Raw genomic sequence first — 70011 nt, 5'->3', positions numbered from 1 at the left:
CTTACCATCCGGCATCCTACTTCTGAACACAAAGTTCGGATACACAACAATGGGACGCAAAAAGACATCGCGGGATCGCTCAAACGTCAACTCAGTCATGATCATCAACTCAATCCAAGAAGATGAGCCATTCGAATATCTCCAAAAACAAGACGTGCTCAAATGCAATGGAGACGAATTCGCTGGATCTTCTGCTGAAGAAAGAAAGGAAAAAGACAAACAAATCCTCCAGTTTTTTCGAGACACAGTTCAAAAACGGATCGAAGGATATTTTGTCAAACTTCCCCTCAAGACGAATAAGATCGCCACTCTTCCAGACAATTACCGCCTTACCTTGAAACGATTGATAGCTATAGAGAAAATGACGCCGCTGGAAGTGAAGAAAATGATCCAAGAAATTTTCGAGGATCAAGTCAAAAAGAACATTCTGGAGATTGTCACTGCTCAAACTCCAAAAGGAAAATGGACTCACTACAGTCCGATTCAGCCAGTACTGACTCCACACAAGGCCACCACAAAATGCCGTGTCGTTGTGGACGCATCCGCTCATTACAAGGGCAACGACTCCCTGAATGATGCAATCGAGCAAGGTCCGACATTGCTGCCGGACATTTTGGACATCCTGATTCGCTTCAGATCGGGAGAAACAGTAATCCTGGCAGATGTGGAGAAAGCCTTTCTTCAAGTCAGACTGAACGAAGAAGATAGAGACTTGACTCGGATTCTCTGGATCAAAGATATCAATCTGCCAGCTACACCAGACAATGTCGAAGTCTATCGCTTCACTCGCGTTCTGTTCGGTCTAAACGCTAGTCCGTTCTTACTCGCAGCCACGATCATGCTCCATCTCGAAAATCATGCCAACTCCAAACTCGCTTCCAAGATTAATGAGAATCTTTATGTGGACAATCTCATATTCACATTCGATGGTTCGCCAAGAGAAGCGCTCGAGTTATACAAGGAGTTCAAAGCTATTTTCGCTGATGCAAACATGAATCTGCGTGAATTCATGGGAAACTCTGACGAGTTCAACGACAACATTCCAGAAGTCGACAAAGCTCAAAAGTCCGACTTGAAAGTGCTAGGAATCCCATATGATCCAGACAAGGACACCATCCAATTGGAATGCTTCGTGTCTACTGATGAGAAGTACAGCAGACGTACCGTGTCCAGAAAAATCGGAAGCGACTTCGATCCTCAAGGACTAATGACGCCATTGATGCTCACATCGAAACTATTCCAACGTGTGCTATGGCAAGATGAGTTTGCTTACAAATGGGACACCCCATTGAATGAGAACCATGAGAGCCAATGGAAAGATCTGCTGGATCAGACGGAAGGATTCATCAAGGAGTTGCCTCGCAATATCCTCGACCAATCGAACAAAAACAAGATTATTTGTTTTTGTGACGCCAGCCAAAATGCAACGGCTTACTGTTTTTACGCGCACAACAAATATGGAATGAACATTTTCCTTGGAAAATCCAAAGTCAAATCCTTGAAGGAAAAATGGACGATTCCGAAATTGGAGTTGCACGCGCTAACCATGGGAACGCAAAGAATGCTGTCAGTGGTCCAATGTCTTCAAAAAGGAGACATCGGAGTATCGGAAGCCATCATCCTCACGGATAGTGAAATCGCTCTCAGCTGGATCAAATCAACACCAGGAAAGAAGGAAGTTGGAGTTCTCATCACCAACCGACTCGAAAGCATCCACCTCGCCAATCAGGAGATCGCTGAAACTGGAGTCAAAGTCAGATTTGGACACATTCGTTCAGAAGACAATCCAGCCGATCTTGGAACATAACAAAGGATGAATTTTCAAACAGCTTCTGGTGGACAGGACCCAGCTTCTGTCAGAAAGATCCAAGTGTTTGGGACACTCACCAAACGTTCGAGATCAAGGAATCCGAAGAAGATAGTGTTAGAATCAACATCTGCAACAGTCTTGAAGACAATGTCAATGCTGAAATCTTCGATTCGATCAGTGCGAGTTCGCTACTCCAAAAGAGGCGTGTGATCGCGTACACAATGAGAGCCATCGCGAAATTCGCTAATCCGCTTTCACAACAAGTGAAAGAACGTCTGCGGAAAACCATCGCTGAGCTCAAAGAAGTTCCAGAAGGAAACCCACCAGTTTCCGCAGCAGAACAAAACGCAGCGGAGATGCGGATCATTCGAGAGCATCAAGCTCAAATCAGCTTAAGGAAGAAGCATTCCTGGAATGATCTGAATCTGGAACTCGATGACAACAAGATCATCATCTGCCGTGGAAGACTCAAACACATGGACAATGCAAAAATGGCCAGATTTCCAATATTGATCGAACCAAAAACCCAATTGGCAAAACTGATCATACGGGAAGCTCATGGAAAATGGCACTGCAATGAACAGCAAACGATGACGGAGGTCAGGAAGAAATTCTGGATCCCAAATCTTCGCCAACAAGTGAAATCGCTCTTGTTAAAGTGTGTAGCCTGTCAAAGATACAACAAGCCGCCATTCAAATACCCAGACATGGTGGATCTGCCAGAGCACCGAGTGAAAGAAACAGCGCCTTTCCAACACACAGGACTCGATTATTTTGGTCCGATCTCTTACCGAAAAGAAGACAACACTGTCGCTTCGTGCTGGGGATGCCTATTCATCTGTGCCACAACAAGATTAGTGCACATCCAATTGATAGTCCGACCGGATACAAGCTGTTTTCTGAAAGCCTTTCAACGCTTTGTTAGCCTCTGTGGAAAACCAAATGCTATCGTCAGTGATAACGCTCCACATTTCATTTTAGCCGACAAGATCCTCCAAGACATTGCAGAAACCACAACAAAAAACTGCAATTTCAACAATGAGGTGAAGAAATTTCTTGGAGACGCAAAGATTGAGTGGAAATTTATCACGCCATACGCCCCCTGGCAAGGAGGAATGTATGAAAGAATGATGCGCTCAATCAAACAATCAATGTTCAAAGGCATTGGGCGGAGCATCTTATCATTGGACGATATCCACACAACATTCACTGAGGTCGCTGCAGCTCTCAACTCCAGACCCCTCACATACGTTGGACAAAATCTGGACAGCGGATTTGTTCTAAGACCTATCGATTTTGTCTACCCGAACATTCAAGTCAACTATCCAATGGATTCCACATTGGAAATGAATGAGGACTATGCTCCACCAGGAGAAATTTCGCTCGCTAAAGATGAGGCTATCGCTGCCATCAAATCGGTCGCCAAAGTTGTCGAAACCGTCTGGCAAACGTGGAAAACAACTTATCTGGCTGAATTGAGAAGCACCCACAAGCTGCGAATGAACAACAAAAGAGGAAAATCCGAGACTCCAGCAGTTGGTCAGGTTATCCTCATCACAGACCCGGATCTTCCACGAAACTACTGGAAATTGGGAGAAATTGTCAAAGCTGATCCATCATCGGATGGGGTTCTCCGTGAAGTACACTTGAGAACCAGCAAAGGAAACATCATCAAACGCCCCATCAATTTGGTTGTCCCATTGGAGCTTGATGGTGAAGACACCCAACGGAAGAACGAAACCAACGGGGTTTCTCTTCCAGAAGAGCAAGTTCCAGATGCTCCTGAAGTCCAAACAAAGGACATGGTCAAGAGGTATAACTTGAGAAAGCAGAAAAGAGTCAACTACAACGAAGACCAACACGAAGATCGCCTTCAAGTCGCTTCTTCAATCTCTACATTGGTGAACTTCCCATGGTCAAAGTTCATGATTATGGTGATCCTGTCAATCATCATTGGACCAACGATGGCTATCTCGCCGTTAGAATGCACGCCAACTGGGATTCGTGTCAATGTGGAATATGAAAGCTTCGAAATGTGCGTACAGAACTATTGCACTTCAAGACCTCGAATGACCTGGAACAGCAACTACGCAGATGTTTGGATCCCACCCGCTCTGAAAATTACGGATCACCATGCAACTGCAAAAATACTGATGGCCAACGCGGTCACAGTATATGAACTGAATTGCCATGCTGTTTCTACATGTGACAGCATCGACTGTGTGATCTGCACAACAAATGTTCTCAATCCGGAGTGTCATCCGTACATGGCTCTCGGTGGATTTGCAGTCATCCTCTATATCATTGCGATGATAGTGTACTGCATCTTCAAGGTGAAAATATCCATGGGAGCGCCGCTGATCATGATCTACAAATTACTCCAAATGATAATCTCGAAGTGCCGTGGATTCATTCCTCGCAAATCTTCCCGACGCGGAAAGATCAACTGGGAGATAATGGTGACTATCCTGATGTTCTCTTCAATGATCCACTCGAGCAACGCCTGTCAGGAAGTTAATCTTCTATCTCAAGGAGAAAAGATTTGCACCAAAGAAGAACCAAAAACATGCAAATTGGTGACCCAAGAGCATCTGACCATTGGATCTTTCAACAAAGAAGCATGCCTCCGGATCGAGCAGAATGGAATGACCACAAAAGAAATCAGAATCAGATTTCTCGAGATCAAAATGGAATGCCTGAAAAACACAATCACCTTCACAAAGGACGCTCAAATCTATGTATGGAGTGCTAAACGCTGCGCCCATACAGGATCATGTGTAGCAGACAAGTGCCTCAACATAACACAGAATTCAAGGGTACCAGAACTCGGTGAAGCCAACAATCACATTGGGAACACCTACTGTACCGAAAGCTGTGGAGGACTAGGTTGTTCATGTTTCTTCCCGTCTCCAGGATGTCTCTTCTACAGAATCTACGGAAAAGAAAAGAACAACGGAACGCTCGAGATCTTTCAATGTGCCGAATGGAGAGAAAGACTGGTCATCGAAATGTCGATAACAAGATTGAATGGCGATCGCCATCAAAAAACAGAAACTATGACATTGCCAGTCAGTTTTCCTGGATCGCTTCAAGACATCAGTGTCACCGCCGCTTGGATTAACAAACCAGTATCGCCAATTCTGGAAAACTGGTTAATCAGAAACGACAATTCACAAGTCGCCTTGTGGCAACCATATCGTTTGCCAAGCATCCAATGCAAAAGAAAAGAAGGGGACGAGACGTGCCAACTCAACGAAAGATGCACTTGTGAGCCAGCCGAAGATTCCATGGTTTGCACATGTGAAGAGGACGATCTGGAAACTCAGTTCAACACCATCCAGAAACGCCTCCCAGTCAGAGAAGGACATTGGACCCTGAAAGCTGAAAATGAGTCGGTGGTAGCCACCATCAACGACGAGGTGACCATCGGACTAGTGCTCACATTGGAAGACAATGTCACTACCTCTATCCTGATTTCATCTGACAAATGCTACATCAAAGCAAAACAAATCCAAGGATGCTACAATTGTGCATCTGGAGGACAAGCGGAGATCAAGTGCACCTCTTCTATGAAAGAAGTCATTGGAAACATTGTCTGCGACAAAGACATGTTTACCGTACCATGCTCGCCCAATGGAATATCCACGAACATAACATTCTTTGCCCAATACGCCGGATTCAGAAAAGTGTGCTCAATCAACTGTGGTGGAAGATACACAGAGTACTTCAAGATCACAGGAACGCTAAAATTCACTGGATCCATGTGGACTTCTATCTACAGAATCATCGAAGGAAAAACAACATTGATGAACGAAATCGCCTGGCCAGATTTGAGCCATCTCGCTCAGTGGTACCTGCAGTTCATGAAATCCGTGATGACCATTATCATCACGGTTGCAGTGATTGTCGCCACTACAGGAACGCTCGTTCTTTCAGTTTTTCTGATTGGATTCAAGAAGACTGCCAAATGGACGCTTTTCTTTTTCGCCATCCCGCTTATTCTATGTCGCATGATCTATTTTTTTGTCCGGCGCCGATGCCGACCATCCCGTCAAAAGACGGACAAACAACTTGTTTGAGGGTCGTGACATCGGCAACTCTATGTGTCCCATCCAAGATAGTTAAACAATTCAAATTGTTTTCAGCAATGGACATCCAAGAAATTCTCCGGGCAGCTTCTACCATCAAGAAGCATGCCAAAATCCTCGAGAAAATCGAGAACGAGAAAGCCGCGGACAAAGAAAAGGAAATCGAAATCCATCTCGCTCCCAAATGGGGTATCGACCCCACAAAATCCACTCTGGATGAGATGGAGCAGCTAATAGCCCAACTGAAAGAAGAAGGCGCAGAATTTCAGAAGGACTTGGAGTCCGCAAAAGAAGAAGAACGGATCGCTCACCAAAAATTCGTGTGCCACCTCGACAAGTCAAAAATAAAAAAGATAGAAAATTTGACAGTCAAACGAGCTGAGGAACTGAACAAAGAAGCCGACGAGTTGGAGAAGGAAGTCAACATGGCCAACGCGGTCATCGGCGACATTGAAGCCATGATAGGCTTCAAGAACGACGTGCTCAAACTCGTGGAGAAGTGGACTCGGAACGCCACCTTCGAGTTCCACCGCACGGGGAAAAAACCCGACGAATCCCATGCTCAGTTCCTCGCAAGAACTCAGGGCGGGGAAGTTCCCCAAGTGGAAAAGGATCCTCGGACCGAGAAAGCGATCAAGACGACTCAACGCCAAGATAAAGATCTCAAGGATCGCAATGCAGACCCAACGGAGCGCAAACATACGCTCCAGAGCGTCGTGAGCAAGGCTCCAAAAAGACGAGCACAGTCCCGAGAGCTCGAAACGAATGAGAGCAAACGCCAACAGAAGATCCGAAGAATCACCAGCTTCGCCGAAGACAAGCCGAACCTGAAGTGCTCTTTCTGTGGCGGTGGTCACTTCAGCAACCAGTGCCCAAAGTACCCGTCAATCGCGGATCGCAAGGAGATCGTCAAGAAGGATCGCATCTGTAAGAACTGTCTAACGAACATGCTACTACTGCAAGTCAACCACACACCATTCGGCTCTCTGCTCTGTACCACAAACCATCATCGATTAGGATCGCTCCACAACTAGGATCGCTCCACACCCACATCTCTACTCCTCCAGATCGCTCAACCACTTCTAACGCTTCATCACATCATCACATCAACCTTCACGAAACGCCATGATGGAAGCTAATTTAACCCTCCTTTCCCCCAAATCACTTATACGCCGGGAGTGTATGATATCTCCTATTATAGTATATCATACCTTTGTTTAACTAGGAGTCCCCGCCTCCTGTTACTATTTCTTATGTCTGCGTCTCAGAGTCCCTCGGGCAGAAGCCTGTCCGAAGGGACAGGGGGCACTTGCAACAAGAGAGACCTTTACTCTCCAAATTCTCCCCCATCGTACCATTTCGCCCATATATATTTAAGTTTATATTCTTTCTTCTGATAATAAATAGATTATATTGACTATTTATTATTCGCTGCAAGTAGTCAAGGAAGAGAGAAAATATTATACTATTTAAATTCATTAAAATTACCTCATTTTTCAACTTTAAGTGCAAATTGTCCTTCTTCGTTCTCGTCCTAATTAAATCCTCTTCGGAATTCGGCACTCCATTCCCCATACTAAATTTCATTGAAATATAGTTTGAAGCAGGTTGGTTTTCAGGAGTGGTGTTTGGTTCTGAAAATTCAAATTGTTTCAATTGGTATATGAGCAAGCAGCTTCTTTATTAGAAAACAAGATTGCTACTGGTAAAGAAAGACTGAAAGCTCTCACCTATTCTATTTAAAAAAGACAGCTGATTCGCAGCTTGTAGGCGGTCTAACTTCTGATGGGAGCATGGGGTTTGAAGTTGAGGGAGAATAGATTCTACGGGTATCGTAGTAACCGGCAAGAGAGACGGAGGGTCAATACTTCATCCAGTTTGAATGCTGGCGGTAGCTTAATAGTTTTTCATTTTTTGTGACATTAATCTCTGTCTTTTTATATGAAATGCGATGGGAGGAGTAACTATTTCTTTTTGCATTTCGCTCACTGGTATCTTGTTTTTTGGAAAACCGCCCGTCTTACTTAACAAAGAACCGTGCGCCTCACAACGAAGGCGTAAAAAAGTTGATGAAAACGGTCGGATGAATGATGATCTTTGGGAGTGTGCTATCAATTTTTATAGATTTTTTGTAAAAGCTATACATCACAACCTAGAGCTCCATTTTTGTAGTTGACAACTTTTTTGTACGGACACTCCCTTGAGAGTTATGGTCATTTTAAGACGACTGCTCAAAAATCGCACTATTTTGCGCTGATGTCCACTTTGATGGCCCGTAACTTGACAGTGAGTCCCCGTACAAAAAAGTTGTCAACTACAAAAATAAAGCTCTAGGTTTAATCTATAACTCCTACAAAAATTGATAATATGAAATAACTGACTTGTCACTAAAACAGGCAACCTTTTGAGCGGCGGTACTGTAAACTTCCACTTACCAATAAAAAAAAAACAAATGTGACATAAATAATAGAAAAAATTAGAATTTCAGAAAAATCAGAATACGTGGAAGGCGAACTCTCAGTCACGGAGTGTTCTCATAGCCTCGAAAGGAGGCATAAATGAATCTTTCGCAGGATTTTTTTCTCCCTCGCGCGGTAATCGGCCCCGCCCATCTTTCGGACTGCGTATGAAGTTCAGGTCATCTATTGTCTAGTTTTTTCATGAAGATGATAGTATCGCGAACAGGAACATCTTCTTCAAATTCTTAGACACCGGATTTTCTATCTTCTTCAAAAGTATACTTTCTCCTCACTCTCATTTTTTATCTTTAAGGGGTCATCTCCTTGTCGCAATCATCTTGATAACAACTTTCGATTTTTCCTGGTCAGCCGCATGAACTAACTATGAACTGAGAACCTGTTTTTTTGAAAGAAGATATTGGCCCTTTCTCCCGAAAAAAACTTTTTTCGTTTTGTTTTTTCTCTAGCAGTCCCACTTTCCACTTCTTACTCACTTTGAACGTTTCGTCGAAGCTGGTGATTGGATTACATGTCAAATCGAAAGTGACGCGTGAAAGTTTCTAAATAATGTGTTAAAAACCCCTTATACTTTTACCAAATTATACTTAAAACTACTAATTATCAGTTTGAAGCTTGCGAAGACACTTATCAGTGTTTGCGAACAAAATAATTAAGAATACGTGTGTAAAAGGAGAGAAAAGAACAATAAACGAGAAACCGATGAAAAAATGCTGCGCGAAGAAGAACTGTGTGGTATAAGTGTCGATTAAGAACTCTGTTTGCAATAAAGCGCATTTGCCGTGAAAATTCCAATTTTAACGTCGAAAAACAACTAAAAACCTGTTGAAATTTGAAATTTCAGTTGTTAATGCGAACGCGCTCAATTGCTAAACGAGTTCTTAAACGACACAGTTCTTATTCGTGCAGTTCTTAAGCGAAGTAGCACCGAAAAATTAGAAGAAATGAACTCACTCGTTTATTCTCAAAACTCCCATCTAATATATAAACACACAGGGTCTAGGGGTGAGTACTGAAATCGTTTGCGCTCCACTAGACATTGGCGGCAAATTCAAATTTTAATTTTTTTCAATTCGACCTTAAGCATTACGTTTTGATACGCAGCACAGTCTCCCAGACTCCGAGAAAGAACTGCAAGGAAATTTTTGATCTACCCTCATGAAACGAAACATTTGAGAAATTAGTAGGTCTAGAACATTATTTCTATAATTTTTATCGTGAAGCTCAAGGTCAGAAGTAAGAAATTTTCAGTTTTAGAATTATTTTGAGAGCATTATCCATTCATTCAATCCAAAAAATCCTGGTTTTAAATATTTTTTCAGGTCGAAATGGCAATTTTTCTTTTTGATTTCTTAAAAATCTACGGGATTTGTTCATTTCCCAACATTATCCAACGAATGATAGCTCAAATCGTGCTCCGGAGATTTTTTCACATTTCTGTAGGACGGTTTTTTAATTTGCTCACTAGTTTTCGAGAAAATAACAAAAAATTGAAAAAAATTCAGAATTTGATCGATTTCTCGAAAACTAATGAGCAAATTGAGAAATCGTCCTACAGAAATGTTTAAAAATCTCCGGAGCACGATTTGAGCTATCATTCGTTGGAAAATGTTGAGAAATGAGCAAATCCCGTAGATATTTCCAAAATCAAAATGAAAAATTGCTATTTCGACCTGAAAACATATATAAAACCAGGATTTTTTGGATTGAATGAGTGGATAATGCTCTCAAAATAATTCTAAAACTTGAATTTTATCATTCCTGACTTGGAGCTTTACTCTAAAAATCAAAAAAATAAATTTTTGGACCTGCTAATTTCTCAAAATTTTCGTTTCATGAGGGTAGATCAAATATTTCCTTGCAGTTCGTTTTCGGAGGCTGGGAGACTGCGCGCAGCTTAATCGACCACTTCTTGAGCGGATTTATGTCCGTTTTTGCGCATTTTTGGCCAGTTTTTCGGCTGTCTCGTATCTTTTCAAGATCAATTCTATTAAATAAACAAATAAAATTTTTAAGTAAAAAATGTATTTTGAATTTCGCGCTGAAATTTTAGCTGATTTCAGCGGAGCGCGTTTATTTTCACTACTCACCCCTAGATCCTGTGTAAACACCCGTTAGACCATAAAGTTCTAAAAAAGGACTGCTCTGAAATGGGATAGTTTTAAGAAAATCAAACTACTGAACACGCAAGCTGTCTGTCAAAAACAATATAAAAGATCAAATGGATTCATTCCAAGCGAGTAACATTAATATTCAAATAAACAGTTCACAAGTATTTTAAAAAAAATCAATAATTCATCGCTGTCTTGATATTTGACACATTCGACTTCTCCGGAGTCTTGATCTTCGACTTCTCCGGAGCTGCCTCTTTCCCATACTCCGACTTTTTTGGAGTAGTTGCTCCCTTGCTACTGATTCCAGAAGCCGAGTTACTACCAGTGGACACTCCAGTCATCGGTTCCTTCTTCCCAGCTGCCTTCTTCTTTTTGCAATAACAGAACAGAGAGATTCCAATGGCAATGAAAGCTAGGATAGTGATGACTGCCACAATGACCAATGGGAGATTGCTGCTGGCATCCGTAGAGGAATCCGTGATGATTGTGGTTGCAGGAGGAAGTGTAGTAGTTGTTGTAGGGGTTGTAGTGGTTGTGATGCGTCTAGTGATGAGTCTGGTGATGGGTCTCCGGGTTGTAGACGGTGTAGGAGGCATCGCTGTTTTTGGAAGTCACCTACAGGCTTGTGCTGAAATAGAAAATATTATGGACAATCATCCGAAACATGAACAGCTTACAATTTTTGTTCGATTTGCAAAAAATTTTAACGCCGTCAAGGACTTTCTCGTAACAACCATGTCCTCTAAATTTGTTGCACTCATCGATTAATTTATCCGGAAGTCTTGCGCAAGGCATTACTGAAAAATCATAGAAAGCATTGAAAATTTCTAAGACTTGTTTCAGTAACTCACGATTTCCTTTTTTACAAGTATTTTTTAAGTGTTTCACACTGAAATTGTTGATATTTGAAAAGCATTTATTATTTACTGTTCTTACACTTCTGCACTGTCGAAAACTATTGTATAGTACCAAGTCGTCCCCATCTTCTTTTGTTTAGCGTCTAGCAGGAACCCGAAGAAAACTTCACGGAATTCTATCCCAACTGAGGTGAAATTGTTCCTTTTATGCACCCCGTAAGAGTTCAGTAAACTAGGAAGGTGCCGGCACAGGTCGGTCGGCTACTAGAGTTCAGGGCGGTCGGCTTAGGGCGGTTAGGGCGGTCAAATTTTTATAACAGAATGAGGGAACTTTGACTGTTATCGTGATATCGAACGAACCCGATGTCAGTATAAGGCCAGGAGGGGCCGAGAGTGAATATCTTTCCGGGAGGTTACTTAGAGTCAGGACGGTTTGGGCGGTCATGTAGAGTTCAGAACGGTCAGAGGCTTTTGTTGGGGAAATGACATTTTTAATACCGAAAATATGAACGTTCCAGAACTGCCCCTTTTCAGAATCATGGTCTCCAGATTTGTTTCTTAGTGGGGATGGTCTGCCTTGTGAGGTAACTTTGATCTTTTGGCATATTTGATACATCATTAGAAATCTGAAATAAAGCATTGAATGAATCTTGAAACTGAAATTGCTGAATGCTTTTGTGGACCAAAAAACCAGGGTCAGAAGATGAGCTGGAGGAGTATAACTTTGCGTGAACTGACTATATTTCATATTGGTCTGAATCTGAATTTGACTCCGTCAGCCCAACTTCTGACCCAGATTTCTCCGTCCACAGAGGCGTAGGGCAAATTAAGTTCACAGATTCATTTACTATGTAATCTCAGTGTTCTAACGATGTAGCAGTCCACCCCTCTTACAACTGCGCCCCACCGCAAACGATAAAGTTTCGGCGATAGACGCAGAGTTTTTACTCACAAATCTTTACAGTTATTGACCTATTCTCGTGTTTCTCTATCACAAATTACAAAAAATACTTTTTAAAAAATGCGAGAATATGTAAAAAAAACTGTGAAAAGCGCAGTTGTAAGACGGACTGCTATTAGGACAGGTGCCAAAATCTAAATCTTTCCGTTATCAATGGAACTTATTCCTTCCGTGAGTAATTGAGACAGGCAATACAGAATCTGCCAATTCAGTTCTGGCGAAGCTTAGTTCTGACAAGATACTAAAATCTAGAATGGGAAACTTCTGAAGACCGCCTTTTTTAAAGAAATTTATTCAAAACCGGTATTTGTTATAAAACAAGTAAATTTTTATGAATGAAATCAAAATCAATAACTAGTCAATGTTTGATTCTTGGATTTCTTCGCTTTCTTCCCAGTTTTTGACTTCTTCGTAGTGTTTGTTCCAGTCTTCGATTTTCCAGTAGTTGTTCCAGTCATAGCAGTTCCAGATGCCGAAGTCGTTCCGGTAGTTGTTCCAGTCATTGATCCCTTTCCACGTGCTGCTGCCTTCTTCTTGCGACAGTAGAAGAATAGAGCAATACTGACAGCGAGGAGAACAACGGTCGCGACAACTATTCCAATGATCAATGGGAGATGGTTGGAAGTGGTAGTCGGAGTGACAGTCGAGGTTGTTGTAGTTGTAGTAGTGGTAGTGGTGGAAGTTGTTGTCGGTTTTGGTAACCAGTCACAAGCAGGTGCTGAAACTTAAATCGTTTTTCTTTTAGCGATAAAGCAATTTACATTCACTTTCTCCTTCACAGAACTTTTCAACAATTTTGCGAATTTTTGTGTCGCAATCAGAAAAACAGCTTTTACACGCATTGAGGATTTCTTGTGGAGCATCTTTGCAGGATGCATCTGAAAAATAGAATATTGCTTTTGGAATAAAATTGATTATCAGAAGTCACATAGTTGATCTTAATTCTTGAACACTTCAACATTCATTAGTAGCTCACCTTTCTTCTTCTGTCCACATTTATCTTTTAAGTAGTTTTCACTAAACAACAGTATTAGGATTGAATTTTTGAAAAACGTCCTTACACTATATGTGGATCAAATATTGAAGGAATTCCCATTTCTTCTAAGAGCAAGCACGCTGTATTTGATTTGGACATCTAACGTAGTAGTAGAGAATTCACGACAGTTGATATTGTCTCTGTGGTGGTTTTCCTTTTATGCGTTCTCAATCAGTTCAGTAAACTAGGAGGGTACTGTTACAGGCCGGTCGGTTACTAGAGGTTAGAGTGGTCAGTGGCGGGTTAGGACGGTCAAACTTTACAAAAAATTAATAAGTAAAATTTGGCTGTTTGGGAGCTCGAATACGCCCGGTAGTGAGTCAGTATGGGGACAGGACAGACCTGCCAGGAGGTTACTTATAGTCCGGGCGGTCAGGGCGGACGTTTTGCAAGGGTAACAACATTGAGAACCAGAACGGAAAAAGTGAATGAACTTTCCCGTGAAATGGTTCCAATTGAAAAGAAAAAAAAACGACATTTTTTTTTAGAAAATGCATTCTCATTTTGAAAACTTGTTGAAGTTTTCAAGTAATGGCTGAAAAAGGAGAAGATGGTCTCAAAAGTAAGGACGACGAAGAGAAATGTGAGTTCAGCATAAACGGGTATTGAGGAAGGAACAAATTCGCTCTATAAATAACACTTTGAGTAGTTATTGAAGCCCACGCAGACTACACGGATTGTTATCGATAGAGCGAACTTACCAGATCGCTTATTCACATATTATAGCTGTCGTCCCGGTTATCCCGAAAAAGTCTGAAGACAACATTGTGGAGAAAGATGAAAAGAAGATAGGAGAGAAATGTAAGTGCGCTCTAATGCAAAACTTTGAAATTGGGTGCAGGACGTTTCTAAACCGAAACATTCTAAAACGGATATTTTGAGAAAATTCCCCAACACTTTCAGGCGCCGAAAAGAAGGAAAACGCGGCTAGCAGTAAGAAAAAAGAGGAGAAGTGTGAGTTCTGGGATTGTTGCGTATTGGGACGTTTTGAAACCGGACGTTTTGAAATCAATATGGTTTTAAAACGTCTCATAAATTTTCAGCACCGAAATCTGTCGTATCTTGTGAGACAGCGTCGAAAAACGAGAGAAGACTTAATACGAGCATCGAGAAAGGGAATTCAGGACGAAGTAAGTATTGAAACGTTTTAGAACCATCTCGATTTTTTTTTGGTTTAGTGGGTTAGGGGACGTTCTGGAACCGGACATTTCAACACCAATCATTTGGTAACTCTGACATTTGCCGTCTTTCAAACGACTCCGTAGATTCAAAATCTAAAACAAAACTCTGCTAAATCCTTCTGTGATCCGAGTTATAAGCCGTCAAACTTTTCCTTTAGATGAGCGTCTTTTGTGTGACACGCGGTCTGCGGGAAGAGGAAAAGTTTGACGGCGCACAATTCGGCTCATAGAAGGATTTAGCAGAATTTTATTTTAGAATCAGAATCTACGGACTCGAAAGTAACGGGGGGAAAACCTTGAGTCGTTTGAAAAAGGAAACATTGAGGGCTTCCCATGTGGTGAGAACTCAAAAAAATGTTGGCTCAAAATTCGGTAAGTGATTGCTCTGTGGGACCCGAAAACATGACCGAACGCGCATGGGTACAAAACCGCAACCGGCTGACACGGCCGAGAACGAGGTCGCCCACTCGGGGCTGTGATAAATGTGGGTGCTTCTCAATCACAATTTCGATCACAATTTTTTTGCGTTCTCACCTCCTTTAAAACACCTCGCCGTCAATTTAAACAACGATGCTTCAAAATTCACGCCAAATTTCACCCTCTAAAATTTTCAGCCACCAAGATACCATTCCTGCTTGAAATCAGCCCACAGAAGCTAGTTGTCCCACCATCGGAACCTCTCAAAGTCACCGTCAGAAATCCGACTGAAGACACTCAAACCCTTCGTTGTACATTCGATTCCTATTACTTCTTGGTGGATTTCAAAGATGCCAAATCAAGTGGACAACACGGAGTGACACCTGCGGCGGCGTACGGTTGCTATGAGTTGGGACCGGGTGAATCTTGTAGTTTGACAGTAAGAACGACAGATAGAGAAATTGATCAGAGTGTCGACTTGAAAACGTTAATGAATGGCACTTACAATGTCATAAAACCATTTCCACACTTACCAAGGTTGAAGGATCGACGCGTAAGAACCTACGAAAGCATGGATTTTAGTCAAAACGGTTTACAGAACATAATTGACATTGCCTTTTACAATTATGATCGTCCTGAAGGATTTCTAAGATTCCAGTACCGGAAGAAAGAAAAAGGATCGAATGCTAAATGGGTGGTGCGAAGAAAGCAATTGCATTTGACGGATGATATTAGGAAGATGATACGGTTGGAGGAGCAAAAAAGTGTAGAGGAAGAGAAGGGCAAGGAGGAGGTGAGTAAGGTTTACTTTTTTTTGTCAGTCAACTTTAGAGTTGGGGGGAATGCGTTTCTTGTGAAGTATAAGTGAATTCGAGTAGGCGAATATATGTTTTATGCTGACATCTTAAATTGGCGGAGTAGCTTTTCTTTGGGACGGTAGCAAAAAGTGTTCAATAGATGAAATTTGCAGCATAAATTTGTCTATCGAATGGAAAAAACAGGACATTAAAATATTAAAAACTAAACGAGTTACAGTCATCAAGGCTTGTATTCCGCCTTCCGGCAAATGGCCTCAGGGCGGAAGGCGGAATACAGGCTTAAACTGACTGTAACTCGTTTAGTTTTTAAAATATTTGGGTCCTGTTTTTTCCAATCGACAGACAAATTTATGCTGCAAATTTCATCTATTTAACACTTTTTGCTACCGTCCCAAAGAAAAGCTACTCCGCCAATTTAAGGATTTCTTCCGCCAACTCTTCCGCTTATCTCAGCCTGACATTTTCTAGGCAGGAGGCGAAAAAAATCTCAAAATGACCGAAGGCGGAAATCGCAAATCTTTTCAACTTTGGTTTAGAAGGCCGTTTCCATACGTCCCGGAGCATACATTAGCGCTAACTGTGTGTCGAAACGTGTTATGCCATAGTTTCGAAATTCCAAGTCTTGAAATGCCTGGTTTAAAAAAGTCCATTGTTTTTTGTTTCTGACTGAATTATACGGAATTTCAAATTTGGTAACTCCAACTTCCAGATTTTGAATACTTTTTAGCGGTCATCAGCTGACCATAAAGAATGCGACACTTGCACTTTTTATTGTAGAAAATGGTCAACTTGTGAGAAAGAGTGTGAGACGTCCTCTCTGATGGTATCACAATATCGATTGAGTGTATAGCAGAGTTGCGCGGAATTCCGACTCTGACTTCCAACTTCCGGGCTGTTTTTCACTTCCGACTTCCGTTTTCGGATTGTTACTTCCGACTTCCGCCATTCCATAAATTTGGAATTTCCGAAAAGTATATTTTGCAGAAATACAAGGAAAAATGGTCTAAAAGGACAGAAATTAGGCTTTTCTTCAGCCAAAAACTAATTTTCCACTGATTTTCGCGAATTTTATGAACTTTTTCTAGGAGTTTTTGAATCTTTGCGAAAAAATCTACTTCCGACTTCCGACTTCCGGGCGTTTTTTCACTTCCGACTTCCGGCTTCCAACTTCCGTTTTCAAAATTTTACTTCCGACTTCCGACTTCCGTTTTAGAAAAAATCACTTCCGCGCAACTCTGGTGTATAGTTCACAAATAGAGCTTCATTTTTGTAGTTGACAACTTTTTTGTACGAACACATCCTAACGGACACATCGTCAAAGTAATTTCTAGCAATTGTGCCCATTTTTAGTGCTAAAAGATGAGATTTTTGAGATGTTTACATTGACTGCCTGTAACTTCATAGAAAGTGGTCGTACAAAAAAGTTGTCAACTACAAAAATGAAGCTCTATTTGTGATCTGCACACTCCATGAACAATCGATATGGTGATACGATCAGGGAGGCCATCTCACACTCACAAAGTTGACAATTTTCCACTGAAAACTGCAAGTGTCGCAATTTCTATGACCAATACTGTAAACGAACGCAGTTCTCCCAAATCGGAACCGCCCGGATCCCAACTGATACGAATTGGAACCACATATATTGGTTTTTTAGAACGAAACAGCAACCGATCCCAATCCACCGGTATATATGAAGTTTCACAGAATGAAGTGGATTTATTATGCTGTAAGTTATCGATTTGAGTGGAGAGGAGCTATCTATATTCGGAAAAAATTTTCAGACTCAAAGGCACCAAAGCTGGAAAGGAAGTTGGGGTGAACAGTTGATGAACGATGACGATGGAACGCATCGAGTTTTTCCTGTCCGAAGAGATTCAGCTGTTGAGCAATTTTTGAAGGACAAGGAAAACTATAACAAGACACTTGGAACCGAGGAGGACAATATTAATTTCTGGACAAACGTTTTTGTGAAAGAACATATTGGAAAGTACGCAGTCGATAGGAACGAGCGGAAAAAAAAATATTTTGGATCAAAATGTCGGGTTTGGAAAGCATGATTTCACTGCGGAGACATTGGAGGAGTCACTTGAAAAGGCGGAAAAATTCTGGGACGATAGGAAGGAGGAATATCTGAAGGAAATAAATGAATTAGGTGAACAAGAAAGAACGCAGCGAGAGAAAGTGTGCAAGAAAAAGAAGAATAATCGGAAGAAAATAGAAACACAGAAGGCAGAAGACTTGAAGAAGGAACCTGAAAAAAAATTTTTAGAGAGGGAAGAAGAATTGAAGACGGCGTGTGAAATGGTGCAGCCAGTGAAGCAGGTGGAGGAGAAAAAAGTGGAGAAAAGGGAGGAAAAGAAGAAGAAGAAAAAGAATCCGTGCTGCTCGATTTTGTAAACGTTTTTGTATTTGGATGTGAATGAAGGGAATAAATTGGACGCTGAGTTTCATCTACGTCCCTTAAAACACTTAAACGTCCTTTCGCACTCTAATTTTTTTAAAACGTCCTTTCAAAAGTTTAGACGTCCCAAAAAACGTTTAAACGTCCCATAAAATGTTTAGACGTCCCTTGAGATCCCAAAACATAGTTCTGAAGATTTAGACGTCCCAAAAAACATTTAGACGTCCCTTGAACACTTTCAGTGACTTTTAGTGTTGAAGGGACGTCTAAACATTTTTTGGGACGTTTAAATGTTTTTTGGGAAGTCTAATTATTTAAAACCAAATTTTCGGACTTTAAAGGACGTCTCAATATTTAGCCACCGGCGGATGGGTAATATGAAAAAAACAGGAAAAATCACCGTTTTTTACTTAATTTTTGAAAATTTCAGCAGAAGTTTCCAAAATTTTTCCAACTGTTTTTTTTTGAAAGATTTGGACCGAAAACGCCTTAAAATGTTTCGAAAACCACCGAAAAATCCAAAAATTTTGTTCGACCGTGATCATCATTGGAAAGTCTTCCGCGTTCTCTATCTTTATGCGTTCTCGGTCAGTTCAGTAAACTAGGAGGGTGCTGTTACAGGCCGGTCGGTTACTATCAAACTTTACAAAAAGTAATGAGTGAAATTTGCCACCACTATGGAAAAAAGGATGACCTTTCACGTGAAATGTTTAAAAAAAACCGACTGCCCCCTATATTTCTTCAGAAAATGTATTGCCATTTTGAAAACTTGCTGAAGTTCTCAAGTGATGGCTGAACAAGAGGAAGATGGTCTCAAAAGTAAGGACGATGCAGAGAAATGTGAGTTGAGTCTAGCCGGGTATTGAGGAAGGAGCAAATTCGCTCTATAGATAACACTTTTGAGTAGTTCTTGAAGTCCACGCAGACTACACGGATTGTCGATAGAGCGAACTTACCTTACCTGTTATCAAACCTATTGTAGCTGTCGTCCCGGTTATCCCAAAGACATCTGAAGACAACATTGTGGAGAAAGATGAAAAGAAGATAGGAGAGAAATGTAAGTGCGCTCTAATGCAAGAAAAAAGATTTTCACATTTTCAGGCGCCGCCAAGAGCAGTAAGAAGGAAAACGTGGAGAAGTGTGAGTTTTGGAATTTTTGGGTATTGGGACGTTCTGGAACCGGACGTTCTGAAATAACTGTAGATTTTGAAACGCCCCATACATTTTCAGCACCAAAATCTGTCGTTTCTTGTGAGACACCGTCGAAAAACGAGAGAAGACGGAAGAAGAGAATCGAAAAAGGGAATTTAGGAGGACGAAGTGAGCATTGGGACGGTTTAGAATTATTTCGTTTTCAAAACATTTTCAGAGGTCTTCAAAACTGATGGAAATTCCCGAGGGGCCCCGAAGGGACCCCGGAAAGGTAAAGTTAACAAAACGAATAGAAGAGGACAGTCATCGCCAGAACGTAAGTTTTTGGGGACGTTCTGGAACCGGACATTTCGAAACCAGACATTTGACAACTTTGACATTTTTCGTAGTGTCTTGTCTTATTTGCAGCCGACAGTTCCCGGGATCCACTTTCCTATAATACTGAACATTATTTTCGTTTATCTTACAACGGATGTCCTCGAAGTATCCTCTTTCAAACGATTCAAAAATATGACCTCTGGTACTTTCGAGTCCGTAGATTCCGAATCTGAAATAAACTTCTGCTAAATCTTTCTGGAGAGCCGAGTTATGAGCCGTCAAACTTATAAAATGTTTACCCTAACGTATCCCGCTGAAAAGTTTGACTGCTTCTAACTTGGTTTGACGGTTTCTAACTCAAATTTTAATTCAGATTCGGAATCTACGTACTCAAAAGTGCCAGGGGCTAAATTCTTGAGTCGTTTAAAAGAGAACTTCCCTGGTTAAAACAATTTGCAGTCCATTTACACAACGCTGCTTGAAAACTAACGCAAAAACTTCAAACTCTGAAATTTTCAGCCCCCAAAATACCGTTCCTGCTGGAAATCAGCCCAGAGAAGTTAGTTGTTCCACCATTGGAACCTCTCAAAGTCACCGTCAGAAATCCGACTGAAGACACTCAAACCCTTCGTTGTACATTCGATTCCTATTACTTCTTGGTGGATTTCAATGATGCCAAATCAAGTAGACAACAAGGAGTAACCCCTGCGGCGGCATACGGTTGCTATGAGTTGGGACCGGGTGAATCTTGTAGTTTGACAGTAAGAACGACAGATAGAGAAATTGATCAGAGTGTCGACTTGAAAACGTTAAGGGAGGGTACTTATAATGTTAAAAAACCATTTTCACACTTACCAAGGTTGAGGGATCGAAGTGTAAGAATATACAACTTATTGACTTTAGTCAAAACGGCTTACAGAATATCATTGACATTGTCTTTTACAATCATAAGCGTCCTGAAGGATTTCTGAAATTTGAGTACCGCAAGAAAGAAAAACGAACGAATGCTAAATGGGTGGTGCGAAAACAACAATTGCATTTGACGGATGATATTCAGGAGATGATACGGTTGGAGGATGAAAAAAGTAAAGAGAAAGCAAAGGGGAATGAAGGAACACATGAGGTGAGTGAGGTGAACAAAATTTTCTTGAAGGGGGACACCACTATTTTCGAAAAATTGAAGTGCAGACGAGAAGAATTTCTATTGTAATGTACTGTAAAAGTGCACGACGAGGAGCGATTTTCGGCACTTTGAGATCTCACAACTCAGGCTGATTTTCGGATTTCGCACCAAGACGATTTTCTCTTCTCCCTGGCTTCTTGAATCGACTCATATCAAAAAATCTTAAATTTTGGAACAGTGATGTCCCCTCTTCTTTCTGTTTGTCCGTCATTCTCCATGTCCAGAAATTGTGCCTGCCTATTCGTTTTCTCAATTTGATCAAAAACATTTACGTTTTTCGTTTCTGACAGACTTGTACGGACATTAGAATTCCGGAAATTTAGCTTCTAAATATCGAATAATTTTTAGCGGTCTCCAATACGAGTCAGGGTTGAGCGGAATTCAGCCTACCGACATTTTTTTCATTTCGCCTTCCGGTTTCCGGTTTCTGCCGATTTTCTCCATTTTCACCTCCCGCATTCCACTATCCGCCTAAAAATTTCCAATTCTGTCTTCCGCCTTCTGCCATTTTAAAAACCGGATCCCGCTCAACTTTGATACCAATCTGAAATTTTAGTTAAAGTTTAGTTAAATCTAAGTTACATTCAAAACGTATCCATTAATTTTCAGAACGAAACAGCAACCGATCCCAATCCACCGGAAAATATGAAGTTTTACAGAATGAAATGGCTTCACAATGCTGTAAGTTATCGATTTGAGTGAGGTGGAGCTATTCGCGCGACACGCGTCTTACAACCACGCTCTATTCGAAACGGAAGAAAATTGTGTGCGAAATTGAGAAACTTAGAGAAAAAAAGAGACATTTTCAAGGGCATATCGGTGGAACGCAGTTGTTAGAAGTGTTCTGAACAAATATATTCATCGAATTTTTCAGACTCAAAGCCACCAAAAATGGAGAGCAAGTTGGGGTGAACAGTTGAGGAACGATGACGATGGAACGCATCGAGTTTTTTCTGTCCAACCAGATTTTGTTGTTGACCAATTTGTGCGGAACAATGAAAATTACAACCAAACACTTGGAACCGAGAAAGACAATCTTGCTTTCTGGAAACGCATTTTTGTAACACGGAATATTAGAAATTATGAGTGTAAAATAGCGATTTTGGATCGAAATGCTGGGTTTGGAAAGCATGATTTCACTGCGGAGACGTTGGAGGAGTCACTTGAGAAGGCTGAGAAGTTTTTGGAAGATCAGAGGAAAGAAGATAGTAAGAATTATAATTTACACATTGAACAAGTAAGAATGGAGCGCGAGATAGAGCAGAAGAATAAGAAGGAGAAAGAAGATTTAGAGAAGGAAGAAGAATTTAAGAAGGAACTTGAAATGGTGCAGCCAGTGAAGCAGAAGGAAGAGAAGAAAGTGGAGAAAAAAGAAGAGAATAAGGAGGAACAGAAGAAGAAGAAGAATCCGTGCTGCTCAATTTTGTAAACTTTTTTGTATTTGGTTGTGAATGAATTGAATGAATTGGGGGCTGGATTTTTTATCTACTTTTGAACTTGGAGAAAGTTTTGCTTCGATTTTTTTGAAAATCTTTGGCCAAACTTTATTTTTTTCACAGCAATTGTTCATTTCGGAACATTCGGAAACTCGACTTTTCAAATGCTTTATTGTCAAAATCAGGCTCCGCGACAATTCACAACTGCGACACTTCGCAGCTGTTCATTTCGCAACTGCGACATTTCGTAACTACGACAATTTGCGAAACATCATAGTTGCGAAGTGTCGCAGTTGCGAAATGACTAGTGGCGAAATGCCGCAGTTGCGAAGTGTCGTAGTTGCGAAACTTACGTGAGTTGCGGAATGTCGCGGTTGCGAAATGTCGCAGTTTTGAATGGTCGCGGAGCCCGAAATCAATGAATATGCAGCAAAAACTAAAAATTTTGTTAATTTTGACACAGATTTGACATTTTGGCACTGTTCATGTTGATTTTGCAGCAATTTCTTTTGATTTCGAAAAAAATATTTTTTATCAACACCAAAATATTTCTGAAAATTTCGCAACCAAAGTTTTTCCGAAAAAATTTCTCGGAAATAGGAAATTTGGGGATCATTCAAGTATGGCCCCCACGCTAATTGAAGCATCGCCCCCAAAATCAACCTTAGAAGAGCCCCCCCCCCCCCCCACTTGTTAAACTGGGGTGGGGGAGTATTCTTGATAAAATCAATTTTCGGACTTCAAGGGACGTCTTAATATTTAATGGGACGTCTAAACGTTTTTTGGGACGTGTAAATGTTTTTTGGGACGTTTAAACATTTTTGAACATATTTGGGATCCGAAAGGACGTTTAAATGTTTCAAAGGACGTCTAAATGTTTCAAAGGACGTCTAAATGTTTTTTGGGACGTTCAAATTTTTAAAGGACATCTAAACTGGAATAGAGCCCTACTTTTGAACTAGAGGTCGCAGTGGACAATCGACAGGATCTATATCATGGCTGTGCAAAATTTTTTTATTCGAAAACTTCGTACCGAAAGAATCGAAAAAACAATTTCGAAAGATTTTGACCTCAAAAACCGGAAATTTCGAAAAAAAAAGTTCAAGAAAACTGTGTGAAAAATGAGTTGATGTTCGGCCGGGGGTCGCGGGGTGGGTCTCGTTGCGGAATTTCGATTTACAGCGGCTCTCTACAGTACTTTAGACATCAAAAAGTTTTATACTACGGTAGTCGCGTCGAGACCCACTCCGCGACCCCGGGCCGAACTTTGAGCGAGTGGTCAGCCACCGGCGAATGGGTAATATGAAAAAAACAGGAAAAATCACTATTTTTTAAATTTAATTTTTGAAAATTTCAGCAGAAATTTCCCAATTTTTTCCAACGGTTTTTTTTGAGAAGTTTGGACCGAAAACGCCTTAAAATGTTTCGAAAACCACCGAAAAATCGAAAAAATGTTTCGAAACATTTCGAAGGTCGAAAACTGGAAACCGTGAAAGTTAAAACGTTTTAGTTGCATAATACTTTTCGACTTAGTTATATTATGAAAAATAATTTTTTATGCGTTCTCAATCAGTTCAGTAAACTAGGAGGGTGCTGTTACAGGCCGGTCGGTTAGTAGAGGTTAGAGCGGTCAGTGGCGGGTTAGGACGGGGAAACTTGACAAAAAAATAATGAGTGAAATTTGACTCCACAATAAAAAAAAGATTGACCTTTCACGTGAAATGTTTTAAAAAAAACGACTGCCCCCTATATTTCCTCAGAAAATGTATTGCCATTTTGAAAACTTGTTGAAGTTCTCAAGAAATGGCTGAAAAAGAGGAAGATGGTCCCAAAAGTAAGGACAATGCAGAGAAATGTGAGTTGAGTCTAGCCGGGTATTGAGGAAGGAGCAAATTCGCTCTATAGATAACACTTTTGAGTAGTTATTGAAGTCCACGCAGACTACACGGATTGTTATCGATATAGCGAACTTACCAGATCGCTTATTCACATATTATAGCTGTCGTCCCGGTTATCCCAAAGACATCTGAAGACAACATTGTGGAGAAAGATGAAAAGAAGATAGAAGAGAAATGTAAGTGCGCTCTAATGCAAAAAAAGAGATTTTCAAATTTTCAGGCGCCGCCAAGAGCAGTAAGAAGGAAAACGTGGAGAAGTGTGAGTTTTGGAATTTTTGGGTATTGGGACGTTCTGGAACCGGACGTTTTGAAATCAATATGGTTTTAAAACGTCCCATACATTTTCAGCACCTAAATCTGTCGTTTCTTGTGAGACACCGTCAAAAAACGAGAGAAGACTTAGGAAGAGAATTGAGAAAGGGAATTTAGGAGGACGAAGTGAGTATTGGGACATTTTAGAACCATCTCGGTTTTAAAACAGCTGGTAATGAAACGTCTGAAACTATTTTCAGAGGTCGCAAAAGTTAATGGAAATTCCCGAGGGGGCCCGAAGGGACCAAGGAAAGGTAAAGAAAAAAAAACGAATAGAAGAGGAGAGTCATCGCCAGAACGTAAGTTTTTGGAGATGTTCTGGAACTGGACATTTCGAAACTAGATATTTGGCAACTTTGACGTTTTGTGTTGTGGCGTGTCATGCTTAGCAGCCGACAGATCCCGGGGCTTCGCGCTCCACTTTGCTATAATGCAGAAAATTATTTCCGTTTATCTTACAAGGGAAGTCCTCGAAGTCTCCTTCTTTCAAACGACTCAAAAATTGCGCCCTGGTACTTTCGAGTGCGTACATTCCTAATCTGAAATAAAATTCTGCTTAATCCTTCTGTGAACCGAGCTATGAGCCGGCAAACTTTTCCGTTAGTTTATACTTTTTGTGTGACACGCGGTCTATCCCACAGTTTTTGAACCTTCGGTGGTGTTAGTAGTCTATAAAAACTTAGGAAAAGTTTGATGGCTAATAACTCGGCGCACAGAAGGATTTAACAACATTTTATTTCAGATTCGGGATCTACGCTCTCGAAAGTACCAGTTGCTAAATTCTCGAGTCATTTGAATGAGGGAATTTCGAGAAATGCCCTTGAAAAATGTCTTTCTTTCTCTGAGTCTCTCAATTTTACACACAATTTTCTTCAGTTTCGGTAGAGCGCGCTTGTAAGAAACGTGCCGTGCTAATAGTACTGCCTGAAAATTTAGACCCCTCTGCGAAATCCTCAACTTCTAAAATTTTCAGCCACCAAGGCATCATTCCTGCTCGAAATCAGCCCTGAGAAACTAGTTTTTCCATATCCGGAACCTCTCGAAGTCACCGTCAAGAATCCGACTGAAGACACTCAAACCCTTCGTTGTACATTCGATTCCTACTATTTCTTGGTGGATTTCAAAGATGCCAAATCAAGTGGACAACACGGAGTGACCCCTGCGGCGGCGTACGGTTGCTATGAGTTGGGACCGGGGGAATCTTGTAGTATGACGATCAGAATGACGGATAGAGAAATTGATCAGAGTGTCCAATTGGAAACGTTGCAAAAGGGTACTTATGACGTTAAAAAACCATTCGCACACTTGCCAAGGTTGAGGGATCAAAGCGTAAGAACATACACCTAGAAAATCATGGATTTTAGTCAAAACGGTTTACAGAACATCATTGACATTGCCTTTTACAATTATGATCGTCCTGAAGGATTTCTGAAATTCCAGTACCGGAAGAAAGAGAAACAATCGAATGCTAAATGGGTGGCGCGAACAAAACGATTGCATTTGACGGATGATATCAAGGAAATTATGCGGTTGGAGGATGAAAAAGCTAAAGAGAAAGAAAAGGACAAGGAGGAGGTGAGTAAGGACATTTCGCAACTACAACGTTTCGCAGCCATAAAATTAACAGTAGTGTGGCCTAGTTTTGTCAAAAAAGGGTCAGATAACTTTTTCTTCTATTTAATTGTTTTTGAATATGTTCCCAGTCCCTTTTTAACTGACCCAAATACGTAAATGCGGCATGGTTGCGAAACGTCGTAGTTGCAAAACATCGTAGTTACGAAGCTGTAACTCTTCAACGCTGTAACACACCTTATCGATCCTACTCTGATCGCCTCTCCCAACTTGACCTATTTTCTACGCGCCACTGTAGGCTCAAAGCGCAACCACTTCTCTTATACAATTTCATAATCGGCGCCTCATATTTTCCTAGTCTTGAGACCCATGTCAGGTTAAGCTCCTCCCCCCGTGTCTCTTATCTGTGTAAATCCTAATTGCTCTAATTTTTTCTCAACTGTAATACCTATTTGGAACGCCTTAACTATTGATGTCCCTCATTTCTTTGGCCATCGGAATTCAAGTATCTTCTTGTGAATAATATTGTACGATTCTGAGTACTGATTCTTTTATTGTCCCTCCCCTCCTTGCCCAACACCTACTTTATAATTATCCTTTTTTCCCGGTTTCACTTTCTCAGGTTTAGTCTCGTGAGGGACTCCAGATTTTGAATGCGTTTTAACGGACTTCAATTTCCGGTGCTGCCAGGACTCTCTAAAATAGAACCGATACGGGCGGTTCTTATAAGGAGGCAGTCTTGTACCGAATCCATAGTGGGCACTTCTGATTGTTGACAGCACCCCATATGTCTCGTCTCCACAACATCTTCGAAACCAGTACTTCAATTTTCAGAACGAAACCGATCCCAATCCACCGGAATATATGAAGTTTTACAGAATGAAGTGGCTTTATAAGGCTGTAAGTTGTCGACTTTAGAGGGGGGGGGGGGGGCAAAGTAAGCTATACAGTTCGGCCTTTTGCAGTTGAAAATAACCAACTTTGAGAGGGTGTTACGGTATCACTGATTGTCCCACAAAGTAAATGATGTATAAACCATGCAGAACAAAGGTAGAGCTCTATTTTTGTAATTGACAACTTTTTTGTACGGACACTTCCTAGAGAGTTATGCTCATTTTGAGGGGACAGCTTAAAAATCGCACAATTTTGCAATGAAATGAGACGATTTGAAGGAGAAATTACTTTATCGATAGGTAACTTGCTAGGGAGTATTCGTACAAATAGTTGCCATTTATAAAAATGAATCTCTAGATTTGCTTTGTCTGGTTTATACATGTCTTACTTTGAAGGACAATTAGTATTACCATGACACCCTCTCGAAGTTGGTCATTTTCAACTGAAAAAAGTCAAGTTGTATATCTTACTGCACGGTACTGTATAATATATTCATTCATAAAATTTTTAGACTCAACGCCACCAAAAATGGAGAGCAAGTTGGGGTGAAAAGTTGAGGAACGATGACGATGGAACGCATCGAGTTTTTTCTGTCCAACCAGATTTTGTTGTCGACCAATTTTTGATGGACAAGGAGAACTATAACAAGACACTTGGAACCGAGGAGGACAATGCTGCATTCTGGGGACGCATTCTTCTGAAAGAAAATATTGAAAATCATTATAGGTTTAAAAAAACACTTTTGGATCGAAATGTCGGGTTTGGAAAGCATGATTTCACTGCGGAGACATTGGAGGAGTCACTTGAGAAAGCTGAACAATTTTTGGAGGATCAGAGAAAGGAAAATCTGAAGAATTACGATTTACACATTGAGCAAGTAAGAATGGAGCCCGAGAAAGAGAAGGGACCTGAAATGGAGCAGCCAGTGAAGCAGGAGGAGGAGAAAACAGTAGAGAAAAAAGAAGAGAATAAGGAGGAAAAAAAGAAGAAGAAGAAGAATCCGTGCTGCTCAATTTGCTGAAATCATTTTTGTACTTGGATGTGAATGAATTGAATGAATTGGGGGCTGGATGTTACCTACTTTTGAACTTGAAAAAAATCGATTTTTTCTAACTAGGGAAGTGTGCGCGGTCGCAGTTGGCTTAGGATATTACATATATCATTGGAAACTTTTGTTTCAAAACGTCTCGGAGGTCGAAAAATAGAAACCGGGAAAGTTGCGAAGTGTCCTAGTTGCACAATGGCAAAACGGCATTGTTGAGAAGCAACATTTGAAATGGCGGAAGGCGAAAAGCGGAATAAAACACTTTTGGGCGGAAAGCGCGAGGCGGAATTCTGCTCAACCCCAATGCGGACTAATTTTTATGACCTGGCTCCAAGAAACATTCTGTTTCCCAAAAATTCTGAGTCCACCGATATAATCCAGCCATATTTTTGAAATACCGGTGAAATTGTCTTTTTTCTGGCATTGAAGAGGCGCTGCGGTTGCGTCGCGTACAAAAATGACAGAGCATTCGCGTTGACTTGGTGCCAAAAGCTTACCGTAACCCCAGCGGGCGCGTTTGTTAGTTAAACATTCAGTGAAAAAAGGCGCTTTAAAACTGTCTCGGTTTCACGCCAACCAGAACGGAAAAAAGTAATTGACCTTGCACGTGGATTGGTTCCAATAGAAAAGAAAAAACCCATTTCCTCCAGAAAATTTATTCCCACATCGAAAAGGGATAAAAACTCTTGAACAATGTCAGAAAAGTCGAAAGGCGATCTCAAAAGCAAGGGCATTGCAGAGAAATGTGAGTTGGGGCTAGCCGAGTATCGGGGGAAGGAGCAAGTGCGCTCCATTGATAACCATGTTGTGCAGTCCACGTGAACTAAACGACTTGTTGTCAATAGAGCATATTATCAAATTCCCGATAATTCCAGCAGCCCCGAATTCCCCAAAGACGTCTGAAGAGACCGACGAGAAGGATGGAAAGAAGATAGGAGAGAAATGTAAGTGCGCTCTAAGGCTAACATTTTGAGAATGGTTTGTTCGGGACTTTTCGAAACCGAGACGTTTAGCAACTGGAACCATCCAAACTTTATTTTCAGCCGCTATAAAATCTGTCAAACCAACTGAGACCTCGAGCAGTAACAAAGGAGCGGAGAAGTGTGAGTTTAGCGATTAGTGGGTATTGGGACGTTCTGGAACCGGATGTTTTGAAACTAAACGTTTGGAAACTACGGCGTTCTAAAACTGCTATACTTTATGCCACTACTGCATGGGTGAACTTATAGTGAAGTGCCCTAGGACGCATGGGGTGCGAGGCGTAAGATCTGCAACGAAACGATTTAAACTATTTTTTCCGAGTCGCGTTGCGTGCGCGTCGCGGTTTTAATTGAAGGAAACGGCAAAGATACGTCAAATTTGAACTTCGCGCCCAGCCAAGTCTTTTTTGGCACCGTTGTGCAACGGAGCGCGTTTCCGCCACGCACTGCTGTGAAGGCGTCAAGCTTAACAGCCGCCATTGTCCGAGTTCCGCGTGACAGTATACTGTAGTGGTGAAATTTCGCCAAGTGTCTGAATAGAATTGCTATTTTATCTCTGAAAATTTCAAACATTTTCAGCCACCCTTCCCGACGCACCATTTTTGCTGAAAATCAGCCCAGAAAAGTTAGTTGTTCCACCATCGGAACCTCTCAAAATCACCATCAAGAATCCGACTGAAGACACTCAAACCCTTCGTTGTCAATTCGATTCCTATTACTACTTGGTGGATTTCAAAGATGCCAAATCAAGTGGACAACACGGAGTGACCCCTGCGGCGGCGTACGGTTGCTATGAGTTGGGACCGGGGGAATCTTGTAGTATGACTATCAGAACGACAGATAGAATTAAAGACATGGATTCAATAAACATTTATGATTGTAAAAGAAATGCCGAGAAGCGACGTAGATTGAAGTATCCAAAGGTAGTCACAGACCAAAACAAGCCCAGGAATTAAAATGATTACTACAGAAACCAATCGACATTGCCTATTACAATTATGACCGTCCTGAGGGATTTCTGAAAATCAAGCATCAGAAGAAAGGCATGGAAACTGAGACTAAATGGGCGGTACGAGAAGAGCAGCTGTGTTTTACGGATGATATCGACCAGAAGATAGATCTGAGGGTGGAGGAAATAAACAAAAGAAGAAGTGCGAAAAGAAATAGAGAACCGGTGGTGAGTGAGGGATCAGAATATTTCTGAAAATGAGCTCCGCTGCCCACAGTACCGTGCAGTAAGATATAAAATTTGTGATTTTTCAGTTGGAAATGTCTAACTTTGATAGGGTGTTACCGTATCACTGATAGACCCATAAAGTAAATTATGTATAAACCATAGAGAACTAAGGGAGAGCTTCATTTTTATAGCTGACAACTTTTTTGTACGGACACCCTATAGGGAGTTACATATCGCCAAAGTAAGCACACCCTCAAATCGTCCCATTTCTGTGAAAAATAGAGTGATTTTTGAGCTATCGTCTTGAAATGAGCATAACTCTCTAGGATGAGTTCGGACAAAAAAGTTGTTTTGTACAAAAATGGAGTTCCACTCTTGGTCTGTTCGATTCTGTAAAAATTCACTTTGTGGGACAGTTAGTTTTACCATGACACACTTTCAAAGTTGGGCATTTTCAACTGAAAAAGGAAAAATATGTTATACTTTTGGCCGGTACTGTGCATCTGCGATCCACCGAAATTATCTTGAGAAATTTCGTTTTCTCTACGACTCTTCATTTTCCACGCTATTTTTTGATAATCTTCAAAAATCTCCTCTATTTCAGAACAGAATAAAAATCGATCCCGAGTTATCTGATCTTATGAAGTTTTATAGAATGAAGTCGGCTCATAAAGCTGTAAGTTATGGGCGCAGCTATATTCTATAATCATCGAAATTTTCAGACTCGAACCCACCAAAAATGGAGAGAGGTCTGGGGTGAGACCTTGGTGAACAATGACAATGGAACACATCGAGTTTTTGAACCAGAATCAGATGTTAGAGAGTTTGTTCAGAACAAGGAGAACTATAACAAGACACTTGGAAGCGAGGCGGACAATATTGTGTTTTGGGAGAAAGTTTTTGCGAAAGAATATAGGCGTGACCCAAGAAACCCGAATGAAAAAGAAGAAAAAAAGGATGTTAGAAGGGAGAAGATGGAGACGAGACACCGAGTTTTGAGTCGGAATTCCGGGTTTGCGAAGTTCCTTTTTACTTCGGGAACCTTGGAGGAGGCGACTGAGAAGGCTGAGAAATTCTTGATGGATCAGAAGGAGGAAGATTGGAGGATTGAGAATCAAAGGATGGAACAGTTAAGAATCCAACGGATGGAAGAGGAAAAAAAGGAGAAGGAGAAAAAAAAGAAACCGTGTTGCTCGATTATGTAAACTTATTTTTAATTTACTTGGATGAATGGGATGTTGGATTTTTTTTTCAATTTTTTCGAGGTACAATTGAAAGTTAGCGTTAGAAATCAGGGATTTGCAAGCCAAGACACTTCGAAACCATTAAATGTAGAAACCAGACGTTTTGAAACCGTTGCTAAACGTCCAGGTTTCAAATGACTCGTTTTGAAAAGTGATCAACCGGCATGTTTCGAAACTGGGTTATCTTTTCGGTTTTCTCCAATCATCCTTTCCAGTTTTTTTAAACCATAAATGAAAAAGATTGAAAACTCTGGAAAGCCCCTTGCTGTGACTCACATTCTCTTTTTCTATGATGTTCCCATAGAACAGTCCACGCCCATTTCTGATGTTTGGTTGTCTAAAATCATTCTGGTATTCATCCGCTCAGATTTCGAAATTCGTTTCTCTGCGTCTCTCCAATTCTCAATTTTATTGATTTTTATCGAGTCTTGGTATCTATGTTACTTACTAGAAAATCATAAGCACTTGTTTCTCTAGTATCTCTGCGTGTCTGGTTTCTAACTTGGTCTGGTTTAGCATGCAACTTCCTTTTTTCAATCATACAACTGCTGCGGAGTTCGAAATTTCTCAGTAGTTTTTTTGTTTCTTTATGTTGTTTGATTTTTCAAAAACTTTTTGAAATATGAACGTATTTTGCATTTCTATCACATTTTCAAGCGGCTTATTCCATATAGAAAAAAATGTTTTCTTTGGTTGCAATTCTTTCTTTTCATCGACTATGCTTCCGTTCCATTCCTCTTTTTGATGTTTTTCCCTTATATAATTATAAAATTGTTTTACAGTTTGGTAATAATCATAAAAAGAATCCCATATTACAAATTAGACTAATTTCTAAGGGCAAGCAAATTTGCAAACTCGCAATGATCATGACTTACGTCTCGCATCCCTGTGCAAAAAAAATAATGCTGAATTTGCAAATTTTGCAAATTTTGACACATGTGTGACGTTTTGGCGGCACCGTTCACATTGGTTTTGCAGCAATTTCTTCCGATCCCGCACAGAATTTCTTTTTGAGATTTCGGAAATTCCGCAATCAAAGTTTTTCCAAAAAGTTTTGAAATCGGAATTTTCGAAAAGTTCCGAAAATTCGGAAACTTTCCGTCGCTTTCGAAAAAACATCAGAGCGTCTGCATGCACCTATTCATAGTAATCAGGAGTATCCCGAAAATTCGCATTGACTTGGTGCCAAAAGGCTACCGTAACCCTGAGAGAAAAACGATCAAAGACTGTCCACCGACATATTGAATTCCTCTAGTGTCAAAAAAACTAGGTGCTCAATAGACGTCAATTTTCACGCCTGAGACGTTTTGCAACGTTGAAAACCAAAACGGTATAAAGTAATTGACCTTGCACGTGAAATGTTTCCAATAGAAAAGAAAAAAACCACTGCTCTACATATTTCCTCCAGAAAATTTATTCACACATCGAAAAGTGATAAAAACTCTTGAACGATGTCAAAAAAGCCAAAAGGCAATCTCAAAAGCAAGGGCATTGCAGACAAATGTGAGTTGGGGCTTGCCGAGTATCGGGGGAAAGGAGCAAATGCGCTCCATTGATAACTATGTTGTGTAGTCCACGTAAACTACACGACTTGTTGTCAATAGAGCACATTATCAAAATCCCAATAAGGAGCACAGACATCTGGCCTAGAAAACTCCAACTCGGCTATTTCAATTTTTAATACATTACGAGAGTAAGCATCTTCGATTTCAGGTGTTTCGCTTCATTTTCTTCGTTTTTTTCGTAAATAATGAAGAATACCTTTATTTAGATAAATTTTTTGCAATATAATTTCAAACAAGTCATTCCACCGCCGACAACATCGACATAAGGAAATCAGCTATAGAGGGCTAGTATTTTGATTTGTAGAAGCCCAGATGAAAATCTCGTTAGTTGGAAACATTTCAAGATGATCGATGAATATATAGTGGTCATTCCAGAACAAAAAGCTCCTTTCACGCTTTTCCCTTCTTAAAGAGACGGCTAAAACTTTTTTGAAAATGAGTGAAAAAATGACATATTTTAATATATCTCGAAAACGAATACTAGCAATTTTCTTAACGTTTAACAGAAACTGTAACAGGTAGTTCTCATTCTTTTGAGAAAGAAAAATCGGAGGCTAACCGAGCTTATTTTTGAGAAACTTTTGACAGAAAATCTCAAATTGACTGAGAAAATGACATTTTCATACGTAGCTCAACAACAAGTAACATCATCATTCTGAACGTTTACCAGAAGAAGTAACAAATCAATATCAAGAATATAGAAAAAAGAAATCAAAAGCCACTGATCGTATTTTTGAGAAACATTCGATAGAAAATCGAATTTGGCTGATAAAAAATGATTTTTCGCCGGGTTACGGTACGCAACTCTGCAAACACCAATGACAACACCACGCAAATTTACAGACAATTTCGCTGCTTACACTGAGTACTCAAGGTTCAAAAAGTTCGGCCGCGAGTCGCGTTCGCCGAGCCGTGCTGCAGCCCCGAATTCCCCAAAGACGTCTGAAGAGACCGACAAGAAGGATGGAGAGAAGATAGGAGAGAAATGTAAGTGCGCACTAATGCAAACATTTTTGAATTGATTTCGGAACGTTTCGAAACCGAGACGTTCAGCAACTGGAACCATCCGAACTTTTTTTTCAGCCGCCACAAAATCTGTCAAGCCTACTGAGACCTCGAGCAATAAGAAGGAAGCGGAGAAGTGTGAGTTTTGGGACTATTGGGTATTGGGACGTTCGGGAACCGGATGTTTGGAAACTAAACGTTTGGAAACTACGGCGTTCTAAAACTGCTATACTTTAGGCCAGTACTGAATGGGTGAATTTATTGTGAGTGCGAACCGTAAGGTCCGCAACGAAAATATTTGAATTTTTATCCGAGTCGCGTTGCGTGCGCGTACGTAGCGTTCATTACTGAAAAATACGACAAATAAACGTAAAATTTGAATTTGGCACCTTGCCAACCGTTGTTCGAAGGAGCACGTTTACGCCTTGCACTGATGTGAGGGCGTCATGTTTAGCAGCCGCCACTGTCCGGGTTCTACATGACAGTATACTGTAATGCTGAAATTTCGCCATGCCGTGTGTCTGACTAGAATTGTATGTTTCTCTAAACAAAAAATTGCAGCCTCCCTTCCCGACGCACCATTCCTGCTGGAAATGAGCCCAGAGAAACTAGTTGTTCCATATCCGGATCCTCTCGAAGTCACTGTCAAGAACCCAACAGAAGACACTCAAACCCTTCGTTGTCAATTCGATTCCTACTATTTCCTGGTGAATTTCAAAGATGCCAAATCAAGTGGACAACACGGAGTGACACCTGCGGCGGCGTACGGTTGCTATGAGTTGGGACCGGGGGAATCTTGTAGTATGACTATCCGAACGACAGATAAAATTAAAGACATGGATTTAAAAAATATTTATAACTATGAAAGAAATGCCGAAAAACGACGTAGATTGAAGTATCCAAAGGTAGTCACAGACCAAAACAAAAGCCCAGTAATGAAGAGGTTTACAGAAACCAATCGACATTGCTTATTACAATTATGACCGTCCTGAGGGATTTCTGAAAATCAAGCATCAGAAGAAAGGCATGGAAACTGAGACTAAATGGGCGGTACGAGAAGAGCAGCTGTATTTGACGGATGATATTGAGAAGAAGATAAAGTTGAGAGAGGACGAAATAAGTAAAATAAGAAGAGCGAAAAGAAATGGAGAACCGGTGGTGAGTGAGGTCTAGAAGGCTTTTGAAATCTCCCTTCTCTTAAATTTCAGAACAATAAAACAACCGATCCTAACACATCTGAATTTATGAAGTTTTACAAAATGAAGATGGCTCATAAAGCTGTAAGTTATGGCCGCAGCTATATTCTATAATCATCGAAATTTTCAGACTCGAACCCACCAAAAATGGAGAAAGGTCTGGGGTGAAACCTTGGTGAACAATGACAATGGAACACATCGAGTTTTTGAACCAGAATCAGATGTTAGAGAGTTTGTTCAGAACAAGGAGAACTATAACAAGACACTTGGAAGCGAGGCGGACAATATTGTGTTTTGGGAGAAAGTTTTTGCGAAAGAATATAGGCGTGACCCAAGATATCCGAAAGAAATAGAAGAGAGAAATCATCTTAGAAGGGAGAAGATGGAGACGAGAGACCGAGTTTTGAGTCGGAATTCCGGGTTTGCGAAATTCCTTTTTACTTCGGGAACCTTGGAGGAGGCGACTAAGAAGGCTGAGAAGTTTTTGCTGGATCAGAAGAAGGAAGATTGGGAGATTGAGAATCAAAAGATGGAACAGTTAAGACGGATGGAGGAGGAAAAAAAGGCGATGGAGAAGAAGAAGAAACCGTGTTGCTCGATTATGTAAACTTATTTTTAATTGAATGTGTTTTTGAATGAATGGGGTGCTGGATATCGATTTTTTAGAGTTACAATTGAAAATTGTCCCCGGGACGTTTCAAAACTATTAAATTTAGAAAGCAGGCGTTTCGAAGCCATTGCGAAACATCCCGTTTTCAAATGACTCGTTTTGAAGAGAGATACGTCATAGCTGATACCTTCAGCACCAGACCATTTGCAAACCGGGTCGTTTGGAAACTGGGACGTTCTGAAACCAGATTTTGAGATTTGTCTTAGAAATCAATCCCTCGGCGAGGTTAACTATTAGCACGTCACGCTTCTTACAACCGCGCTCTACCGAAACCGAAGAAAATTGTGTGCGAAATTGAGAGGTGCAGAGAAAAAGAACGTTTTAGTGGAGTGCAGAACTGTGCCGAGCTAATATTTTTTTAGACTTTTTTATCATGAATCACAAATATAGAAAATTCTGGAAAACTCGTTGCTGTGTTTTTTTTTTTTTTTGTTTTCTTTTTCTATGATGATCATTGTTTTCTTTTTCTATGATGTACCCATAGAACAGGCCACGCCCACTTCTGATGTTTGGTTGTTGAAAATAATTCTGGTGGGCTGATCCACTCAGATTTCGAAATTTGTTTCTCACTATCAGCGGGTTCCAATTCTCTTTTTTTTTGATTTATATCAATTTTTGTTTTTGAGAGTGCTTTCTGAAAGGAGTGATGACTCGAATTCCTATTATTGCCTTTTAAGCAAGCTATCTAATTTCTGTAACTCATAAGCACTTGTTTCTCTCTTCTAAAATTGCAAGTTAACTCGGACTGGTAAGTGTTCAGTATCTCTGATTGTCTGGTTTTTAGCTTGGTCTGTTTTAGCTCGCAACATTTTTTTCGAATCACAAGTGCGGAATTCAAAATTTCTACATAGAAGTGATTCACTAGTGTTTTTGTTTTTTCATAATGTTTTTATGAAACAGACCACGCCCACTTCTGATGTTTGATTATCCATCCAAAAAAATCTTGAGATATGTACATATTCTGCATTTCAATCACATTTGCAGGAGACTCCGCCCATATTTCAAAACCTGTTTCTCTGCGGTTCCAATTCTTTCTTTTAATCGATTATGCTTTCCATTCCATTTCTCTTTTTCGATGTTTGTACCTCAGAGTTTTTTAAAATTGATTTACAGTTAGAGATATTTTGTTTCTCTCCCAGTAGTCACCATAAGATGAATCGAATATTGCAAATTTGATTAGTTTTTTAATAGCTTCTTAACCCTCAATCAGCTCGACACAGTTCTTACAACTGCGCTCCACCAAAATACCCTTGAAAAATGTCTCTTTTTCTCTGAGTCTCTCATTTCGTACACAATTTTCGTCGGTTTCGGTAGAGCGCGGTTGAAAGAAGCGTGCCGTGCTAATATCTCTATTCAAGTCTCTTTCTCTTTTTCCGTTTTGACAAACTTGAATACCGTATTCTATGCTGAAATTTCAGAAATTCTATCTATTCTGGAGTGAATTCAAACAATAGCAAACAAAATTTGATTTCAAATAACACAGTATAGAAAATTCTAGAAGTGACTCATTGTTTCTTTTGTTTTTCCAAGCCGTTCCTATGTTGTCCACGCCCACTTGTGATGTTTGGTTATATAAATTTCCTCCTAGTTTTCAAATTTTGATTCTCTGTGGTCTCCAACACTTTTTTATTTGATTCATGAGTTATCGATTCGTTTTTTTCTTACAAATTTCCCTCCATTCCTCACAGTTATTTTATTACAGGATGAATCCCAATTTCATTTTCTTCTTCGGAGCCGTCACCTCACTCATGATGGTCGCAACTGCAACCATGACTTCTGCGCTGCCTTGTCATCAGTGTGTCGGCGGGGACTTTGTAAGTTTCTTTTTTTCTGTTTTGACCTTTAATTTCAAGTAATTCACTCTCAGAAGGTGACATTAACTTTTGAGAATCTTGATACAATTGGTGTTAAGCCACGCCCACTTTTTGTTTTTGATCTTCGGCATTAGAACGTTTTCTAGAAGAAATGTTTTGTGGGCGTGACTTAACAAAACCTAGGTTTCAAATTTATTAGAATACTACCTGATCCCGTCTTTAATGGAATATTTCTTTTGGAAAACGGTGTGTCTTGGCTCCTCCCATTTAAAAAAACTGCAGTTTTTGGAAAAATCCAGCTCCGAACGCTTTCAATAACGGAACTGCGCCGCCCTGTGGGAGAGAGATTTGATTAAATTTTACAGTCAAGTCAATTTATTTATTTCATCGAAGGGTGGAAACCCCTGACACTTGAAAATGAATTGGTTTTAGGAGTTAGATAAAAGAGATGGTTAGTAAATAGGGAAAGAAATATATAACTGATAATCGGCCTATTCTAGTGATAGCAAAAACAAAGCAAAAAACTACTCTTTAATATAGAAAAGAAATAGTTTTCTGCACTTTTTGTTACCTCGAGAATAGCTCCATTATCCCATAAGAGGTGAAGTAAAGTTAGTAATTTGTTGGATTTAATGACAGGAAATGATCGAGATTGTATTTATATATTCTGCTCTTAAAGACAGCTCTGAACGGTTTAACCGGAAACAACAATTCAGATAAAGAATTCCAACAACGGAGGACTCTATTAGAGAGTATTTGAGAAGATAATTTTGTCGAGTTACTAGTTAGTAATAAACTTTCTTTTTTTCAGTTGCTCAGAAAATCTCTGATGCAAAATCCCATTGCATTGCAAACAATGGGATGGGTGCACAAATGGAGCGATACCGACTGCCTTACCGGCAACTTCCACATCATCCATAACTGCCAGACAACCTGTGTCACAATTTGGATTCGAAAGGTGCAAGGACATTCCAATGGTAACCAATGAAATTTATTGGTACGAAATACCTATGTATTTCCAGGTGTCATGTTCGACTGCGCCGACGACTTGATCTACCACACCCCAGACATCCCAGGCAAGGGTAACCTCTATTCGAAAGAGGCTATCATTTTCAAAGATGACGTGGAGTATCAGAATGTTAGACAAGGATACAACATCACCTATCAATTCAGCACCGAGACTATTCCGGTGGACCAAAAATTGATGGCCACCTATTTCCCGGTCAGCAAGAAAAACAGTAAGTACTATAAATAATGGCTTAAAATTAGTATAACTTTTTATAGTGACCTATCCTGCCGCCGATCAAAAAATGTCAACTGCAACATTGATTTTCTACTGGATCCTCCTTGGAACCTGCTTCATGGGACTCTTGGTTGTGGTGTGGATCAAGTGCTGTGTAAGTTTAGCAACAGTAACCCGACAACTCAGAGTTTTTTTTTGAATTTTCAGGCAAATAAGCCTCGTCAGCACGCTCAGAACGAACTTATGTCTTCATTGGCAGCCAACATCGACCAGCATCGTTCTGAGAATCAGATCAGTCGTCAGTATACGGAAATCTCTGTCTAAATTTTAAATTTCTGTTGCCTCTTTCTGTAATTTTGGTTCTTTTTCTGTGTTTATCTTAAGTGCTTTCAGATGTTTTTAGAAGTTCAGAATTAAAAAAAAAACTATTTTGATTGTTCAAACAAGAAATATCAAAACATTTCTGTTATATCAGATTTCCAAAGGAGATTCCGGTGGAGCGCAGTTGTAAGAATTCCCGAACTAGGGTGGGAAAGTCATGAGGCCTATAGTAGCGTTGAAAGAAGTAGGTGATATCAATGAAGAAAATTAGAACTGTAGAGATTTTCTCAGAAGACAATATGTAATTATGGAATCACAAATAGCTGACAAGAGAAGTTCATGACGAGGCGTCTTAAATTGTTCCTATAAATTAGACCCCAGATACTTTCGACCCTGCTGATTCCAAAACTGCCGGAAAAATCAACCAAAAGCCCACGTGGACCGAGTTATGAGCCGTCAAACGTTTACTATTGAAAGGCTATTTAGTTCAACTCGCCTTGTCAGGAATTTCCCTTGTTATCTATAGCCTTTGCAAGTGAAATTCTCGAAACGGAAGTCGGAATACGGAAATTGGAAAGTAAAATTTGAACGATTTTGTCACCGAAAACAAATTTTAAGAATTTCAAGACGGAATGCGGTAGTGACGAAAGCGCGGCAGTCGGAATCCCACACAACTCTGCCGTAACCGGTTGGGAATAGAAAAAATAATAATAAAAAATCGTGAGAACACTGTCCCACAGGCATTTTTTTTCTAGCCCTGCATAAGTAATTTTTTTGTTGATATTTCATTTCCATACCAACCCTCTTCCCTATGAGAAAATGGCCAGCAAAGTAAAAGAATGTAAGGATTCAGCTCCATTCGCCCTCGAAATTAGTCCTCATCGTCTCGAAGTGCCTCCAGATGGTTTGCTAGAAGTCAATATAAAAAATCCAACAGAAGACCATCAAATAATTCGAATTTATTTTGATTCATTCTATTTTTTGATTAATTTCAAAAATGCGAGTGATTCGATGAAGATAGGAGAATCGAAGGCAGCAATCACTGCGTCTCACGTCTTGGAGCCAGGAAAGATATGTAGTTTTACAATTGGATATGATTCTAGTCAATTTGTGAGTTTTTGAAAAGACTCTGAGCATACTATAGACCGGTATCAGTCAATATTTCCAGAATCCGGCAGACAACATCTACTACAACTACTTGTCACCTGAAGGATTTCTGAAAATCAGACATCATAGAAAATCTGAAAATATGCCTGACAATTCGAAATGGTCGGAACGGGAGGAGCCACTGGTGTTGAAGGAGAAAACCGAAAAGTATAAAAAATTGGATGAAGTATTTGCAAACGTGAGTTCTATAAAGATCATTTTGTAACTATGACGTTTGGTAACTTGTGAAGAAAGATTTTTCAACCGAATTTTTTAAAAGTTTTGAAATTTGGATATTTTGCTACGAGAACTTTTCCTGGTATAATTAATAAAAATAGAATAGTTTTTTACAGGGGGAACCAAGGGGTCGCAAGTTTGGAATCGTTTCAAATTTCTACCAGGTATTAAGGACAGCATGAATAGGCATATTCCAAATTTTTGTGTTGTGCTCTTTACTAGCCGCTGAGGAAAACCGTCCCAAAGTGTCTGATTTAGCACTGTAAAAGCCTGAGAATGGTTTCCAAGTACAGGCGTTAAACTTTGGGACAGTTTTTCTTAGCGGCTAGTTTTTTAGCGGCTACAACACAAAATTTTGGAATATGCCTATTCATGCTGTCCTTACTACCTGGTAACAATTTGGAACGATTCCAAACTTGCGACCTTTTGAGGTTTCCTTGTTAGACTTGAGGACATATTGAAACATGACATCTGGCTACTGTGACATTTCAAAACTAGACGTTTAGTAACCATGAGAGTTTGGAACTAAACTTGAAACAGTGAAAGAAATCACTGGAAAATTCTTCATGTCCAGTATGATTACTCACGTTGAAATTTCAAGGTTGCCAAATATCTCGGTTTTAAAACTTCCCTGAGTCTAAAGTTTAGATTCTTACGCTTTGTTTGAATTCGGAAATCATCAGATCCCAGTAGCGATATGAAATTTTATAAACTCTTTGCAATTAAAAAACGCCACATGCTATTTCAAAAAAGAAAAAAACTCAAAAGTCTTTTTTTTCAGATCCAAAAAAACCAACAACGCCGCGCCCGTTTCGGTGAAATCCTCACGAACACTGATAGCGGTACACAATGTGATTTCGTACCAGAAGAATTTGCCGGCAGTTCTTCTTTTTCTGACCCCGATGAAAAACGCCGATATCGAGAATTTTTTAGAGCAGTATGTGAAAAGTGTATGCCGAAAAATCTGGAAGAGCTGGATTCGATGACAGATTTGGAAATTATAGAAATGAAGTGCAAGAGAGTAAAGGAGTTGGACGAGAAGCGGAAAGTGATGCCGAAAGAAAAAGGACCCATGAATGCTGCGATATTTCTTAGCACAGTTGGAAGTTGGGAGGAAAAAGAGAAGAAGTCCCAGAAAATCAGCGAATCCAAAAATTCGAATGATATCAAAGGGTCTCACAAGGGAACCTTTTTCATATCAGGGTTGAGAATTGGCTGAAACTTCGCACATATATACTTTCGACCCTGCTCTATCACATGCCGTTCTCAAAAGCTGCGCAATACGGCTCGTTGGCGAGAAAATTGGGTCTGAAAATTTCTGAAAATCGCCGTGTCAAATTTCACGCGTGACGCCCCTTTCTTAATTCCCCTTTTCTCAATTAAAAATATGAACATCGGTGGTCCAGTGGTAGTGAGGGGGAGTCGGGGTAGGAAAGGTGTGGGTTCGATCCCGCCCACGCCGAATATTTTTTTGCTTTTTTATTATGAATTTTTGAGGTGCAATTATTGGGTCTGCATCGCGTTTTTTGAGATTTGAAGAGTGTAATACTGATTTTTATGAATATAGAAAGAAATTGGGACCACAAAAACGAAAATTTTTTTTCGAAGATTTCCACACTTTTTGATCATCAAGTAATGGCCATTAATTTAAAAACTTTGGAGAAGCAACTTTTCCAAAAGAGTTCAGTATTTTTTCGACATGAAAAAATTATGAAATACATTAAGCTTTTTGAAGAAATTTTCTTATGACACTCTTTCCTCGAAATGTGTTTTTCCAAAACAACATTGTTCTCGAATAATTAATGGACATTATTATCGAAATAAACAAGTTCCGACATTTTTTCCTCGTCGGTGTTTGCGGACTCAAGCCAAAATTATCAAATTTTGGCTTGAGTCCGCAAACACCGAGGGGGAAAAAATGTCGGAACTTTTTTGTTGCGACAATACTTGATGATCAAAAAGTGTGGAAATCTTCGAAAAAAAATTTTCGTTTTTGTGGTCCCAATTTCTTTCTATACTCATAAAAATCAGTATTACACTCTTCAAATCTCAAAAAACGCGATGCAGACCCAATAATTGCACCTCAAAAATTCATAATAAAAAAAGCAAAAAAATATTCGGCGTGGGCGGGATCGAACCCACACCTTTCCTACCCCGACTCCCCCTCACTACCACTGGACCACCGATGTTCATATTTTTAATTGAGAAAAGGGGAATTAAGAAAGGGGCGTCACGCGTGAAATTTGACACGGCGATTTTCAGAAATTTTCAGACCCAATTTATCGCCAACGAGCCGTATTGCGCAGCTTTTGAGAACGGCATGTGATAGAGCAGGGTCGAAAGTATATATGTGCGAAGTTTCAGCCAATTCTCAACCCTGATATGAAAAAGGTTCCCTTGTCAGAAACCGGAGGAATCAACGAAACCTAAGAACCCAGAACTTTCCAAAAAGTCACAAGTGAAGCCTGTAGTCTCTCAAAAACCAGAATTGGATAAAGCAACAGAGGCACCCAGCCGAAGTCAATAGCTCAAAAACCGGGTGTCGAGAAGAAAAATAAGAAGAATCCGTGTTGCTCGATTAGCTGAATAATTGAACTGGAAAATTGTGTTTCTTTGGGATTTTTGAAAAAATGAAGTTTTTAAAATATCTTTCTTGATCCTAAACCCCCGCGGATAATTGCAGCCTTCAATAAAAATCAAACTTGCAACATTCCATATCTGTCCGGTCGGCCCGGATTAGAACTTTTGAGCTTTTTTCACTAATATTTTTTGTAAAAATGTGTTTTTTTCTGAAAATTGTTCTTTGTTTGAAGTGTAATCCTTAAAAACCTTTAAAGTTTACAAAAATCAGTTCAAAAAGTAAAAATAGGACAATTTTCGAAGAAATTGAATTCTTCGAGTACTAAACTTCCGGCCTGTCCTTTTACAGGTCTGATAAAAACTGTGTTTCTAGTCTCAATTTTTCGGGACATTTTGAAACTATGTAATTTGACCAAACTAAACGAGAAGAAAAATTTTGAAGTTCACTTTTAAATTGAACACAAATTGTCTTATTTTTAGGTTATTTTTCTCACAGTTATTTATTAGATGGGCTGGCTCTTACTCTCTAGAGAGTGACCGTACAAAACAGTTCTCAACTATAAAAATGAAGATCTATATTTGATCTTTGCAGAGTACTAACTTTGAGTTTATGAGTCAAAAAAATGACAGCGTGGCACACTTTCAAATTTATGAAATTTCCCAATACAAAAAACTTTCTGCGTACACGAGGTTAGAAAGAAATTACCTAGGTTGATAATTAAGTAACACAAGTCATAATTTTTAGTGAATTCTTTAATGGTCCTATTCACAAGGTAGCAAAAAAACTCGACGGCCCGGGCAAATTGGCGCGAAAGTCAAAATTTCAAATTTTTTGAAATTTTTTGATTTTTTTCGCGAAAAAGTCAAATTTTCGACTATCTTTCAGAATTATAATAAATTCTAAACAATAGTCAAAAATGGCCACATTTTCGATGAAAAATTGAAAAAAAACTTTTTTTGGTACCTTGTGAATAGGTCCATAAGCTCAATGTTCAAATTTTCCTATAATTCCCAAATTTTGGCCTTTCCTCCGTCCTCACCCGTTGAAGAGCAGCTGCTATCTTCTACTTCTCCCTCTCTTCCCGAACCTCACTAGTTCATGACATAATGCCACAATTGAGAGATAGAAAGAGAACGTGTACTCTTCAAGAGGGTGAGGGGACATCTGGATGGCACGGCGCGACACCGCGGCGTCGCGTTCGCGGAGCACGAAGGGAAAGGGGAAAAGGAGGTTTTCAATTCATTTCTATGTATTCCCACTGAGAGGTTCTACTGAATGAACTTCGAAATAATTCAGTATTATGATTTTTATTAAATTCTAAACTATTGTTTATATTATTTATTTATTTATTCTTATTTGCTTGTTGTATTTGTTATGTGTTAAAGTGAGTTACATACTTTTCTAATTTTTTGCTATAAGAGAATTTTAATAAGGCCCTATTCTTTTTAGTAGACTTCAAAAAATAATGTTTTAATGATTAAAGTCAAGCTTTAATGGATTTTAAGAAGTATTACTTTTGAGTGAAAGATAACCAATGGTCAAGTCATCGGTCATCGATGTAACAGATGACGCATGGGGTTCAGAGTTGAGCGGATTTCCGCCTTCCGCCTTCCGCCGAAAAATTTCGCTTCTGCCTTCCGCCTTCCACTTTCCGCCAATTTGTTTTTACTTCCGCCTTCCGCCTTCCGACATTTCAAAAATCGCATTCCGCTCAACTCTGATGGGGTTAGAGGGATTGGAGTGTCTTCTTTTGTTCCAAGTGCTCTAAAAATAGGAAAACTTGAGAAATAGAGATAGAAAAAAAATATATGAAAAAAGGGATCTAACGAGACAGTATTTAATTATTAATTCACAAAAACCTAATCTAATTTTCACGATTTATAGTTCATGTTTACAGAAGTACCTGCATCCCTACATTCAAATTTACCACAACAACATACTCGAGATAACACATAATTTTAAGAGGGTGGTTGTTAATGGAAGGTGAGTGTCATACCAATCCGGCCGCTGAAATTAATATTCATTTTCAGTAGTGTCAGCGAATCCTTCGAAATTGCAGCTCTCGACAAGGGCATACCGACAATAATAAAAGCAGGTATGATGGGAACACGCGTGTTTTGAGTTGACCAACATCTTAAAGGTTTTTGTGTTTTGAAATTACTTTTGAGGCCTAACAATGCGGAAGAAGTTCGACTGGCAGTTTCTGATTCTGGCTTATTTTTACCCTAATTTATTTGGAAAATTTTGATTTCAAGCGGGTTCTGCGAAATTCTATTAGAAAAACTCAATTTCAATAGTAATTTAGATTTTGAAACTTTTTTTATTTTTGAGGAGTTTCGAATAACTGTTTTATATCTGATAAAATTGTCATTAAGATACACCCACAGGATCAGTACCAACCAAAGCAATCTGATGATCAAGTCAATTCATCATATCCGGAAGACGTGTTCAAATACTGCAATGGTGAGTTAGTTTAAATTTAAATGCAAAAAATTAGTACCAAATGTCTGAAAAACCTAAAACGCCTTTAAATTGTTTTTATATGAATTGAACTAGAGTGAGCTCACTTGGCGCAATTTGTTTTGTTAATAAAACAGGTAGTGGTGTTTTCTTGAATGACTCAAAACAACCATGAAAATAATGATTAATGCCAATACAAAATTTTCAGAGGTAGATCAAAGTATGATCACCATGGATTACACACATCAAGAGCAGTTAACAAATCACTGCCAAAAGTGGGGTGGACCTCGAACGATGGAATTTTCATTTTTGTTTCTCTAACGTGAGTTTTTAATACTTTACTGTAGAACAATACAACTTGTTTCTCTGGATGGCCTAGTAAGCCTCAATACGACTCTTCCTGAAATAGTCTTGAGATTTTACTACTAGAAATTCGACTGCTCAGCATTATAAATCGAGTTTCAGTCCAAAAATTCAACATTTTTCAGAACCGTCGGATTTGGGGATATGATGTTCACAATATCTCACATGAAACCCATCAATTCGATTTTTGTGGGGCTGGTTCTGCTCACAATGTGCATCGATCTCATCACTAATAAAAATAAATGTTTTATTGTGAAAATTCTGTTTTTTGTTTGTTTAAAAAAAAAAGAATTTCAGATCATGGAAATCATTTTCCGTAATTACTCTAATAGACCCACACCTTATAATGTCCGACACCCCTCTTATTGACCGGCAGTCAAGCGGTGGCGAATTTTTTTTTTGAAATTCAAGCCGGGGAGTAGTTATTTTAGCGAAAATCCATTTGTCTACCTTCGATTCTTCTACGACAGCCGGTGCCTAGACTCCACAGCGCTTTTCTTCTGGACCCATGTCCTCATCATTGCTTTAATCCTCTGATCTTTGACAATCGCCCTTCAGCAGATAGAATTTCCCTATGGATCTCACAGTTTCCACAAAAAAATCTACAGTAGCAAGCATAAGTGAGTATACCTTTATATGTACATTCATGTGCAACTCTGCTGAATCGTGTCCGTTTTGCATAAACTCCAAGAGAAATATAAAACGTTTTTTTTCTCGAATTTTCAAATCAAGATCAGGACTTTTTATATTTCTCTTGGAGTTGTTTAGTTTTTGTTTTAAAATATTGGAAACTACCTAAATAAACAAAAAATTGTGTTGAATTGGATTCTCAACCACGGAGCATCGTGCCAGAGCTCCAGAAGTCAAAAGTAGTGCTCTCGGGAAAATCTCGATCTCCTCACTCTCCCACCCTTTCTACCGCTTCCTTTTTAACGAATTTCGTCTCATCAGAATGTCTTTCTCTCTTCTTTCTCCTGCTTTTTCCCGCTACAACGCATGACAATTCCATGAACACAGGTTTGTTAGAAATACCCCAATTTAAGACATTTCTTCATTTCCTAAACATTTTATATTTTAAATATCAATTCAAACGATGTAGTAAAATGAAAATCATAGAAAATCAATTATTGGTCTTTAACAACAATTCCAAATACAAGTTGTTATTAAACAATTAACGACGCAATTATATAAAGAAACAAAAACTAATTAATTATTATCACTCACGACGACAATTTCCAAATAGAAATCTTCATTGCCAGAGTCAATGTGTTTAGGAAGGTATGATACTTGAAGAGTTGAGGCGTCATTTATAGGAATTTTGATTTTTCTGGAAAGAAATGATCAATATCGGAAATTGATTTCTTATAAAGCACCTACCTGCCCCGAATGCGAGTCCCATTAAATTGGTTTGCAATTTCTTTCAAAGTTTCAAACGCTGTGTTGAATCCAAGGGTGTTGAGTCGGATTTTGTGTCCGATGGGTCGGGAACTTTCCTTCAAATTTCTAATCAATGCAATCATACCATTTGTTTCTAGAAATCCAAGAGAATCTACCAAAATTGTTGGGTTTTGCATCTTGAGAAGAAGAGGGAGTCGTTGTTGTCTCGGCAGGGTCACGGCAGTAACGTTTAGAGTTTTAGCGTCTCTAATAAGGGGATGGTCGAGAACATTGACGCTATCAGAAATGCAGTTCACATAGACACGATTCAGTGGGTAGCTTGATTCATGGATGATACCGCTTAGCGCTTCGTAGAAGGAATTTCTTACTTCTCCATCCAAATTTTTGATTTTCAGCTTGAAATTCACAGGCATTCTTAGAATATAGTAAGAGTTGGAGATATTCAAGGTATTCACATTCACCAATGGATTTCCTCTACAAACCAGAAGTTTGTTCAGAATCTTCACAGCTTCATGAAGTCTACAGTTGAAAGGCAGTTGATGAATCTTCTGATTTTTGTTTTTTGAAGTAATGGACAATCGGATCACATTCCTCCACGGCGTTGGCTGATTATGTCGTTCAAAAATGTATGGTTGCATGAGGGACGTAACTTCGTCCAATGCCATCCGCAAAGACTCAAAAGAAAGGCTAAAAAGAGTTTTTACTTCCCGTATGAAGAGAAGCGCTCTGATCTCTTTGTCATTGGCGGCGCGAACATGTGTACAACTATTTAAAAGTTCTTCAATTTGTCGGTTGTCCTCTTCTGATCTCTCCACTTGATTTTCTCGTCTTTCGATGCTTTTCTTCATTATTTCAGATAAAACCTCCAGTCCATTTACTACAACTTCTCTCATCCTTCCTTCTGCTGGTAGTTCTCTCCCATCTCGAAAATCTAGATCACCGGTAGTGAGTACATTGCGAAACGAGTCATCTCTGTGTCCAAACTGGTCATAGTCCACTCTCAATCCACCATTTTTATTACGATTTCGAATATACTTGGGTACTGTAGCTCCTTGATCGTATTCGTGATATGTCCTCATTTCATAAGTTGTGCCATTTATTTTAGTAGAGTTCATTCCTAACTCGAGAAAGTGGATTTTCAGTGGGACAACGGCCTCGGTGAGTCTGATTTGTGGTACACATCTTGTTAACTCGAATCTGAAATTGGAATGATTAAGAATAAGAACTAACTCTGTTTTAAATTACCTTATTTCTGGTCCCATGTGTTGAATGACTGTCTTCAAGCTATCGTAAGCCAATGGTTTCCTTTGCATTGTTAGATCTATAAAAAGGTATGCATAGGTAAACGAAAATCTTAAAATTCTTGAACCACGACATATCGAAATTAAGTAAAACATATCACATGTGAACTTGAAGGAAGCAGAGAAAAATAGACATAACGAGTTCGGTGGAGCGCAGGTGTAGAAACTGTGGTGCACTAATTGTAAGTCGCCCGTTGTTCCAACTTCATGGAGAGCTGTAATAAGGAGTACAACACTCGATAATCCCAGGTAAGCAGAACAATGAGCGGCACTCTGGGAAGACATACATTGGGGTAAGATGTGCAAAGGACAGACAGAGAGGAATGTTCATTAGACACTGTACGTCTTCTGTGGGCGTCACATAGCTATAGAATCTGTGTTGCACTAATTGTGAATCGCTCGTTGTTTATCTATGGCGGAATTATGGAGTGTTGTAACAATGAGTCCAATACTCTATAATCCCAATAGGCTAAGCAATGAGCGCTCTGAGATGTCACAGAGAAGGAAGGCTCACCATCAGAGTTGTTTGGATTTCCGGGTTTTTTTGACATTCCGATTCCGGTTCCGGATTCCGGAAAATGAAAATTTTTATTCCGGTTCCGGATTCCGGATTCCGGTTTTTTGAGTTTCCTTTTTCCGGAATCCAAAAATTGAATTTTTTAAACATTTTGAGTTTAAAAGTGACTTTTCGATTGATTCTCAAAAGTAGTTTTAAATTTTATTTATCATTAAAAACACTCAAAAAAATGACTTGGCCTTGCAAATTTATTGAATCATTTCGTGTTCCGGATTCCGAAATTCCGGAATTCCGGGGTATTTCGTCATTCCGGTTCCGGATTCCGGATTCCGGAAATCGAAACATGTCATTCCGTACAACTCTGCTCACCATACACGGCACCTAATATGAAAAGCGTTAGAAGTCTTCTGTCCCGAAAAAATCAATTTTTTGGGAATCAAAAAGAGTTTAGGGAATTGTTTTAAATTGTATTGATATAAAACCCTAGAGATTCACTATGAAAACTTTTTTGCCACCTGCCTTTAAGCTGCGCTAAAAATTTGCACTAATAAAGCGTCAGTAATCCTTTGGGTAAGTTGGAGGCGCAGGAATAAAGAAAGCGAATGACTATAAAAGGCCGATGTGGTCAGACACCATTTTTCCTATCCTTCGTCTCCCGCGCAATTCATAGAAGGTCCTCTGTCCGCAAACACCGACTGTCTCATGCACTGCGCGGGAAACGAAGGATAGGAAAGATGGTGTCGGACCATATCGACCTTTTGTAGTCATTCCCTTTCTTGCTTCTTGAGTATGGCAAAAAAGTTTCAATGCAGTATACAATCAGATGTTCTCTACCTAATTTAGTAAATCTCTAGGGTTTTAAATTAATACAATCACAACTGTTCCCTTAAACATTCCAAAAATTGATTTTTTTTCGGTGCCAGAAGCTCCTTTTCTCATAGGGTGCCGTGTATGGTGAGCCTTTCTTCTCTGTGACTTGCCACCACAAATTTTCCTCCTACCCAATTTATGTTTTTCCAGAACTCTCATATCTAGGATTATAGTATTGTAGTTATTGGTACGACACTCCTTAATTCCGCCATTGATAGACAACGAGCGATTTGCTTTTAGCGTAGTACATCACCAGAAGACGTGCAGTGTCTATTGACTATTCCTCTCTTCTCTGTGTCTGGCCTTACCCCAATGTATGTCTTCCCAAAGCGCCGCTCATTGTTCAGCCTACCTGGGATTATCGAGTGTTGTACTACTAATTACGGCATTCCATGAAGGTGGAACAACGAGCGACTTACAATTAGTGCACCACCGATATCCTTATGTCTCTTTTTCCCTGCGTCTCTCAACTTCTAATGTTACATGTTTTACTTAACTTTGATATATTGTGGTTCAAGAATTTTAAGATTTTCGTTTACCTATGCATACCATTTTACAGATCTAACAATGCAGAGGAAACCATTGGCTTACGTTAGCTTGAAGACAGTCCTTCAACATATGGGGCCGGAAATCAGGTAATTTCAAACATAATTAGTTCTTATTCTTAATCATTCCGATTTCAGATTCGAGTTGACAAGACGAATACCACAAATCAGACTCACCGAGGCAATTGTCCCACTGAAAATCAATTTTCTCGAGTTAGGAGAGAGCTACACTAAGATAAACGGAACAACTTACGAAATGAGGACATTTCACGAGTACGATCAAGGAGTTACAGTACCCAAATACATTTGAGAACGAAATGAGAATGGCGGATCTACAGTGGATTATGGACCGGTTTGGACACAAAGATGACTCGTTTCGCAATGTACTCACTGCTGGTGATCTAGATTTTCGAGATGGGAGAGTAAGAACTGAAGAAGATAGAAGATTGAGTGCGAAACTTGTGAAAGATCTAGAAATTATGGCTGAAATCATGAAAAGAGAGCTAGCGAGGCACAGAAATGGAGACCAGCGATCAGCAAAAAACTCCCGGTTAATTAAGGAGCTTAGGAGACGCTATCGTTATTTTAATGTTAACGTGCGTGAAACCGTAGAAATCAGAACGCGAAATGTTTTGTTTCATTTAATTTTGAGTACCCGTGATGGTAGCGAACTGGAAATACAGGACGGTTTAGATGAATTGGAGTCATTATGGCAACCACACATTTTTGAACGACAAAATCTGTCACCGTCTTGGAGGAATGTGATCCGATTGTCCATCACTTCGAGACACAAAAATCAGAAGTTTCATCAACTACCTTTCAACTGTAAACTGCATGAAGCTGTGAAGATTCTCAACAAACTTCTTGTTTGTAGAGGAAATCCAGTGGTAAATGTGAAAACGTTGAGAATCTCCAACTCGGGTTATATTCTACGAATGCCTGTGAATCTCAAGTTGAAAATCAATAATTTGGATGGAAAAGTAGAGAATTCTTTCTGTAAAGCTTTAAACAAAATCATCCATGAATCCAGTTACCCATTGAATCGTGTCTATGTGAACTGCATTTCTGATGACGTCAATGTTCTCGACCATCCCCTTATCAGAGATGCTAAAACTCTAAACGTTAATGACGTGACCCTGCCGAGACAACAACGACTCCCTCTTCTTCTCAACATGCAAAATCCAACAGTTTTGGTGGATTCTGTTGGATTTCTAGAAACAAATGGTATGATTGCATTGATTAGAAATTTGATGGGAAATTTCCGACCAATAGGACACAAAATACGGCTCAATGTTCTTGGATTCAACACAGCGTTTGAAATCTTGAAACAATTTGCAAATCAGTTTGATCGGACTCGCATTCGTTGCAGGTAAGTACTTGCTGAGTAGTCAGTTTCCCATAATAAGCATTTCCAGAAATATCACAATCCCTATGAATCACATCTCAACTCTTCAAGTGTCATACGCTCCAAAAAACCGGAAAACTCGCGACAACGGGCATTTCTATTTGGATATGATCGTCTTGAGTAACAATAATTAGTGCTTATTGGTGGAATGGTTATTCGATATGTGCGCCTCAATAATGAAATTCAAAATAGCATTAAAAATAATAATAAGTTTCCAGTTTTCCTCTCGTCGTCGTCGTCTCTACGTTTCTAAAATATAATTTTCGGTCATTTTGTCAATGTTATCATTAGGGCGCACTTGTCGGCCACCAACTTCACCTCCCTATTCGACTCTGAATTTTTCATCAAGATCTACCTTCTTATTGAAATTGTCAGACTTTATTAATTGTTTCACATCAATCCTTTTTTATTGCTTACTGATTTGTATCTCCGTTTAGATGTTATCTATAATTATTTTAATTCCTAACGAAACATCAATTTTGTTATCTGCCCTCACACCTCTATTCTATTACCGTACCCCTCATAACAACCCTCGCTAACTCTTTACATCTTTACCGACAAATACATTGGATTTATATTCACGAATAAAAATGTAAAAATTCCATTTGACAGAATAAAATTAAAACATGTTTATTTGAGATTTAAAAATAAAATAAAAAGAACTAGAGAGCAAAAAAGATTTTTCATAATGATGATGGAGAGGTGGTAGTTTTCTGGAAAAAAAGAAGAATTTTATTGTGAAAATTGGAGAAAAAAAAACTAGAAAAGCTTGCATTTCAAAGTACTTCTAAAAATTTTATTTTTTCTAATTCCCCTCATCGATTTTTACCAGAATAGGAACACATCGAGTATAGAATTACTATTTTAAATATCCTACCATTGATCAAGTTTAATGAATTGGATGGCGGCGGGTCCGAGCCACTTCATTTATGTATACACTACTACAGTAACCCGGAGCTACGACCCAATATTGTGCATACGTGTTGCACATGTCCTCATAGACATTCTTTGAAAGTTTCAAAGCTGTAGCTAACTTAGCCGCCCTACGCCCCTCGCTACAGTGACCATGATCGAGTCTTACAGAGAATGCGTTGTATACGACACGATCTTCTGGGTGCTGAAGAATGAGTCCTCGGCTTTCATAGTTCTGATCTAAATAAAACACGAGTTTGCTTTTTTTGTCTTTTTTAAAAAACTCACAACATTTTCTACAGTTTCAATACTCCTCTGTATTTCCTGTTATTAGTGGTGGTTTTTATTCTTATTAGTCCCAAAAAAATATATTCTTATTAATCCCAAAACTTCGTACAGTGGTGTCCGCAACACTATTTAAAAAAAAAGAATTTTATGCAGTATGTTCTTATGAAGTAATTGCATGCAAATGAATTAGTCAACTAAATTATTCATATCAGTTAATTATCATAAAGCTATCATGAGATCAACCGAAAACTGCATATAAAAGAGAAAATATAGGTCAAATGTAACAACGAACATTAGTTATGAACTGGTTAATACTTCTCGCAGCTATTCTTGTTTTCTGCCGCCAAGAAGGTCCAAGAAGGCTGCTTGAAACGAAGATCAAGTACCGATGTTTGTGAATGCTCAAATTTGCTGGACCTTTCTTGGGGTATATGAAAATAAAAGAAAATACATACAGTATCGCTCAAAAGTATATTAAGTTTTGGTTTTTCAGTTGAAAAGGTCCGACTTTGAGAGTGTGTCTTGGTAATACTTATTGTACAATCAAGTAGATTTTTAATGGAGCATACAGATTAAAAGTAGAACTTTATTTTTGTAGTTGACAACTTTTTTGTACGGACACTTCCTAGAGAGTTATAGTACTTTTATGTGGACAGCTCAAAAATCGCACTACTTTGCACTGAAATAGGTCGATTTAAGGGATAAATTACTTTGACGATATGTAACTCTCTGAGGAGTGTCGGTACAAAAAAGTCGTCAACTACAAAAATAAAGATCTACCTTTGATCTGTACGATCCATTAAAAATCTACTCGATGGGACAATTAGTTATACCATGACACAATCTCAAAGTTTGGCGTTTTCAACTAATAAAAAAACCAAAACTTAATATACTTTTGACCGGTACTGTACCTCCGCTTCAGTACTCAACGTTTTCCAGATACAAACCACGTATTATTCACCGAAGGAGATGGTTGTGTTAGAAACGTCACATGTGGGGCTCATTATTACACTTACATAGCTACTAAGTTTAGTGTCTCTGAAATTACTGCTCCAAGTGACTTGATTCCTGACCCCCAAGAGTTAAATTTCGCAGTGAGTTTCAAAATTCAAACTAAACTTTTATGAGCGACCGATTAACCCATCAGGATATCCAAACTGTTCCAAGCGGTGTAGGGTCGAGTGCACCATCAGGACCACCGGTTGATTTATTTTCGTATTTCGGAATAATCTGTGAGAACAGTATCTGGTACGCGACGAAGTATCCGTTCGGAATTGAATATTTTGCCAATAATAATAAAGCTAAATACTTTGGGGGTCCAGAAGAGTTCAATGGGAAGAAATCGAAAATAGTTCGGTATGCGTGGTAATGAAGGTTGTGCCACATAAAAATGAAAAATTATATTTTACAGCAGACCATCACAACGATGAGCTAAAGGATTGTATCTAGTTTTCCCCATTGTCATGTATTCCTTTTCTAACTTTTATTTGTCTATAAAAATGTAATGAATGTAATAAAAATTGCGGAAAAACTAATCTTTTCAACACATCTTGATATCTATACGATGAGAATAAAACGTTCTCCTGCGGCCTAATGCTAATTTGAAGGGGACGACAGACTAGAACATTACTAGAAAGTAATTCTAAATCAAATCTGAAAACAAATATGATTAGGTGATACGGAAACGGTGTACTCGCCTACTCGTCCTTTTCTGGAACATTTTGGCTCGTTTTTCAAACGGTTGAGACAGGGAAAAAGGAAAAATTATATATGTACACATAAATATACACCCGTATGTTTATATACATATATAAATATACACACATATGCATTATTATTTCGGCTTTCAGCACTCCTTAAAACAGGTGCGAGTCTTTCCAACGCCGTTTTGACGTCAGTTTTGTCGTCCTCTTCCAGAGACAAAATACCTTTCCAGTGAGCATTCTGGGGAGCACTAAGGCTGCTAGCTTCTTTCCCAAGGTGAGGTCGTTTGCCTCTCGGGCGAACTTTGTCGCCCAAATGGAGAAGAACTCGGTAGGGTTTTTTCCTGAGTACTTGGGGAGCATCAGAAGCATAGCTTCTGTAGCAGACTTTATGTCTTTAAAGGTGATGGAATCGTTCTCTGCCATTTTGGTAGGGAATATCAGTGGTTGCTGGGCGGTGTTTGAAGATAGAAGGGAGGGAGGGGAAGGGTACTCTCGAACGATGTCCTTCAAGGTTGGTGTTTATATATGAATCCAATTACCTAAAAAAAACACGTCGTCACATGCGAATCTAGAAATGCAACTTACTCTAGGCAGCATAGTATCACTAAATGAGTAGCTAATCCCTTTACTACGAATCTCTATGACAAGAATAGATTGTGAACCGAGCGCAAAGCCAAAAATGTCATACAATGGAGTCCACATCGTTCTATAAAAAATAATTAGAAAACGCTAGTTTTTTTCAAACTTACAATTTCTCGAGGAGTGGTGAGAATGGCAATGAAGGAGAGAGTTGGAAAGGATAGAGCCCCTTAAAACATTCAATATTGAAATATTTTTCGATCTGGTGTACAGATTTTTGTTTTATTCATATCAATATTTTTCAGCTTACCTCGTTTTATAAACAGTTTATAAGTCTAAAAAAATCAAAAAATATGTACAATTTAGACTCAGTTTCACATTAGAGTCAATATGGGTGAATAGGTATGAAATGAATAGCAGGTTCTTGCCTTTACAAATTCTTATCAGTTCTTATCAATGGTCTCTCTGCGTCTCTGTCGAAACACTCACTATATCTTCAGGTCTGTGTATCCAGATGTCTTATCATCGCCGGGGAGCTGGGAACGCTAGTCAGTTCCATTCATATGTCTTATGCACGCATCGAAGTAAATTGATATGCTAACCGACACACAGACAGAAATGCCGGATAGCGGAGATCTTGTTGTACCTGGTTCATCCCCTTTCCTTTCCCGTCTTAGCAGGTTTTTCTGACCTAATTTTGTCTTTTCTCATCTATATCACTTTCTGTTTTCGAGTTTTAAATCTGCATTCATTTAGTCTTCTCATGCATCTTCTATCAACTGTATTGATTTGAAAAAATTATGATTGTGCGACTAATTCTCACTACGTTCCTCAGAATTTTTATAGTTGAAACATGTGTGAGGATGATACCTCCAGAAGAAGTATTCATCCCTTCTATAATACTACTTCTAATCTCCCGACAGATGGGCCGAGGAAAGTCACTACAGGAACTCCAGTGACAGATACTCCTGTAACAAGTACACCTGTCACCATAGTTGTCCGGAATCCGGATTCCGGAAATTCCGGATTCCGGAATTCCGGGTTTTTTTGACATTCCGGTTCCGGATTCCGGATTCCGGAAAATGAAATTTTTCATTCCTATTCCGGATTCCGGATTCCGGTTTTTGAATTTTTTTTCCGGAATCCTGAAGTTTAAATTTTAAAATTTTTTTTGAGTTTTAAAGACAACTATAGTACTTCTTTTTCGGTTTTGATCCTAAAAAGTAGTTTTAAACTTCATATATCATTAAAAACACTCGAAAAAATGACTTGGCCTTGCAAATGTATTGAATCATTCCGGATTCCGGATTCCGAAATTCCGGAATTCCGGGTTTATTCGTCATTCCGGTTCTGGTTTCCGGATTCCGGAAAATTGAAATTTTGATTCCGGTTCCGGTTTCCGGATTCCGGAAAATTGAAATTTTGATTCCGGTTCCTTATTCCGGATTCCGGTTTTTGGGAAAATGGCATTCCGTACAACTATGCCTGTCACAGAAGACCCGATGGAAGGTGAGTAAGTTGGATTGTGTATGAATGTTTGGAATATTGAATTTCCTATCATTATCCATCTATTTCTCTTATCACATTTCTTCTTATCAATGTTCCCTCGGATAGTTTTCACAATTTTCTCTTTCCGATGTTCCTTTTTATCACATAACAGGTTTTTCCTATCCTCTGACCTCTTTTGTCTTTTAAAATTTATATCCAATTATTTATTCTTTCTAATCACGTATTTCATTTGTTTCTTTCATTCATTTTGACATGATTCCTCGACTAATTCCCCCCACTCTCCTCACAATTTCCCTAGTTGAAACATGTGTGAGGATGATACCTCCAGAAGAAGTATTCATTTCTACAGAAACTCCTGTTACTGATGAACCTACTAATGTCTAGTCATTTTTGGTTTTCTGCAGTTTTCCTTCTTTTTGACATGATTCCTCGACTAATTCTCACTACTCTCATCACAATTTCTCTAGAACATAATCTATTCTGGGTAATATTGAAAACTGGTTCATGAACCTTTTCACATATTTCCAGAAAACCGAAAGACATTTTCGGATTGAAAAAAAAGCTTAAATGATTGTTTTCCATTTCTCCAACTGATGACAATGCAAGTTGACATGGATTTGGAGACACATCTGGGCAAGCCACCACTAAAATGTGGTCAAACCCACTAAGCATCCAAATGTAATCTTCCACTAGATGAGAAAATGAAACTGATCAAACAACGACGCCTTTGTCAAATCTGTCTCACCAGAGACAAGCATGATCCTATCAAAAAAGACACTTCGATTCCCGAAACACCTCTGCAACAATGTTCCCCACTATGTACCTTCCCCCATCTAAATTCGAAACCCTCCTCAACTCCTCTATCACCCGTTTTAGTATTTTGTTAATTATCACATTTTTCTCCTTTTTTTTCTTTCTGAATCCGTTCTTTCTTTTTCTCCCGGTAATTTTGTTTCCTATCCCGATTCTCTCACATTTTCCTCCATACTTTTTACTAGTCCATCTCGTGAAGGATTGTATCTAGTTTTCCCCATTGTTATGTATTCCTTTTCTTACTTTTTTTTGTCTATATAAATATATGTAATAAAACTTCCCTAAAAACTAATTTTTTCATCACATCTCGATTTGCCCGCTCGGCATCAACATTAAGAAATATTTGGCTAATTCATGAACACATTTTTTTGTGAAAGATATATTTATTTGTGGGAATAACATTGCAATAAAGTATAAACAATTGTCCGATGATTATGCAACATTGAATGTATTAGGTCCATTACCATGCTTACTTAAACTATTAGTTATCGCGTGGAGTTCGTTATGCAGAATTCTCAAACTTCTAGGGCAATACCTCGTACGCTCTAATTAAGTCAGCGGGTTCATTTACTAGATGATTTCTCACGATGTTGTGTTTTTCAACATCTGTGTATTCTTCATTTTCTAAAACGGTTGGCTTAAAGATCATATAGAATGCTGACCATTCTGCTATATTACTTTTTAAAATTGTAATTTTAAGTGCTTATAATGATCCATGGAAGGTTTTGGTTCAGTAATACAGCTACTTAGTTGAGGATTGTTTCCTGCTGGTCGAATGAAGTCTGTCTTCAATTCAACGTTTGTATTTGACCTTCTTGGGCGGATACTGTATGTAGTTTCCGCTAGTCCTTTCACCTTGTTGGTTGCTGCAAGTGGGTTTAAATGTTCATGCCGTTTATCCATTCTAGCTTCTATATCACTTACCAATTTTGCGATTTCTCGGCTTTTTTGTTGATCTTGATGGAAGCCTGTTTGGCGGTTTCTGTCAACAGAGTTCCAACAGGAGTCATGTGAATGCTCTCTCCAGAACTGTAGCGAGTTGTGACTTGTATAACTGGTCTCTTGCTTTTATGGTCTCTACTTCAGATGTCATGAACACGGTGTAGCCTGTAAGAAAATCTATACGTTAAGACTTCTGGTTTCTCATTGGGGACATTCCCGGTCCAAAAAGCGACGGAAAGTTTCTGCCATCACAAAGACAAGATTTGCAGAAGAGACCGAAATACAGCTTCAATTTTGTAGTTGCCAACTTTTTGTACAAACACTCAATTTATCCCCCAAATTTAATGCAAACTAGTAAAATTTCAGAAATATTCATTTTGATGGCCCGGAACGTGACAGTAAGTGCCCGTACAAAAATGTTGTCAGCTGCAAAAAAATCTTTATATATAACTCCTACACAATTCATAATATGAAGTAACATCATTTGTCAATAAAACCAGGAAAAGTGATCAACCTTTTGAGCGACGGTACTGTACACTTTGACTTACCAATTATAAAAAATAAGTATCAGAAAAAAGTTGAATAAATAATAGAAAAATGATTGAATTGAATTTCAGAAAAAGCAGAAGACGTTTGGACGAACTCTCAGTCACGGAGTGTTCTCATAGCTTCGAAAGGAGAGATAAATGAATTGTTCTCGGAATTTTCTTCTCCTTTGAGCGGTAATCGGAAACGCCCATTTTTTGGACTGCCTATTAGGTGAAGGTCATATTCCATTTTTTTTCTGTCCGCGTGAATTCTACCACTGAACCGCCAATGCCGGAAACTAGTGTCTGGTCGCGATACTATTATCCTTCATGAAGGTCACTCCACTTAACAGGCTGTCCGAAAGATGGGCGGTGCCGATTACCGCGCGAGGGAAAAGAAAATTCCGCAAATATATTCATTTATGTCTCTTTTCGAGGCTATGAGAACACTCCGTGACTGAGAGTTCGACCCCACGTCTTTTGATTTTTCTGGAATTCAATCTTTATTTATTTAACTTTTTTTGTGATATTCATTTACTTGAATGGTAAGTGGAATTTTACAGTTCCGCCGCTCAAAAGGTTGGACGCTTTTCCTGTTTTTAGTGACAAATTCGGATATTTCATATTATCAATTTTTGTAGGAGTTATAGATAAAGATTTATTTTTGTAGTTGATTACTTTTTGACTACTACTGCCTCTTTTTCCAAGCCCCCAACTTCAATTATCTTTCCAGCAATTAATGCTATCAAATTATAGTCAACTAGTAAAATTTTGAGCTCTACATTAATGTAGCAACAATTTTTTTGTACAAGCTTTCCCGAGATATGAGAGACGCATAGAAGCTAGAATGTCTAAACTCCACGCCCGCTTACTGACTGTTCAATTTTCTAAGACGGATAAGTTTACAGGTTTTGATTTAACCAAAATACTGCAAATTATTAGCACGACACGCTTCTTACAATCGAGCCCTACCGAAACCGAAGAAAATAGTGTGCGAAATTGAGAGACTCAGAGAAAAAAAGACATTTTTCAAGAGGATTTCGGTGGAGCGCAGTTGTAAGAACTGTGCCGAGCCAATAATAAAGTGTGTGAAATTTTAAGTTCTACATTTTTGTAGTTGACAACTTTTTTGTACGGTCAGTTACTGTCAAGTTACGGGCCATCAAAGTGGACATCTCCAAAAGTTCACTTGCTTGCTTGTCCTCAAAAAGTTGTTAACTACAAAAATGAATCTCGATGTTTCATCTATAACTCCTCCAAGAATCGATAATATGAGACAACCAGCAACCATAATTTTTTACTAATACTTTTGAGCGGTACTGTAGAAAATCATGTAAACTTTAGCAATTACAGGTATTTACACTACATCATATGCCGGAAAAAATTGTGACAAAGTTCAAAGGAGTCGTTTTGAATTCTTCAACAAGTCAGTCAATTGATATGGAATCGAAGAATGATCGTTATTTGTATATATGTTTTTTTTAATTTATAAAAATTTGAAGATTATCCCTACTGTAAAATATCCAAAATTTCTGATTCATTCACCCAAGAGCCAAACGTACTTTTACTTGTTTTTTACCATGACCCCTTTAATTGTATGTCCCCTTTTATTATGAATCGGAATCAACCCCATGCAATAGAATATATATGGTTTCGTAACTTAATGAAGTTTTTTTATCCAGTAAAAATCTATTTTATGTTAATAAAAATTTACTGAAGACGAAACCGAAAGATACATACATTTAGTCCTTATGTAGTACTATATAATTCTGGATCGGCTGGGTGTTCTGCAGCTTTTCTAGGCGATCATATAACGTTGTACACAACTGGTGTGCACACAGTCTAAAAATAAAAGAAGCTTTGAACAATTTTTCCTCACGTTTGATTCCTCAGGATTTTCTCAGGAAAAAAAAATTATGGACATTCCTATGTTAATGATAAAAAACCCTGAAAATCTTCCAAAGCCACGAATTTTCAGACCGAAAATACTTAAATTTCCAAATTGTTCAGTGCTGAGTGGCCGAACTTTTTGTTTTTGTGTTTCTTTTATTCTAAAAGCTTTTTTCGCGCAGATTTGAATTTTATTTATTTAATTCCAAAAACTAATTTCTGAAATTTTTCTGCACAAAAGGATTAATATATTCGAATTCAGAACGCATTTTGAAATGCGATTTTCTCAAATTTTCTCCGGTCTTTATGCGTATTTCTGGTTACTTTATGGTTATTAGTGTTTGTGTAAACTTACGAAACAGCCCTGCCAATATATCTAATCTCCTATTCCCATGCACACACTATTCATCATTTCTTACTCTTCACTTGACATTTTTTCACCAGGACCTATACTTGCAAGGGTGTAACTTGGTAATTGCAGAGATTAACATAAGAACACCTAATTTGTGTGAATTTACTTGTCGGCTGTGTAAATTTACAATGCAATTCTGTCAACCTATCTAATCTTATTGTCCAATGCACAACACATTAATTTTCACCATCACTTCTCTCAACATTATTCTTTCCCATGAGCTATATCTGTCTCTTAAAAAGAATAAAGCGCAGCTGTCTTGTTGTTTGCCCTGGACGATGGGCGGTCCGCAAACCCAACTAGAGAAGAGACAGTATCGTCTACCATTCATTCCTTCCTTCGAGACACCATGTCTTGGATGGAGGAAATAAGAACACTCCGTGACTGAGAGTTCGCCCCCAAGCTTTATTGATTTTTATGGAATTCTAACTTTTGCTATTATTTATTTCTTGTTTCAATTGGAGTTGAGTGATTGAAAGGTGAGTACATTGAGTTTTAAGTCTCGGGATGGGTTAAGCTATCGTTAGTGCTAATAAGTTACGATGCAAATGCGCTCTAGTGGCATTTAGTCTAAGTTATGTTTATTGGGGGATGTAATAGAACTTTGCACAGGCCCAACTAGTTTTTCATCAAATTTTTCAAAATTTGTTTTTTCAGATTTGTCGTGGATATCACTACATACCGCCGAAATGAACGAAATTGTGCAGAAGGTCATGATCAAGACAACAATGCTCATCCTTCAAAATGGAACGCAAACCAATTTCTGGAGAGTGAGTTTGATTCCTGTCAATTATAAGCAACTTTTATCATTTCATTGTTTCAGCATGAATCGCCAAGTGAAACGACGGACATTGTCTCGATTTTGAACATTAGTTCAGACAACATCCTCATTTGTTCAATGGAAACAAGAGTCCGACTGTTGCTACGTTTGATGCCGCGGAGACACTCTGGATCAAGTCACATGTCAAATCAAAGAGATTGAGCTAATTATTGGACATTTTCTGAACCCACAAAACCAAGTTTATTTTTGTCACGGTACCCTTTAATGAAAGCTTCCTTCTCTTCTTCGGTCACGACACTTCCTGGCCATCCACTGGCATGCTGTAATAAAGTTTTTCATATTTGTTTTTAATTTAAAAACTTACAATTTTCAGCACCATCATCTATAAGAGGTGAAGAGTCCTCCTTTTCCCTGGAGGTCGTTTCCCACCCAATATTTGTGTTCGATGGCCTATAAATTTAATTTTTGTTTAGAAATAAATGTAAATCAACTTACATGGAAAACTTCCAAAATTTTGTAACCCAAACCCAGAGCTTTATGGAGTTCAACGGTTGTGTACACACCCGTGAATGACCTTTCATCGTCAGTGTGTTGACAATCTTCTTGGTTCTCCTCTCTCATACAGACTGAAGAAAAATGTAATTTTGGGGAACTTGAAGAAAATACTTACTTTTGCAGAGTCCAAAAACCAACTTTCCACAGGATTTGTCGTCAATAAGTGGAAGTCGAAGATGATCAGGCGCCAAAACCCTGCACAACATGAATCCGGAGAATGTCAGATCCTTAGGTGCAGTCATTGGGACTTTGATATCTGTTGCTGGAACATCTCTTGGTGGTCCGACGGGGAATCGACAATACTTCATCACGGATGGGTATAGACTGAAGAAAAAATACGATTTTATGATAAAGAAGGTGGAAAATATACCTGATGACGTCGTTGAAGTTCATAATTTTTCTCTTATCATCGACAATCAGTCTAAAAACCTCTGTCCGACCACCAACCAAGGCTCTCTCCATTCGAAGGATCCCCTAAGATAATATTTTGTTTTATTTTTAAAGTTTGAAAACTTACGGAAACTTTATGATTGGCAAAAAAATCCGCCATTTCCGGGTTGTTTCGGAGCTCCGTGTCCACATCACACTCCCAAACGACCTCCACAGGATATCCACTATCCTTCAGTTCGGCAAGTCTCATACGGTCCCTCTCTCGAACCTCTTCGCCAGTCATGTCACCGATCATCGGGTCATCGGCAAACGAACCTAATTTAATAAAAAGCAAATATGCATAGGGACCGTCATTCAGTAGACAGTCGAATAAAAAATAATATTAGAATTCAATAAAAAGCAAATATATACATTATTTTTTTAAAGCAACCAGACGCTTTCAAGAAAGAAGGTAGAAATGGCGAAAAAGTCAAGTAAGGTCTTTTAGTAGAGGGAGTACGAGACACAGGCGTTTTGCATTAGTCATTTCTCAGTAAACACAAGGACACCTCTTAGAAAATTTTAGAAGAAAGAAGAAATTTGAAAAAGAAGAAATTTGAAAACAGATTTTGAAAATATCAATTAAGCGGAAGTCGCGGACGCCGGGCGCGACGCATTTTTTCAGAGATACCGTATGCTCTGAAACTTGGGTCTCGAAACGATCTGACGGATATAGTGTAGTTTCGAAAATATTCGTTTTTTAAAGTAGTTAACAGAATAAGTAATTAACGAAATAAGTAATTTAATAATTTCAGAGAAATCGTTGCCTTAGGAGGGAGCCACAGAGCTTGAGAGGGAGCCATGTGAGAGAGTATGGAAATAGAGGAGGGTGCTGAGAAACGAGAGAGGGTGATAAGGAAGAGACGCAGACAGGCGAGAGAGTGAGAGAGCGCAGAGAAACCGTCTAACCGACGAGAGAGTGAGAGAGTGATGCATGTGAAATTAAAATGGTCCTAGGCATACTTGTCAAAAATCGGGCCGGCCCGGCTCGGCCCGTCGGCCCGGGCCGAGCCGAAATTTCTCTTGGCCCGGCCCGGCCCGGCGGCCCGGATTCAAAAATGGGTACCCATTTTTACCAATTTTTTTTTTGAAATTTTTTGAAAAAAAAACAGTAAAAATGCTTACATTATCATTACATATTCACATTTTGATTCAATTTTAAATGTTTATTCGAAAACTATACTTTTTTCAAAAAATTTCAAAAAATTTCCAAAAAAAGTTCAAAAACTCAAAATGTTTTGAAAAAATGTTTCAAAACGGGCCGAGCGGGCCGGGCCGGGCCGAGATTTTTCCTGATTTCGGCCCGGCCCGGCCCGGCCCGTGACAAGTATGGTCCTAGGTGTACCCCCATACTTCTGACTAATCTCTCACGTTACAAAGGTATACTGTAACACATCTATTGTAAAGCACCGATTTGCTCAAAGGTTTAACCAATTGCGTCAATCAAGAAAGAACGATTGGTGGGAAAGATAGGTGGCAAATACATAAATTTATGGATTCCTCAAATATGTTTACGTTTTTTAAATATATTTTGAAATGATACTTTCGAATTTCTTTGAAATGGCACCGGGAGATGTCTCCCTCTTTCAAGAGAACTTAAAAGTGTACGTAAGTCTACATCAGCTTTGTGAACCCAATAATAACTCCGTAAATCTACAAAACGTTTTGTAAATCTACACAAACCTCGTAAATCTACAAAAACTTTTCCTAAATCAACACAGAATTCTGTAAATCTATATTATCCTCGTAAATCTACACGAACCTCGTAAATATACAGAAACTTTGTTAATTCACAAGTCCCTAAGTGAGTTCACACAAAGCCTTCAAATCTACAGTTACCGTAGTAACTCCGCCTACACCGACCGCGTAAATCTACACTGACCTCGTAAACCTACACTAGCCTCGTAAATCTACATCGTACCATTTTCATCTTTTCATTACTCTGTTTATCTGAAAGGAAAACCGAACACATGTTTTAAAAACAACTACTAATTTATTATAACTCTTTTAAAAAAATGAGATAAAAATTAATTGAATAATTAAACAATAATTCTTCTCCAAATCCACGGACTTGATTGTATGGGCATCTGAAAATATAATAATTCCTATATTTGAAATAAGTTTTCAAAATAATAAAACTCACTTTCTCTTTTTTCCTTTGATCCCGTTCGAGCACTGATAGTAGTCGCATCATGCAAGCACACTGAAAGTTAAAAACATTTTGAAAAAAGTTAAAACTTTAAAAAAATTTTTAGCAACCACGCTCTACAGAACATATTTCCTAGAGAGCTAGAAAGGAGTTCGGTAGAGCGCAGTTACAAATTCTTATGTTTTTAATTAAAAACTCACTTCTTCTTAACTTCAGTGCATGCCTGGCCACATTTCCTTTTGAGGGTTGGCAGAGAGAGCTGACTCATCTGAAATTAATTTTGATGTATCCACTAACTCAAGTTTTTGAAAAAAACAATCTTACCTTTTTGTTGGAACGACGCTCACATCGAGACATGAGACGATCGAAAGTGAGCCCTTCCGGACAGCTCTGCACGTACTCCACATTCTGAAATTATTGAAATTATATTGATTTTTTTCAGATTTAAAATTAAAGCTTACGTTGACGCATTCCAGGTATTTCTGGCTGCATCCGACAGCATAAAGTCCGTTTCCTCACGGGTACGGCAGTTCTTTCAAGTCCCCTTCCATTTTCTTCTCGAGGGGATTGGAGGTCGGAGCCATCTGAAAATATTGAATAAGTTTTTTGGCATTGGCTTTCTTTGCCATGTACTGAATATATTCAAAATTTCAATGAAGTTATCACTAAAGCGCATTTACTCATATTCAATCAATTCAGTAAAGGTCAGTAATATAAGTGGGAGTATCATTTCTAGTTACCTATTTACTTGAAATAGATTGACACCCTCTAAATATCAAGCGGTTCGGAAAATTGACTGAATATTTTTCAAATCAGGAAAAGCGATAAATTCTGTGATAAATATTCTAAACTTTATTTGAAATTGGTTAAAATTCAGAAAAATATATGAAACTTTTGAAATTGAACTCCAAAAACGTTTTTTTTCATTATCAATAATCCCAATTTTCCTAACTTTAACTTTTCTAATTCTCCCTTTAAAAATAAACTGTGCGCCCTCCAATTGACCTGTAAAAATATGATAATTACAGTATCTTAATCGAACACACCAATGATAAAAACTCCGAGCCAAAATGCTCAAAATTCCAGAGTGGTCAGTGCTGGTCGAAATTTTTGTGTTAGTGTTTTTTTCTAGGCCACGGAAAGTTCTTCCCGTCTGGTTTATTTAATTTTAGCTTGTTTCAACGTCGCCAACCTATAAATATTGATAAAACGATGAATTTCTTTTTTTTAATACAAAAACCCTGGCCTAGAAATACCAAACGACAAATTTCGGCCAGCACTGACTATTTTGGTAATTCGATAATTTTCCGGCTGAAAACTCGTTTCTTGGGAATAATTTTTTTAGAAGTTTTGGGATAATATCATATCATAGGAATTTTGCATTCATCCCCATTAAATTTTTTCTCCTCAATTTTTCCTAGTCCTCTCGAATTTCTCAATCAGTTTCTTCCAATCTCAAACTTTTTCTCCAATAAATGAGTTCACTTTACATCACTGGCTCCCTCACTCTCAACTAGCAATTTGAGAACAGCTGTTTCTATTATGAAAATGCTTAGTCACCGTCGCACTTTTTTTTCGAAAAAATTCAGAATGTAAATGCGCTCTATGGTACTTTAACGCTAAACCCCTTTTTTAATTTGAAAAACTTACTTTTTAACCCAAAGACATTTCTCAAAAATAAGAAATAATTAGAATAATAACTAATAATAGAATACAAGAGAATATACTAGATGAATAAATAAAAAATTAGAATTCAATAAAAATCAATCATATTTAAATAAAGTCGAACCAAATTCCGTTATTAGTTCAGGGAACACATTACAAAATGAAAATGATATGGAAAAGTTGAGAGACAGAGCTTAGAGTGGGCGGGGCTTGTGGAGTCGATGGCAGTTGTTCGGTGGTGTCAGAGGGGTCGGAGAGGGGTGTTAAACTAAAGGGTTATTCTCCTGGTGATGAAAGGATTTTCGTTTTGAACGAAATAGCTGGAGAAGAAGATATATGATATTTTATAGTGTCCCTACAAAAAAGATCAACTACAAAAATGATGTGCTATTTTTGCTCTTTTGAGCCCATGCAAAATTGAGTTTGTTGAACGGTCAAGTGACTCGTAATACACTGTCCAAGTTGGTATTTTTCCGTTGAAAACAGCGTTGATAACCTTTTGAGCGGTACTGTAGTTTTTGAAATGGTGGAAGGTGGAAAGCAAAATAAAACATTTTTGGGCGGAGCGCAGAAGGATAAAAGTGATAAGCGGAGTAAAAAAATTTTCGGCGGACAGTGGAAGGCGGAAGGGGGAATGAATAAAGTGGCAAAAAACGGAAGACAGTATGAATTTTTTTTGAAGACGATTTGGCCTTATTTTATTGTCAAAGACCCTAAAACTGATTATAACCCCAATTCGCAAGTTAGCTGGAGAAAATTTACTGGTAAATTTTCCAGTAATTTTCCGGTACAATTTCGGTAAAAATTTACTGGTTATTACCGGTAAATATGAAGTTTTGTCTTGCACACGAAACCGGACATTTCGCAACCGGACTTTTCAAGATTGGACATTTCGCAAGCGTACATTTTGAGACGGGTGCGAAATGTCTGGTTGCGAAATGTCGGTTAATTACCGGTAAATTTCAACCAGATCTACCGCTAAATTGGAAAGTGATTATCGGTAAGCACACACTGGGACACATATGATTCTTCTTCTTCAGTTTCTCAATGCTCAAATTCGAGTTTTCCGTATGATAGCTGAAGTGACAAAGCTATCATCGTCCTCTTTTATTTGTCATCATTCTTCCTTTATCTTTGCTTGTTCAATTCCTACTTCACATATTTTTTTCTAAATCTTTGAAGTTTATATTTATTCATCAAAAAAAGTACCATAAAAATAGAATATGAAGAACTACTAGGAGTAAGTTTTTACAATTTTAAATAAATTATTTTCATTATCATCGAATTCTGTTCTTCGTCGGTCAGCATATCCGACACGCTGGGATGGTAGCGGGGTTCGAAAAGTTTTTTGAAGCCATTGTTGATGACACACTTAAAAATGAAGTAAGTGAGAATGATGGGCACATTATATTGCGAACTCACCATATAACCGTCCAATCTGAAAGTTATTTCCATCAAAATAGTTTTAGGAGTCAAACCAGTTTTTGATTCCGGCAACGCTTTTTTGCTCTAAATGATCTTTGAAATTCTGAAATTCGAAGAAAACTTGACGCTATTGACCTAAAACCTTTGGAGCTATTGGCGAACCATTTTTATTACATCTGCGCTCCACCGCAAACGAGAGGCTACCGACGAGAGAGACATAGAGTTTATTTCTGCGCTGACACAGACTCGCTCTCTTTCAAAAGTTTTTTTGATGTGAATTATTTTGAAAAATAGCGAGAATTGGTCGAAAACTGTAAAAATCTGGCTCGATAATCTCTCGTTTGCGACGGGGCGCAGTTGTAAGAAAGGATGGGCTGCTAATATCTACAGTACCGGACAAAAAGGTATCAACTTTGGCTGTTTTCAGTGGAAAATGGCCAACTTTGACCGTGTTCCATTAAAATTCTGATTGTCACACCAAGAAAACTTGGCTCTTGTCGGTTATTTTGGTCCTTAAAATAATTTTTGGTCTTTAGAATTATTTTTGGTCCTTAGAATTATGTTTGGTCCTTAAATTTTTTATTAGTGAATCGAGATGATTGGTTTCCAGTAGAGCCTCTGGAACTTCGACCACGACCGCGTGCTCCTCCTGATTGTTGTGTTTTTATTTGAGGAAGAGGAAGGTTTGCTGGACAAAAATTGGGCAAACTCTAGGGGAAATGGAATGAGAAATTGATCAAGCTTATGTTAGTGCAGAATCGATTTCAGGTGACTACAATTGCGCTCCACTGGAATCAGTGACAAATTCAAGCAATCGACACGTACAGTACCGTGCAGTAAGATATACAAAAATGACCAACTTTGAGACTGTGTTACGGTAGCCCTGATGGCCCCCGTAAAATAAAATTTTTATGGATCAAATAGATCAAAAGTAGAGCTTCATTTTTGTAGTTGACAACTTTTTTGTACGGACAACCCCTAGAGAGTTACGAATCGGCAAAGTATTGACCAATTTCAGGGCAATATAGAGTGATTTTTGAGCTGTCCCTTTAAAATGACCGTAACTCTCTAGGGAGTGTCCGTACAAAAAAGTTGTCAACTACAAAAATGGAGTTCTAGACTTGATCTGTATAATCCATTAAAAATATTCTTGATGGAACAATAAGTATTACCATGACACACTCTCAAAGTCGGACGTTTTCAAGTGAAAAAACCAAAACTTAATATACTTTTGAGCGGTACTGTACCCTAGCAGTGAGTAGTGAGCACTAGAGTTGCATGAAGACGGAAGTCGGAATTTTATGGAACTCTGGTGAGCACGGAATAAAACAAAATGGCGTACAGGTAATCAGAGGACAGAGTGATTTCACAAAAACCGATGGATACAGTAATCAGGTTTACTGTAGAAATCACTGGTT

The 70011-nt window shown here is 38.9% G+C and overlaps 15 protein-coding genes across 15 annotated transcripts; 10 read left to right on the top strand and 5 right to left on the bottom strand.

The window, feature by feature from the left end:
* Positions 1-10662: 10662 nt before the first annotated feature.
* On the bottom strand, positions 10663-11085 carry GCK72_004544 (uncharacterized protein; the record flags this gene model as incomplete). Its single annotated transcript, XM_053724749.1, has 1 exon — positions 10663-11085. One exon carries the CDS (start codon positions 11083-11085, stop codon positions 10663-10665), a length of 423 nt encoding a protein of 140 aa, XP_053588943.1.
* A 1569-nt stretch (positions 11086-12654) lies between these two features.
* GCK72_004543 (uncharacterized protein) lies at positions 12655-13442 on the bottom strand (the record flags this gene model as incomplete). Its single annotated transcript, XM_053724748.1, has 4 exons — positions 12655-13025; positions 13075-13185; positions 13284-13324; positions 13369-13442. The coding sequence occupies 4 exons, from the start codon at positions 13440-13442 to the stop codon at positions 12655-12657; spliced, it is 597 nt and encodes a 198-aa protein (XP_053588942.1).
* A 432-nt stretch (positions 13443-13874) lies between these two features.
* GCK72_004542 (uncharacterized protein) lies at positions 13875-17819 on the top strand (the record flags this gene model as incomplete). The annotated part of the gene is made up of 8 exons (XM_053724747.1): positions 13875-13926; positions 14070-14144; positions 14247-14297; positions 14387-14473; positions 15139-15494; positions 15540-15734; positions 17417-17488; positions 17544-17819. 8 exons carry the CDS (start codon positions 13875-13877, stop codon positions 17817-17819), a joined length of 1164 nt encoding a protein of 387 aa, XP_053588941.1.
* A 1132-nt stretch (positions 17820-18951) lies between these two features.
* GCK72_004541 (uncharacterized protein) lies at positions 18952-22245 on the top strand (the record flags this gene model as incomplete). The annotated part of the gene is made up of 8 exons (XM_053724746.1): positions 18952-19003; positions 19146-19220; positions 19265-19483; positions 19533-19631; positions 20153-20394; positions 20553-20756; positions 21426-21497; positions 21691-22245. 8 exons carry the CDS (start codon positions 18952-18954, stop codon positions 22243-22245), a joined length of 1518 nt encoding a protein of 505 aa, XP_053588940.1.
* Positions 22246-24055: 1810 nt separating this feature from the next.
* Positions 24056-27949, top strand: GCK72_004540 (uncharacterized protein; the record flags this gene model as incomplete). Its single annotated transcript, XM_053724745.1, has 9 exons — positions 24056-24107; positions 24252-24326; positions 24371-24409; positions 24499-24588; positions 24663-24761; positions 25436-25791; positions 25843-26037; positions 26869-26934; positions 27440-27949. 9 exons carry the CDS (start codon positions 24056-24058, stop codon positions 27947-27949), a joined length of 1482 nt encoding a protein of 493 aa, XP_053588939.1.
* Positions 27950-28666: 717 nt separating this feature from the next.
* On the top strand, positions 28667-31335 carry GCK72_004539 (uncharacterized protein; the record flags this gene model as incomplete). Its single annotated transcript, XM_053724744.1, has 7 exons — positions 28667-28718; positions 28849-28917; positions 29017-29076; positions 29533-29876; positions 29924-30130; positions 30735-30806; positions 30853-31335. 7 exons carry the CDS (start codon positions 28667-28669, stop codon positions 31333-31335), a joined length of 1287 nt encoding a protein of 428 aa, XP_053588938.1.
* A 2422-nt stretch (positions 31336-33757) lies between these two features.
* On the top strand, positions 33758-35747 carry GCK72_004538 (uncharacterized protein; the record flags this gene model as incomplete). Its single annotated transcript, XM_053724743.1, has 6 exons — positions 33758-33926; positions 34023-34082; positions 34506-34849; positions 34896-35102; positions 35153-35224; positions 35271-35747. 6 exons carry the CDS (start codon positions 33758-33760, stop codon positions 35745-35747), a joined length of 1329 nt encoding a protein of 442 aa, XP_053588937.1.
* A 1766-nt stretch (positions 35748-37513) lies between these two features.
* On the top strand, positions 37514-39191 carry GCK72_004537 (uncharacterized protein; the record flags this gene model as incomplete). The annotated part of the gene is made up of 5 exons (XM_053724742.1): positions 37514-37624; positions 38436-38601; positions 38647-38862; positions 38909-39021; positions 39075-39191. 5 exons carry the CDS (start codon positions 37514-37516, stop codon positions 39189-39191), a joined length of 723 nt encoding a protein of 240 aa, XP_053588936.1.
* Positions 39192-40007: 816 nt separating this feature from the next.
* On the top strand, positions 40008-41790 carry GCK72_004536 (uncharacterized protein; the record flags this gene model as incomplete). The annotated part of the gene is made up of 3 exons (XM_003100987.2): positions 40008-40298; positions 40357-40533; positions 41353-41790. 3 exons carry the CDS (start codon positions 40008-40010, stop codon positions 41788-41790), a joined length of 906 nt encoding a protein of 301 aa, XP_003101035.2.
* A 5391-nt stretch (positions 41791-47181) lies between these two features.
* GCK72_004535 (uncharacterized protein) lies at positions 47182-48686 on the bottom strand (the record flags this gene model as incomplete). The annotated part of the gene is made up of 3 exons (XM_053724741.1): positions 47182-47302; positions 47353-48570; positions 48619-48686. 3 exons carry the CDS (start codon positions 48684-48686, stop codon positions 47182-47184), a joined length of 1407 nt encoding a protein of 468 aa, XP_053588935.1.
* Positions 48687-50628: 1942 nt separating this feature from the next.
* On the top strand, positions 50629-52145 carry GCK72_004534 (uncharacterized protein; the record flags this gene model as incomplete). The annotated part of the gene is made up of 4 exons (XM_053724740.1): positions 50629-50696; positions 50745-50879; positions 51481-51975; positions 52022-52145. 4 exons carry the CDS (start codon positions 50629-50631, stop codon positions 52143-52145), a joined length of 822 nt encoding a protein of 273 aa, XP_053588934.1.
* Positions 52146-54334: 2189 nt separating this feature from the next.
* Positions 54335-54580, top strand: GCK72_004533 (uncharacterized protein; the record flags this gene model as incomplete). The annotated part of the gene is made up of 1 exon (XM_003100997.2): positions 54335-54580. One exon carries the CDS (start codon positions 54335-54337, stop codon positions 54578-54580), a length of 246 nt encoding a protein of 81 aa, XP_003101045.2.
* A 7698-nt stretch (positions 54581-62278) lies between these two features.
* On the top strand, positions 62279-62571 carry GCK72_004532 (uncharacterized protein; the record flags this gene model as incomplete). The annotated part of the gene is made up of 2 exons (XM_003100978.2): positions 62279-62359; positions 62413-62571. 2 exons carry the CDS (start codon positions 62279-62281, stop codon positions 62569-62571), a joined length of 240 nt encoding a protein of 79 aa, XP_003101026.2.
* Positions 62572-62748: 177 nt separating this feature from the next.
* Positions 62749-63610, bottom strand: GCK72_004531 (uncharacterized protein; the record flags this gene model as incomplete). The annotated part of the gene is made up of 5 exons (XM_053724739.1): positions 62749-62820; positions 62866-62996; positions 63041-63249; positions 63296-63399; positions 63443-63610. 5 exons carry the CDS (start codon positions 63608-63610, stop codon positions 62749-62751), a joined length of 684 nt encoding a protein of 227 aa, XP_053588933.1.
* A 1783-nt stretch (positions 63611-65393) lies between these two features.
* Positions 65394-68623, bottom strand: GCK72_004530 (uncharacterized protein; the record flags this gene model as incomplete). Its single annotated transcript, XM_053724738.1, has 4 exons — positions 65394-65441; positions 65498-65557; positions 65828-65911; positions 68591-68623. The coding sequence occupies 4 exons, from the start codon at positions 68621-68623 to the stop codon at positions 65394-65396; spliced, it is 225 nt and encodes a 74-aa protein (XP_053588932.1).
* Between the last annotated feature and the right edge of the window lie 1388 nt (positions 68624-70011).

The sequence above is a fragment of the Caenorhabditis remanei genome, chromosome II, assembly GCF_010183535.1.
Source record: "Caenorhabditis remanei strain PX506 chromosome II, whole genome shotgun sequence".
Classification (NCBI taxonomy): domain Eukaryota; kingdom Metazoa; phylum Nematoda; class Chromadorea; order Rhabditida; family Rhabditidae; genus Caenorhabditis; species Caenorhabditis remanei.
The sequence above is the reverse complement of the archived record's forward strand: the minus strand, read 5'-3'. Positions and strand labels throughout refer to the sequence as shown.